Source organism: Podarcis pityusensis (assembly GCF_964106645.2).
Source record: "Podarcis pityusensis genome assembly, chromosome: 4".
NCBI lineage: Eukaryota > Metazoa > Chordata > Lepidosauria > Squamata > Lacertidae > Podarcis > Podarcis pityusensis.
Window position 1 is genome coordinate 25,706,968 of NC_138027.1, and position 71,686 is coordinate 25,778,653.

Consider the following 71,686-nt stretch of genomic DNA (forward strand, 5'->3'; position numbering starts at 1 on the left):
TCAAATTGTGGAGGTGCCTCTGGGACGGATTACATCTACAACTCGAGGTTCCACGGTAGAGGCTTCCACTGGGATTTAAAGTGCATTATCAGTTTAAAATTAAAATAAAAGCAGCAGGGGAGAAGGGAGGCAGAGAGAAGAGAATGGAATGCCTGCTTCCCTAGTGGCTCTTTACCTACCCCCTATGTGGGAGGGAAACAATTGGAGTGCAATTTGAAGTGGAGAAATAGCAGAGAGGGAAAGGGTCAAGCATTCTGTCCCACACCACTTTTCTGCTTAAAATTTCTCTCCCCAAAGCTGCTTTTCAAGCAGGCTAGCGCTGGGCCTCACAATGTATAGTTTACCTGTCTTTGCTATGAAATGTTCTGAAGACCGCACACAACCCATAAAAAATGACAATTCATCAAAAGTGCCGGCTGCACTAAGATGTACCCTTGTTTTACCAAGTACTACAAGGTCAACCAGCAAACAGTGTTCAGTCTTAAAAATTTGGCAAGCAAGTCAGGCATGATTTTAGGGGAAGGGATGCAGCTCAATGCATGCAAATGGGCCAAGGGTCAATCTCTGACATCTCCGGTTAGGGCTAGGAAAGACTTCTGCCTGAGAACCTGGAGAGCTACTGTGAGTCTGTGCAGACAACACTAATGGATCTTCGATCTCATTTAGAAAAGCTGCATCCTATACTTATCTTACAAAGAGTGCTGAGAACACCATAAGAAGAGTCTGCTGAATGAGGCCAATGGCCCATCTAGTCCAGCCTCTTATTCTTACAGTGACCATCCAGATCACTGTGGGAAGCCTGAAAACAGGACCTAGATCTTGGATAACTTTTTGGAATATTTTGCCTTCCTTTGTTTTTGTTTATCCCAACAAGTGAAAAACATTTCTAAAATAGGAGCTTGTCATGACTATGGCTTTGGTTTATAATCAGGTATGTAGCAAGAAAATAAGATATGGCTCTAAATGGTCTCCTTAAAAAAATTAAAATCCTCATCTCTTCATTTGGAGGGTTGTTGTAAATGCAAGTGCTGGGCATGAATCAAGCTTGGAATATCATAGATGGCAATGACTTCATCAACAATATAAACCCAAGCCCCACATCTGACAGAAAAGAATGTGGCACAGAGGCAAAAGCTAGATTGTTTAGTCTTTGTTACTGCAAGTGTTAGGACTCAACTCACAGGCCGCCACTTATGATGTGCTGTCTTGCGGATAATTCTTCACACCGCACATCCGTTTGGCCCAAATGATGTTTTGAGTCATTGTTTCATTGTGCAAGTAGAAACAATTATGGGTTTTGTGGTTTTGTCAGTAGTATGCATCATTTCTTCATATATCATAAACCTCTTTCATGTTAGGTTGGGGAAAATGGGGAACCAATAAGATTTTTATTTTTTTAAAAAAGGAGGACAAGCCAAGTATCAATGGCTTCAGAGGTGACAGATGGACCAAGGTCAATTTTCCTACAAGCAGATGCTGATTTAGTTACTAGCTTTGAGGTCTTCCTATGAGTCCCTCCTTCAAGGGAAGTGTGAAGAATGATGACCAGGGGTTTTCAGTGGTGGTTCTCATTTGAGTGGAATGCTCGCCTCCCTGGTGCCTTCAGAGCCAGGTTAAAATGTACCTCCCCTTGCAGATTTTGATGGACTACAACAGGGGTAGGAAATTTTTCAGTTGAACGTGAGACGCCTTAAGCCTGCCTAGAAATAACACTCTTTGACTAGAGAAGTGATGGCGAATCTGTGATCTTCCAGATCTTGTTAGACTCAAACTCCCATCATTCTGGACCATCAGACATGCTGGCTGCAGCTGATGGGAGCTGAGAGTTCAACAATATTTTGAGGGCAATAGGTTAGCCACACCAGGGTTACTTATTGGTGAGGGGGATGCACTTTGCTTCAGGATAAGAACAGAAATCGTGCTCCGGTGGCGCGGTGGCAGCAGGAGGCCCCATTAGCTAAAGTGGTGCTTCAGGTTAAGAACAGTTTCAGGTTAAGTACGGACCTCCGGAACGAATTAACCTGAGGTACCACTGTAGTTAACAGTAAAGGAACCAAACCACTAGTTTATCACTCTTGGGCTTAGCTGGGACTTCATCACACTGAAACCAACTGGATCTTGCTTTCATTTGATTAGAGTCTGCATTCTTTTCTGCTATGGCTAATAGTCCAAGACATCTCTTACTATCTATTGCACTTGTTATCTTTTAGCTTCACAAGTTTTAGTTTACAAGTTTTTCTTCTTCTTTGGGCAATATCCAGCTAAAATGTTCCACAAGCATAAGCACTTTGGAGTGCACACCAGAACTTCCCCTCTCACTTCTCAACACCCCCCCCCCCACCGGAATCCATCTGTTGTGGATTCCTCCCCACATCCCTCCAGAGCAAATTTAGGAAGTACTCAGGGAAAGGGGAATTTAAGCATGCTTACCTGCTCCTGCCAACCTAGCAGTTCAAAAGCATGTCAAAGTGCAAGTAGATAAATAGGTACCACTCTGGCGGGAAAGTAAATGGCGTTTCCGTGTGTTGTTCTGGTGCGCCAGAAGCTGCTTAGTCATACTGGCCACATGACCCGGAAGCTTTTAGTCGGCTCCCTCAGCCTTTAAAGCGAGATGAGCACTGCAACCGCAGTGTCGGCCATGACTGGACCTAATGGTCAGGGGTCCCTTTACCTTACACTCATAGATCCCTCTGTAATAATCTACTCACATAGGTGATCACTTCAAACATTTGACAATACAGGGTCTGTCTCTCAAAAGCTTATGCCACAATATATATTTTTTCACTTAAAAGTGTCACAATAAGTGTTACCACACCCCTGCCCACTGCTACTAGCAACCCTGACTTTTAATTTACATCCAGCTGCAGCAAGGGGCATACTAAAGGTGTTCTTTCCCTCAGATACAAGACTGAAGATGCAAATGATCCCATACAAGCCCATGCTCCACCACACCTTTGTGTTACAATGTGTTACAATGGCATCTCTCAGAGGTTAGGAATCAAAATGTGGGACATGAACTTCAAATTCTCAAATGCCGCATTTTCAAAAACTACAAGTTTCAAAAACAGCTTCTTTTCATACAGGTTTACATAACACAACAGTAAACTTACTATATAACAGTGTGCCAGATTCAAACAGATCTTCCAGTTTTTGCTTTTGATTTAGGAAGATATCAGTGTGTGTGTGTGTGTGTGTGTGTGTGTGTGTATATATATATATATATATATATATATATATATATATATGCACTCTTAATTAGCTTCCAGAAATCCAGCTTGTGTTTTAACCATCTACCAAATTTGGTTAAGCTCTTCCTATCTTACATTTGTGGTATATAAAATCATGGGTACATAAAATTATTGCGTAATATTTATATCAAGAAACAGAGGTTAAACCGTTTCCAGTATTCAGGCACTGCTGAGCCAAAGTCATTAAAATGTGCTGGCGTAAGTTTATGATCATACTTGCATCTAATTTAGGACTGGGGAATAAGCTGTGATTAACAGCGCTTCTTCTTGACTTCAAGCCACATCTCTCTCTCTCTCTCTCTCTCTCTCTCTCTCTCTCTGTAAAAATAAATAAATAAATGGATGATGCTACAAGCCTATACTCTGGCTGGAAAGAACTCCTAAAAGTTATGCTCAGATATTCACATAAACAGCTAAGTGCACAGTGTATACTGCTGAGATATTGGGCCATCTAATGGCTCCTTATCACACATAGAAGTTTCATATAAAGCTGATGTGCAGGGCTGATTCAATATTTCACTCTTGGAGGTGAATACTTACTAAATGCAGCAGAAAAAGTATTCCAAGTTCATGAAACATCGTTCCAATTAGCAGACAGGGACCATACTCCAATTTAATTGTACACATTTAATAGGCCATAACAGTAAGCAGCATTTGAAAAGGTATTTTTTTATTTTTTATTTTTAAAAAATACATTGCAGTCAGGGGTCGGTGGGCTGCCACAGTCAGCTTCCCTAACACTGGAGAGTCAGGATGCTCAATCTAAATGAAGCCTAAGAGAATTCTCTACCTTAAAGGAATATAAAGAGAGTCCCACCGAACCAGAGTAAAGGCCCATTTAGTCTAAAATTCTGTTCCACAGAAGCCAGCCAGATGCCTCAAGGAAGCGCACAAGCAGAATATCACTGTCTCTCATCAGTATCAGAGGTGTGCTGACTCTGATACTAGAGCTATTAATCTTCAGATCAGGATTAAAGAGGACATGTGGCGCTGTGGTCTAAACCACTGAGCCTCTTGGGCTTGCCGACTGGAAGGTCGGTGGTTCGAATCCCCATGACGGAGTGAGCGCCCGTTGCTCTGTCCCAACTCCTGCCAACTTAGCAGTTTGAAAGCATGCCAGTGCAAGTAGATAAACAGGTACCGCTGTGGTGGGAAGGTAAATGGCGTTTTCATGGGCTCTGGTGTTGTCACTGTGTTCTGTTGCACTGGAAGCGGTGTAGTCATGCTGGCCACAAGACCCGGAAAGCTGTCTGTGGACAAACGCCAGCTCCCTCAGCCTGAAAGTCAGATGAGTGCTACATCCCAGTCGCTTTTGATTGGACTTAACCATCCAGGGGTCCTTTACCTTTACCTTACCTAGGAAAATACTCTGTACTGCTAACACCAACTTAATGAATCAATAAACACATTACTTTTGTAATTTTTGTAACATTTGTACTACTTATCAGTTAGAATGAAACACTGTATGACTCTATCCATGTTTTTGACACTGCAAGAAGATGCATGAGAAAGCTAAGAGAAAATTAAAAAAAATGTGTTTTCAAGCTTTAAAATTAAAATCAGAGATCAAGTATATAATAGGTAATTTCTCAGTGACAATGTACTATTTCTGTTAAATTCTAATCCCCTGCACAAAATACGAACTGCATACCAATCATAATTTATATCTGAAGACTTCTTACCTATCTCTTAGGAAGGTTGTTATCCTTTTTTCAAGTGTCTATTTCAAGCTCTCAGTGCTTCTCAAATTAAGCTGCAATGTGATGCAAGCGAATTGTTTATATTTAAAGAACCACCTCCTCATATTTTCAACAGCGCCAGGAATAAGATAAATGTTATGGCTAGAATTCAAAAAACTGTTCAACTACTTTCATGGCCCCAAAGAGGTTTTGGACTTGCTTTTGAGCAGCATTTCTCTGCCTTCCCAGATTCAAGGTGATGTTAAGGGGAATTTCAAAACAGTTGTGATATGAAAGGGAGCCAGGTGTACAAGGAAATGAATTTAGAAAAAGTACATATATCACTGGGTATATGTACAAGTCCTTGCATGAATCTCTGTGGTATTCAACTCAGTTTTACTCAGTGTTGAAATACTGAAATTAATGTACCTAATTTAATCATGTTCACTAATTTCAGTTGGCCTACTCTAAGTAAAACTTAACTGAATACCACCCTAAGCCGTTCTTGGAATTTCAGGCATCTGAGAAACAGTAGCCAGAAGCAAAGCCTCGTTTAAAAAAACTCCAAACACATTGCTGATGTAAAGCAACATACACTCTCCTCTCTTTATCAAAAGATCCCGTATCAAAATTATTCAAGCTTCACGTCACCATATGGGAAAGTCACAATAGCTATGAACCATAAGCCATATATTTAATTTACATTTGTTACTTTTAAAACTATGTATTCTCATTGAAGACTTAATATGGTCATCTTTGAAATGCTGGTGTTTTAGCTAAGTAGCAGTTAATTTTTTAAAAAGAAGAAGAGTGCAGACCCAAACAAGAATTTTATAACGTTTGTTTTTATATAAAAAGAATCTTTACAATTTGACATGACATTTTCACATTTGTTAAATAAAGTAGCCCACTTGGTGACCCTGTTAGAAATCTGTTCAGTTATATGAAGTTGTTTTCCTGAGCTAAATGATACCGATAAAGTATATGCATTAATTATAGCAGCAGAAAAGGGGGGAAAGTTTTACATTTTAACATGTCCAACAAAACAAAAACCACATTCTATCAAGGCATAAATGCTCTTATTGGGAATGTGTGCTCAGCCTCTTTCTTTCTTTCTTTCTTTCTTTCTTTCTTTCTTTCTTTCTTTCTGTTACATTCAGCCACCGTCAGACAACAATGATAATGCATGGAAATGTTAGCTAGAAGAGTTCAATTCCATCAGAAGAGATCAGTTCCCTATCATCTGTTGCTGTCGTGATCCAATCAAATATCAAAAGACAATTTTATTACTATATAAATTTTACTGAATAGAACCATCACAGAATTATAAGGAGTCATTTTATCCAACATACATCTGGGATTTTAAAATCCACTGTAGCCACAGATTGAAGATTGAGATATTCTGAAACTATTTTCAATTTTTAATTAAATGTCACAATTAAGCCCACACTCTGATTCTACTGGGACTTAAGCATGAGGAACTCTGACCTACTTTGCAGCCAATTGTTTAGAAGACTTTGAACAGAAAGTCTAGCAAACCAACGGTGCTCTAGTCTCTCACTGTGATAAAACAAGTAAGCTGTTTTACAAGGTCAGAGGAAAGTTCCTTTTCCAACTCCTTAAATAAATCATGTCAAATACATAGCCAGAGTCATCAGTTCCTCCTGGAAGGAAGTAAAACCTATACCTTCCTCAGTTACTTCAGGCTTTGAATGTATCCTTATTGAGATATGAGATAAATCTTAGATAAGCAATGAAATAAAATATTTAAATCTGATATAAGCTAATATACAAAACTAGGCTCCAAAACATGTTGGAATTGAGAAGAATACAAAACCTCTAGAAGTTACAGTAATACATAAATAAAAATAAACTATAGTTATAAACCAAGTTATTCCCCATAGGGAGTTTAAAATCCCAAACTGTTACCAATTATAGAGGTACATATTACTGTAATGTAAGCTTCTTAAAAGAAGCAAAACATACTTGCCTTCTTGATTCTATTAGCTAACACCAAATTCTATTAATTTATTCTGGCCAGGAAGGCAACTGTTAGGCTAACTCTCTCTAATTAGGTGTGCGATAAACCCAGAAACTGAGTATAAATGAACAGAGAATCATTTGCACTTTTAATAAGAAACAAACAAACAAACAAACAAACAAACAATGTATGTCAAATTAATATTGCTTCTGTTACACTTATTTCCTGTGCAACACTGGCCAAAATTCAAAGCGTACTGAAGATCGTGAAAATATTACCACTGACTTGAATGGACTTTTGATAAAATCTTCTAGCAGAGTTTCAGCTGCTCGATAGCTAGCTCTTATGAGAGCAGCTGGCCTCTCTGTTCCCACTGAGCAATTGTCGCGGATCAGCATTCTCAGTATGACACCTGAGCAAATTAAATGAGCATGATATAAAGAGCTTAAGAAAGCCTCTCTGAAACATTAGCTTTGTTTTGTGCAAACTGTGCTACCACTCTTTTGACTCTGCATTCCTTCCTTCCTTCCTTTTCTCTCTCTCTCTGGAATTATTATTTTCTCCCTTCCACAAATGTCAGAAAAGCAGCGATACAGGAAGTCACTTTTCACCACAGACCCATTTCAGTCCCGAGACTGATAGAAGAGGATATAACCAGACTCAGAGTTTTTTGAGATGTCCGATGTCAACCCGTAGAATTCTTCAATCGCTTGTGCATCTATTTTCTGAAACGAAATGTGGAGGATATAATTTCTGTAAAAAGAAAACCCACTCCAATTTATCTAGCATGGCTACAGCAATTCTAATTGGGGTTGGGAGAGATCAGAGTGCTGGAGCCACTGCCGTATCTCAAGGACAATTAAGGGTCTGGGGTCTTGTCAATTCAAAACCTCCAGTGTCCCACCCCAAGACCACCCCATTTCCGGGTTTTCAACTGGCTACTGCCAATGGCAGAACTACTGGTGAGAGCTTCACAACAGTTTGGGAACAGCTTGGGCCTCCACCACAGCAGAACCTCATCAGCAATGTTTCTCTTTGCTGGTGGGAGTGGGAGGAGACAGGACTGCATGTTAGAATTCCTGATTCATGATTGCAGTCATGGGATTTTTGTCTGTCACATGACGGTGTATGTTTTGACTCCACCGAGTGGGAAGTGATGGAGACAGGATGTTTGTGTTACTGTGTTCCGTGAAGTGGGACTATTGTCCTTTGTCCTTCTGCTCTTTGCTGTCTGATGCTAGAGAGAGAGGGAGCCATGTTGCAGTGCTCCGTGTGTGTTTATATGTAAATAAAGTAGATTAGCCAAAATGCTGAGTTGCTGAGGTCTGTCACGCATGATGCGCAGACTCTGCGGATCTCTAAGTGTGCCAGTGTCAGTTGGCATTGGTCGTTGTGATGTTCGGGCTGAAGAAAGCAATTGAAGCTCCTGAACAATCGACCAGGAGGGAAGGAACATGCCAGTCGGGCATGTGTCTCTGCCAGGGTCCTACTCGAGTGTAGGCTGAACTCCTGACAGTTCCCTTCCTCCAACCAACAACAACAGTGGGTGGGGTGGCAAGATTACAGCATAAACTTATGCTTCATAACAAAGGAAAAAAGATAGAAGTTACGGGTAATAGCAAACATTTTGGGAACACATTTCTGCTAATGCAACAGGATTTCCCCTTCCGCTCTCCTGCAACGGCCTACATAGCCCTCAACCCTCTTGAGCAGATTTGGGGTGTGTGCAGGGGGCTGCCAGGGGCAGGGAATACATTCCATAAACTGCATTCATACCTCTGGCTAACAAACACCATTGGCTATCATTTTAAGATTACAGTGTGCTAGAAGGAGACACACTGAAAAAGACACTGCAAAAAAAATAATATGCAAAGGCATACTCTCTTTACTAGAAATGTTACCATGTTCTACTAGCATTGGTAACAGGTTAACAGTTTCTTTGCAAAATCTATTGTCTTGGAGATAATCTAAAAGTAAGTAGTAGACACAGAATAACTACTCTAACGTTTAGAATCTAGAATTACAGACATTCTTACCTCTACAATGTCATCATCAAAGAGTAACCAAAAATCATGACTCTTCACTATTGCAATATAGTGTCCTCTGTTAGGTCCACTGTGAAGAAGAAAGCAATTCACATTGTGGTCATCATCAACTTTAACATCATTTTTTCCTCAGAAGAAAATGTTGAAGAATTCTGACAACTACTTCCGCTTATTTTATCTTTTAAACACAACATTTATATGAAAACAAGCTTCAAATATTGATTTTTCATAAAGAACAAGAACCAAAGAAGCAGCTAAAACTAAAGAACAAGACGTGCTCCCCCCCCCCCTTTTTGCTAATTTAATCGCTGTATAAAAACAACAACACTCAACTATGACACTTTAAGGAAACAACAACGCTGGCACATAACTCTACATAAATTAATAGAGTCCATCAAAGGCCTATTGTTTTGATGATTTTAAAGAATGATACAATGCTATTTCACAGTAAATCAGTAGCAGTAATGTGTCACATTGTATTTTCTTACCTTCCACAGTGGACTACCACAGCCACTAGATCATACATTCTGTCGGGATTAGTGGCATCTCCTGATGTATTAAACAGCCGAAGCTCTAAGGGAAACACTACCCTGTAGGAGAGTTTTGTATATCGATGTAGCTGATCCATGTATTTAAATCTCTTCAGATGGAGAGCTAGGATCATAGGCAGCTTTTTCACTTTCATCCTGAAACAAAGTATTTATTTTAGTGTGGTCATAAATGTCCAAGATTCACCTCATTTTAAAACCTACTTTTTTCTGGTGGTGGGCAGTAGCCAATGAAGTCATATCTCAAAGTAGACTTATTAAAATCAGTCGACTTAAGTATACAAATATGTTAAACAGCAATACATTCACACAGCAATTACCACTTGCTAGCTGTTGAGAATTGCGTGCCGCCGAAAGCCAGTAACAATGTTTGGAAGGTGCCATAGCAATTTTCTGGGGAAGGGAACATGGTTGAAACCAAGCAAGTCACAAACAATTATATACAGAAGACTGAAAGCAGTTTGAGAACTTGGAACAGAGCTTCTGAAGTCGGAACTAAAAATATTTGTGTGCCAACACTGAGCCAAAAGGGGTGAGCATTTTGTGAGCATGTTCCACTCCTGTAAAACATTCCACTCCTTTGGGGCAATTGTTCACATCTTTGCAAAATAATGTAGACTGTTTGCAAGTGGGGTGTGTGTGTGTGTGTGTGTGTGTGTGTGTGTGTGCATATTAATGGAAATGGAAAGACATTCCTGATGCTGAGCCAACACTCCCTCCTATACAATCTAGTCCTCTATACAGTACCTGACTATCTGGGGCAGCCCATTTAAAAAGCAATGCAGTGCAAATGAATAAAATGCTTATGGACATCATCAATCCACACGGCATTATTTTCAGGGGGATGTGCATTTTGACAATGGCATCAACATGCTCATTCTGCAATTCCTTGTTGGTATGCAAAAATTAAGAAAGTTCTAAAATGTTCACTAAGGAGCAGCATGTCAGAGCGTTTTGCACCCCTTAATGAACCACTTTTCACACTGAAAATCAGGCATCATTAAACTTCAGTAGTACATCACTGCTTGCAAATGCATGCTTTACTTTCCTGAAGCACAGCCATGCACTTAAAAGCAAACAAGATGAAAACAGCAATGGTTTGAACAATGAAGGTTGATGGACAGGTAATGTGAATTATTACATACAAATTTACTTTAAAATTAGTCTAAAACATGGAATACCACACTTTATAGACATTAGATTAAAAACTGAACTGAATAAATATACAAGGCTGAAATTCCAACCCTACTTACCTTGGAATAGCCCCCACTAAATTCAATAGGACATTGTTCTGAGCAGACATGATTAGGACTGTGTTGTAAGTATACCAACACCAATATTTTATTTAAACTTTTAGGAACCATAGATATTATTAACAGTTGTTGGATCCTACTGGTAAACAGTGATGGATAGAGCAAAGGCCTCACTGCTTCATTTTATCTAGTGAACACATCCCTTGTAGAAAAATTGATATAATGTAAAAAGTAATAACATTTCTAGATTTGGAACTCAGTTTTAACCCTAGCCTTCAAAGTGAGATCTGCTTTTACTGCTTTAAAAAACCATATAGTCTTATCCCTCTGCTTTCCTCCCTTCTGATTCTCTTGCTTTATCTCCTCTTTTTCTTTTTCTTAAAAGTGTAATAAAACTAGCAATGGTGCTATTGGTGTGACCCACCATAAGGTGAAGGTGAAAACCAGTTGCAGACCCAAGTAGCTAGAAATCTATCACTTCCATGGTGTAGAACTACAGCTACCACAGACAAAAAATGCTGAGTGAACATATTCAAGGACTGATAGTTTCCTTACCCATAGAATCATAGAGCTGGAAGAGACTTTGGAGGCCATTGAGTTTAAATCCCCTACTCAGTACAGGCTCTGTAGTGCAGGATGCAACTGTGACATACCTGACAAGTGGTTGCCCAGCATCTGTTAGAATACCTCCAACAAAGGAGAGCCCCTGTTTTCCAAGGCAAGTCTGTTCTGTTGTATAATAGCTCTTGCCACTAGGAAGCTTCTTTGAATGCTTAGCCAAAATCCCTTTCCCTGCAGTTTCCACCCAGTGGTTCTAGTTCTGCCCTCTGGAGCAACAAAGATGTCTACTTGTCTGCATGACAACCCTTCAGATAGACCTCCTTTTATCAAAACTAAAAAGACTCAACTCTTACAGAAGCATCAAGTGAAATTCCACAAAAGTACCGATTAATTTAATTAATGACTTAAGCATAGAAGAGAATAGTTTTATGAAATTTTAATCATCACTCGGCTAAACCGTAGCTTAAGTCATACGTCACCATGAAGATTCAGAACTCCAGGGTAAATAATGGAAACATATATAGAAATGAAAATGTTACATAGGTAAATGAGCCACATATACAATTTTATAAACAGAACAATTCATGTCAAAATGTTTACAATAGCCTATGTTCTCCTATACTTTAATTTTTACAAGGATATAAAAATGGATCCTTTTCAGCTGGCTGGGCTCAGATTACATATAACAAAAAGCTAGAGATGGAGAACCTGTCGCCCACAGCCTACTTTCATGCAACCTCCTCCTTTGGCAGCCTGCTCTGAGGATGAGAAAAAGCCCTTCCCATTTTGGCTCTGGCTTCTCTCATTGCCAGCATGCAGCCCTTGAAAGGCGGGGAAAGGGTTTCTCACTCCTGAAATAAGGAGGAGGGGGGAAGAGTGCAAAAAACAAAAGCCTGATGTGGGCCATTCCCGTCATATGCTAAAGCTTATCATGACGTCCAACAATTCCCATTTCTCACACAGAATCTTTGTAAAAAAAAGCTGGTTAAAGATAAGATTTTTAATCTTCTTAAAATATACAGTGCTCACCATCTCCAATGATGGATCATATCCTGATAACATCTCACATTGCTTTGTCCAGCCACTCAAGGTTGGCTGCTCCAAATAGTATTTGTCTGAATACTGGTACCATGGTAACATCTGGAGCTTGAGCCAGTGTAAGTGTATAAAATTTGCAGATGAAATACAAAAGGGAAGGGGGTAGGTGGGAAGACAGCGAAGACAATTAGGATTAGCTTTTTAGACCATATTGAAATATTAGGGGCTGAAAACGTGAGAGGCAGAAATCACGCAGTTAGGAAATTAATCCCACTGAACCTCAAGTATCTTGGTTGCTACAGAACATTTATTGGTGTTATAACCAAATTAAACTTTCAAAACACAACGTAAGGAGAAATATTTGGATAGCTTGCTAACAACTGTGAAACCTACAATATATGCTTATGGTACCTTTTGTGTGCTTCCTGTTTACTGCGACACTCTTCACAGTAATATTTATATTCACTGCACAGGGTTTCTGTATTGCTGAATCCCCTAAAATAGAAGAACAGGCATTCACGTGAAAGACAGACCAACTTTCAACATCTTGCTTAAATGTACTAAATTTAAGCTGGCAGCGATTGACATGCCAATCCCAAAGGACAAGAAAGCCATAGCAGGTATAATGACATCTAGTAGTTCAAGTTTGGTTAATAGAGAGCATGAAGAGCTCTATGAAAGGGAAAGGCTTGAGATTCCTAGTAGCAGTCTAAGTCGGTGCAATAAAAGATACATTTTTACCAACTTTCTCTCTTGTTAACTTGCATAGTATGGATGAATACAGAAACGTGGGAATGGCAGGCCAGGAAATTGTGTGACTCCCTTCCCTACAGAGGTGCATCTAGCATATCTGCCATATAGCTTTCGATATATGCTGAAGATGCACCTCTTTAGCCTGGCCTGTGACAGTCAAAGTATATTGTTTTGTGAGACCCACCTCTTTTGCTGAATTTATACTGCTCTGGCTGGAATAGTATTACTTAATTGTAACCATTTCAGCTGATTTTATATGGGCATATTATATTCTTGTAACCTCCCTGGAACTTTATGGTGAAGGGTGGGTAAGAAATCAAACAAACAAACAGTCCAAAATTTGAATATCTTCCATACCTTAAACAGTGAGTGATAGACGTGTTTTGCTCCACATCAACAGAAAGGTCTAAAAAGTCTTCATCTTTACTGCTTATCTGCAATTTGGAGGGGGGGGTGCAAAATAAATATTATTTCCCTGCACAAAGCACATTTTGAAATTAGGTCTCAAAGTGACCTATAAATCAAATGGTGATAAAAAGCTAATAGGGGTTTTTCAAGATGAATTACCATTTAACAGGCCATACAAGCACATTAGTAAGATGGGTTTACCATTTTCTTCTACAGTATTTACCAGTATGCAGACCAGAAAAAAATGCATTTTTTCACGTTCATTTTTTCGTTTGCTTTTTGTTTTTCTTACAGCAGATACAGAAGCTTTATGAAAGATAGAATAGAATACACTGACAGATGCCTAAGGCAACACTTGTCAGAACTTGGTTTGGAAACCTGCTGAACTCTGTATGCTCTCTAGTGAGCAAGATAAAAGCAAATGAGTTGATGAATTGGGAATATAATTTGTCTCTTATGAATATAGTCTTAACAGTATAGATATTAGTTTCTGTAATACCCCATGTGTAAATACTGACAAAAGAGCAAGTGATACAAATGGAACTGGAATCCTGATGCCTTGGCTCTGACTGGGACAACATCTGCAGATAAATTTACATAGTATTAATTGTTCTTGGTACAATAAGCATATGAATATCGGACTGCAAATTCACAGCTGCTTTCCTTTTCTGACCCTTGTTACTGAAAAGTGAATTCCATCAGTCTTTGCATTCCCAATACCAGACCTGAATCAAAGTCATGATGTATCTACCGTATTTTTCGTCCCATAGGACGCTCCGTCCCATAGGACGCACCTACTTTTTTGGGGGGGAAATAAAGGGAAAAAAATTTCCTTTATTTCCCCCCCCCCAAAACCAGGTTGGGAAACAGTGGGATGGCGGCGCTGCGCCTCCCCGCTGTCCCCCGAGCTTGTGGGGCTGGCCGATGTCTGCCCGGCGCGAGGGGCGCTCTGCTTCAGGGTGCCCCGCGAGTCGGACGGCAGGCTGCTATCCGCAGCGTGGGGAGCCCTGCAGGAACTCCCGCAGGGCTCCCCACGCTGCGGATGTCTGCCCAGCGCGAGGGGCGCTCTGCTTCAGGGCGCCCCACGCGCCGGGCGGCAGGCTGCAGACACCTGCGCGAAGCACGGGGCGTCCTCTGGAGGGCGCCCTGTGCTCCGCGCTGCAGGCTGCCGCCCGCAAGCCATGCGCGCCCGGGGGAACTCCCCCCGGGTGCGCAAGGCTTGCGGATAGCTTCCTGGAGCCTGGAGAGCGAGAGGTGTCGGTGCGCACCGACGCCTCTCGCTCTCCAGGCTTCAGCGAAAGCCTGCACTCGCCCCATAGGACGCACACACATTTCCCCTTCATTTTTGGAGGGGAAAAAGTGCGTCCTATAGGGCGAAAAATACGGTAAATCTATTGCTGCTGCTACTTCTTTTTTAAGTACAAAAACTCTGCTAGATGTGTTTTTTTTAATCGTACAACAAAATTAAGAGTACTAAATTCTCTTGAAGTTAAGAAGCACTGGGTAAAACTTGCTATGTGGCATCCTACCCAGGGGGATACTATGTAACAGCAATTTTGAAAATGGGTAGGCCAGGAGAGGTTAGGGGACAGAATGCCAACAGTGGGGGGGTCAATATCAGAGCACAATGGATATAAAAGCAGACACATACCAGCTAACTCTTGGATAATTCATTCACTAATGATGCACACCTCTAGTGAAAAATATGCTTACACATTGTTGTATTAAAAGCTACATAAGATTCTCTTTGAAGTTCCATATTCAATTGTGCTTTCACGCAAGACATGCATAACAGCACTAGAATTTTTTTATATTAGAAAGTCAGGACCCTCAAAAAATGCTGCAGTGCTCTGAATACTGCAATGAACGGATAAAAGAAACATTGAGGTTGGAGTCCTGTGTACAGAAAACTCCTTTTAAAATATGGTAACCAATTTAAAAAGAAAGTGCTATGCATTCTCACTTTTAGATTAGGCCTTTTATTGTCCACATTTTGACATATACCTCTGAACTTCAAATTACATAAGTTGTCTATCCTATCACTTATGATAAGGGGCTGAGTTGCAGGTAAATAGCTATTTTGACTACCGGTTGCCCACATGAGGAATGACAGTTCTTTAATTTCAAGGAACAAAAACTCTGAGAACTCTAGCAAAACTTGAGTGTTAACATGAAATGCAAGATTTCTTTCCCCATCTCCTTGAAGCAACTTATTAACACATATGGCAGGAAGACACTTGTTGTAAATGTTTTTCTGTCCTGATCTTTGGTACATAGAAATCCTACATATTTTCCATGCAATTCTTTTGCAAAAATTAGAGGCACTCATTCTTGTTTGCAGAATTAGAGAGAAATTCTAGGACTACTCCATCATGAAAGGAAACATGTGAGCAAGTGTTAATTTTAATAGCTGCTATTAAATGGTTAACTTTCATCAAGCTAGACTATGAAATAAGCAGCTTCATTTTTCTCTGTGCGCAAATCCTCACACAACTGAAATCTAACACCAGTAAACCAGTTTCCTGGTTCGGATAATGTGGGAAACTCTAATCAGAGGTTCCACACTTTGTTTGCTCACACTGTGAAAGAAGGAGTGAAAGGGCTGTGTGCGGAACGGAGGCAAAAGCCTCATTCATATTACTGCTTAATAAGCTGAGATATGATTATCTAAATGCAGTCAATAGAGTTGTGATACACTACTGAAACAACTACAATTGATCTTAGCCAAAAGGCTGAGAAGCGAGAATGCTCCTAACCCTTCTTTTAGATTATTTTAGCCTCGTTTAGATTCTTATAGGCTTTTATATATACCTTCTGTTTTAATAATTTTAGCTTTCCAAAACGTTTTACAGATTTTAAATGATTGTTCCCCACCCTACTTATGCTGGTCTGTGACCATAATAAAGATTTGATTGATTGATTGATTGATTGATTGATTGATATAGAAACAAGGATACAAAAAACACATTTGCACAATAAATGAAATCAAAGTAATCTATAGGAAATACCTACCGTTTCACAAGTAAGACATCTGGTTTCATTTGTTAACGTTCCCTGAAAAATTTCATGAACCCACGTTGGGTCTGGTGGACTGTTGTTATTTTCACTGTCAATGCTGCCATTTGGTAAACGACCGTTTTGCTTCTCTTGTTTACTCTCCTCTTGCAAAATATCGGCAACTGTATTTAGCAGATAGTTCAAGAACTCATGCGCATCTTGCTGCATATAGTTGTCAAAAAGCTCTGCAAAACAAATTAGCTAGGATATAAGACGGTTGAACAAAAAGCAAGTAAGTTATATCTATAGACAGACCACCTTCCAATATTATGCAAAAGAGTTTTGCAATAAACAAACTCCACTCTCCACTAGTACACATACTGGCCATCATTTTGAGGATTTTAATAGTTTAAAAATACTGTTTAAGAAACAATACTGCCCTTAGGATATATGTTATGGCTGTTCCAGCATATTCTAATAAAAAGAGGCAAAGTAAGTGTAAATGATATGGCCATCAAATTTTAAATTTTACTGGAATTTTGCTGTGCATCTTAGTGAGATTATGTGATTGTAAACCACCTCAATACAGGGTGACATTTAAACCTTTAAAATAAAATATTTATTGCAAGTGTGGCAAAATACAGGGTTATGCCCCCATTTAATAGGGATAATAGGGATAATATAGTACTTTAACTATCACCAGGGTGGGGTGGGGAACCATAAGTTCAGTTTCTGAGTGTCAGTCCAAATTAGAAGAACAAGAATGAACAACAGAGAGACAACACCCTTTTTCCGACTGATTAAAACTGATAAAGGTAAACATGTCATAACAGCAAAATAAAGCATTACCATTCTCTTTCCGAAGTCTTGTTATGAACTTTTTTGGAGGTATTACTCCAACTTTTTTCTTCTGGGTGGCTATGCTGTGGAAAAGATCAGCTAAGCAAGTAAGAAGACTTTCCTTTTTTCTGGGCTGACTTTTGTATGCCAAGACTTTCTCCCGAAATGGACGACAAAAATAAAGTGCCTGAAGAACTGAATTGCAGTAGCATGTATTTCCAAACTAGAACACAAAGAAATGATCTATTAGTTCTCCCTGAAAAGGAAGACTGTTTACAAAGAGAGTGGTGTGAAACAAAAGTGTATCTTAGCAAAAGTGTCTCTTACTGATTTTTGGAGACTGAAGTATAACTTATCCATTAACTAGTGGGATATTTAACAGTCAGCAAAGTATGCACCTTTTACTGCCATCTGGCTTCTCTGTTGTACACATTTTATTTTTTTAAATATCTGACAACCAATGAATTTTCTTTCTACAATGGAAATCTATGCAGCATTAGTAAATGTTATTGTTTTGAAAATTCACCAGAAAAACTCTGGGTAATATCTGATGTCAAATAATAGTCTAACTGAACAATGGGGCTGCCTTTTCTCTGCCTCAGATCTGTTTTGGAGGGTCACCCAAATTTCCAGAGAAAACGTGAGGGTCATGAGGGACACTACAGGAGGTGGAGAGGAAGGGAGAGCCCAATTCCACTTATAGAAACTGTTCCACTCCCGGGAAGTTACATTTGGGTATAACTCTCTGTGTTGTATTCTCCATTTTATAAAATGTATGCACTGTTAATGCTGTAAAATTTAAAGTTCACAGTACAAGTTCCTTGTCAAGAGGCTGATAGCTCTGTTTAGTAATGTTACATGACAGCATGAGCCATAGGCTCATGTACTTCCTCTTCCCCCTCTTCAGAGCAAGTTCCCTCTTCTTCCTTGTCAGGCTTACCTATGGTTCTATCATTACAACTACACCAATGTTTCACTTCAAATTTTGGCTTAGCTGGGAGTTCTATTAGGGTCAAACAAGGTTAGAGTTGGTGCAGAAGTAACCATGAATCACTGTTAAGGTCACTAAGATAAGGGAATTATTGCTAGAAAGAGAAAAGAGAAATGTGTGAGGGCCCGCAGCGTTATATGCGCCAAGATCACCGCAGAAACATGGGGTTGTGTTTTTTTTTAATGGGGCGGGGAACAGAGAACCCATATATCACTATTTTAAGTTTTGAAAGCCATACAGTCTACCAGCTGTTTGAGGCATCTTTTAAACAGGTCCAACTCCCAGTCAATTAAACAACTGCAATGAATATTATATGATTGTCCTTTTGATCTAATGCATCAACTACAAACATAAGAATACAAGGTTTCAGTCCAATTAAGATAGGAGTTTTGCTTGTTGGCTGCTTTTAATTTTTAGTTTAAAGATATCCTAATGCCATTGTTTCCAGCTTCAGCAAATCCTCTTAACTTTAACTCCAATGTACCGTGAACATGCACCATGGACACCCAGCACACTGCATATAGTTCTCTGCATATTCTGAGTGGACACTCAGGCTGGCGCATATGGCAGGCATTGGCTAGCGTCACAACTGGCTCTCATGAACAATGAGAGACCTAGGATATACCTCTCCTGAGGCTGTATGTACATTGCAAAAAAGAAAACTACCAGAGATGGGCAAGCTGTCTTTCAGGGACTCTTCTTCACTTTCACTCACCTTCTCATTGCGTAACCCCTACCAGGCTTCCTAGGAATCCCAGGATTCTCCAGAACAGTTTAAAACACTGCTCTTGCACTTAGTTTAGAGTCTGAACTTAAGTCTGAATAAAGATTGAATATATTTTTCCACTCAAAATAAAAAACACGTTTAATCAAGTACTAGAGAGCTTTTATAATTTCTTTATGCCCAGAATTTGTGTAGTCCTAAGGCACAGGCAAGCAACTTCTTTCATATACATTCACTTTCTTTCAAAACAAGTAATATCTGCAACTTACATTTACTAAACCAAAATAATGCTCATTGACAGGAAACTGTTCCGGACCAATTTCTTTCTCCAAGGCCGAGGCATTAGCGCCCTAGAGGGAGGGGGAAAAACACACCAGTAATTACCATGACCTGTTCTATGGCAAAGTTTACCCATGTAGGCAAATTAGGCAAAGAGTTTGCTTAAGAACAACTAAAGGAGGATGCCCAAAACAAGAATACAACCAGCGATGCAAGTTTCTCTGTACATACAACAGTATGCCTGTGCATGTTGAGCTGACAACTGATATACTAGTTTGTAACGCTAACAAACAGTACTTCTCTTTGTTACTTCTTCACACAACACATAGTTGCTGTTGTTTTTAATTTGTTTACAGTATTTATAGCCTGCTCGTCATTATTTTCAATCTCAGAATTGGGAACAAAGTAATAAAAACAGAGAAAAACAATATACCAAAATTACAAATCCTATAAACAGGTCTGACAAACAATGTATTAACAAATCTGCCATAAGACAAACAAGTGAGACTACAATGACAAAAATTAAAATTTACAATTTAACCAGATGCCTGGGTAAAAAAAAACACAGAACACTTTCAAATAGATTAAACCACCAATGGTTTTAGCAGCAGCTCCCATGTCATTTTTCACTTACGGCAACGTACTCACTCCCCCTCTTTCTCTCACACAAAGAGAGCTAAAGGTCAGAAATTATACTAGAAATGCAAACCTGCGATGGCAGGCACATTATCATTAAGCCATAAAACATAATATAATATTGCAGTCTGCTGTTATTAGGATAGAAGGAAGGCAGAGAAGCCAAACTAGTTTACCAGGTAACATGCTAGCAGTTCCCCAGCTGCTCCAGAGTCTTGTTTAAGTGACCCAGACCAGTAACTACACTCTGAAATTAAAATGGTTAAAAATGGAGCATGCCTTTAATATTTATTTATCTAAGTTATTAGTTCTTGGTTAGCTAATGCTAGCTGCTGTCCAGCGTGTTTAAGGACATCTGAAGGATCATTATGTTTTGAGAGATCACTATGGGAGGGAAGAAGCCAAGCTCATAGCTGCGGAAGCCTGACACATTACTAAATGTATGGAGAGAATCCTCACAATTCTACTCCACACTAAAGCGTTATAGAGTCAGTTTTAACTAGAAGGGCTGAAAATTAAAGGCATCCATGCTCATTTTTGAAGGTTGTAGCACATTATTGGAATCGTGATGTTTAAAAATAAAGATCCTGCACATGTTAGTTATACGAATGCAAAAATTAGCTGATCTTTACATTGCTCATTGACTTGATAACATGGCATCTGTTCCTGGGACTTATGCCTGTCTTGACAAATTTGTGAATATAGTCCAGCACTTACAAGGACTTCTTGGATTAGTTAAACATACTCAAGTATAAGCAAAAACCTTAGGCATGGCTATTCAGAAGCCCTGGTATGTTTAATGTTGCTCTTTCTTACATCTGTATAGGACTCCAGGTTAAATTTTATGGTAAAGGACTAAGCATTAATGTGCACACCCATCATTTCTGACATTAACTACCAGGATAACATCCCAGTACTAATCTCCTTCCATTTTTATGTATAACTGGAATTAATATACTTAAATTTACTTAAATATTTAAATATAGTCATGACGGAGGAAGTAGCAACACAAGAATGTGATTCAATTCCTATTGATGACCTTACTGCCAATATTTTCTTTTTAAAATGAATGGATGCTCCTCTGTAGGATGGATAAACAGTTTTGCAATTATGGATCCAACATTTCACATTGAAATCTTTTATGAAGTCACTGGTTTAAAAATACAAAGAGTTCAGAGATCACAATTCTGCTTGAACCTTTACCAATGGTTGACTAAAGTCACATTGGTTGTCTTTTGAGGAGACTTACAGGGAGACTCTAATTGATGAATGAACTTTGTACAAGTTGCCCTATTTAAAATGTATGGAAATATACTTTTCCAACAAAGCACATGACGGGCTTCATAATTAAGTGCATAATCACAATGTCAAAGTATACAGAAAAAGATCAGTAAAACAAAAAATGTATTATGTCGTGAACATAAAACTATTCAATCTACAATGTGACAACTTGCCTGATGGTACTGTTTAAACCTGTTGCATTCAGCAAGGGATGTCAAGGGATGGTGAATTTAATATGATTGGGTGGTTTGTTTCCCTGGGGTGGTCTGAGTTGCTAGGATACTGACAGAAGAAAAACAAAATGGAAATCTATTACCCAGCTGAGAACCCCCTCTCACAGTAACACTTCATATTATCTTCTATCTGCTGTAAGCTACTTTGGGAGCCAATTTCTGGTTCAAAGCAGCTTGAAAATATAAAAAAACCTATTAGTGTTTGTACAGATAATTGGTTTTTCAACAGTGTGTTCACCATTATACCCCTTTTAAGGTTGCACTTCCCTTGCACACATGGGGAGCTTCCCAGCTTACAAACCTACTTCCTGATTAGTGCTAAGCTTAGTTTGTCAACTTCAGACTTAATGGCAATCAATGATTATATCAAGCCATTGAAGCCAGAGGAGAATCTGAGTGCTAGTCTTTACTGCTATCCCACTTAATGTTATCGGAAGATTTGACAGGAAGGTTTCCGGGGGGCGGGTATGATTATTCTTTTTTCCTGAGTTTTTACAATTTTAATGGCTGGGTCAGTCCATTTCATACTCTCTCTTTGGCATGCAGCAATGGGCTGTGCTTGATTATTAAGATTAGGTCACCCTTCACCAGGCCTTTGATTCTATCCCTAGGTTTTAGAGATATTTATAGGGGAAATGGTTATGTTCATTTGGCCTCATTTCCTTTACACTCCTTCTGGCTCTATGATGGGTTTGTTTTCTCTGATGATGTATCTCAATATTTGACATATTGGCTGCTGTGTTGTGCTTTCTTATCCACTTGTAATTTATTCATTTTGGAAAGGAAGGTTGGATATCACACTTGATACCCAGCTCTACCTCTCTTTCAAATCAGAACCAGTGAAGGCGGTGAAAGTCCTGTGTGAGTGTCTGGAGGCGGTTGGAGGATGGATGGTGGCTAACAGATTGAGGCTGAATCCTGACAAGACAGAAGTACTCTTTTTGGGGGACAGGAAGCGGGCAGGTGTGGAGGACTCCCTGGTCCTGAATGGGGTAACTGTGCCGCTGAAGGACCAGGTGCGCAGCCTGGGAGTCATTCTGGACTCACAGATGTCCATGGAGGTGCAGGTCAATTCTGTGTCCAGGGCAGCTGTTTATCAGCTCCATCTGGTACGCAGGCTGAGACCCTACCTGCCCTTGGACTGTCTCGCCAGAGTGGTGCATGCTCTAGTTATCTCTCGCTTGGACTACTGCAATGCGCTCTATGTGGGGCTACCTTTGAAGGTGACCCTGAAACTACAACCAACCCAGAATGTGGCAGCTAAACTGGTGACTGGGAGCAGCCGCCGAGACCATAACACCGGTCTTGAAAGACCTACACTGGCTCCCAGTACGTTTCCGAGCACAATTCAAAGTATTGGTGCTGACCTTTAAAGCCCTAAGCAGCCTCGGTCCAGTATATCTGAAGGAGCATCTCCACCCCCATCGTACTGCCCGGATACTGAGGTCCAGTGCCGATGGCCTTCTGGCGGTTCCCTCACTGCGAGAAGCCAAGTTACAGGGAACCAGGCAGAGGGCCTTCTTGGTAGTGGCACCCACCCTGTGGAACGCCCTCCCACCAGATGTCAAAGAGAAAAACAACTACCAGACTTTTAGAAGACATCTGAAGGCAGCCCTGTTTAGGGAAGCTTTTAATGTTTAACAGACTATTGTATTTTAATATTCTGCTGGAAGCCGCCCAGAGTGGCTGGGGAAACCCAGCCAGATGAGAGGGATATAAATATATTATTATTATTATTATTATTATTATTATTACATGTGATTGAATTGCTTTCTTCAACACAAGCTGGCAGCATTATTTAATGATATATGAACACTACCAGATCACATACAAAACCTTTAAAGTTCCATGTTTCGAACCAATCTCAGAAGTCAAAGAACCTTATTGTTCTCATACAAAGATTGAACTATTCTCACAGTGGAGAGCAAACTTGCATAACCTCTGGTCTGGGTAATCAGATTCAGCGCCTTCTCCTACCAGGATGCTTAATCAGCCATACATACTTGCTTAGTATGCCTCTTATTAGCACACAGGGCAAAGGCTAAACTACAGTGTTGTTTTAGGAGTGAAGCAGCCCTGCCACAGACCTGATCTAGATCTTCTCTTAAAAAAAAATCAAACCACGAAAACCTATGCATTTAACTTAATATGTAGCTGGGCTTTCAAAAGAAGAATGTCAAGTATAAGTTTAAGTGAGGAGAAAAGAGTAGAGCTATCTGTCATTGTCCAATGCATTCACTGCAAATCTACTATCCATTGCATTTACCTCTCGATGCTCAGCCCAACCAAGGGTTCTCACAGCAGCATACAAAACCAGAAATCTAGAAACATTTCAATATTCATTATCTAAAACCAGCAACATTTAAAATCAGATTTTTAAAACACTTTTGCTATCCACCAGTATTTGTATACCCTTGTGGCAGAACCTGATTTGTGGAACTGCCTTCTCAAAGAGGGTTGTGGGCACCATCTTTATTCTCTTTTTAGTGCTAGATGAAAACTTTATTTACACTTTTTTTTCATACTGCCATTTTTTTTATTGTCACATTACTGTATTTCATCTCTTAAGTTGCAATGTTGCTCTGAAATGCTTTAATAAGTATATAGGTAAAGGTAAAGGGACCCCTGACCATTAGGTCCAGTCACGGACGACTCTGGGGTTGTGGCGCTCATCTCGCTTTATTGGCCGAGGGAGCTGGCGTACAGCTTCCGGGTCATGTGGCCAGCATGACTAAGCCGCTTCTGGTGAACCAGAGCAGCACAAAGAAATGCTGTTTACCTTCCCACTGGAATGGTACCTATTTATCTACTTGCACTTTGACGTGCTTTCGAACTGCTAGGTTGGCAGGAGCAGGGACCAAGCAACGGGAGCTCACCCCGTCACGGGGATTCGAACCGCTGACCTTCTGATCGGCAAGCCCTAGGCTCTGTGGTTTAACTCACAGCGCCACCTGCGTCCCTATTGTAAGTATATAATAGTATATAAAAAGATACTACATTCAGTCTGGAAATCTGCAGCACTGTACAGTTGTCAGAAATATCAACAGGCAGATTCAGGATAGATGCTGTTCCAAACAAAAAAAATAAAATATGATGGCAGCAAATAATTGTGCCAGAATATTGACTGATAACAGTGAACTTACTCACCTGCTACTAACATCCCATGTCTGTATTAGAACTATCCCAATGAATTTTGTGGCAATGCAATTAAATAATTAGACATTTTGATAATGTCTTAATCAGTATTTCATCCTACTAAAGCATTAAAATACTGTTGCTCTACACTCCTGTTCTACTAATTTTATTATTGGTTGGTTTTGTGGTTGCAGTTTTATGATTTTAATGACTGTGTGTTTTGTTTTTAACTGTGAAATTTTTGTAAGCCACCCAAAGACTATATGCTGAAGGGCAGGCTATAAGTTTAAATAAATAAATGTGCAACTAGTGCCTAGCACTAACTTGCACATCAGAACTCTGAACAGATACTGTGACAAAAGATAAGAGATGGAAAATAACTATAAATGTATTGTGGTGATACATCAAAGTGGTTCAAAATTCCATTTTATTAGGTTCACAGCTCTGCTTAGTCCATAAATATTTTACTGCAAGTTTAACTGTTTCTCCCATTACGAGCCTTTCAATCAGTTCACCACCCACTGGTAAGTATACATGTTTTCGCTGTCCCTCTTCCTTTACTTTCAAAATATTATTAGCCTTATGTTATGAAAGAATCTCACAAATTCTCATTCCAATGTCTTTTGAGCATTTTTTTTTGTCTTGGAAGGATATATGCTTGTATCCCCTGACCCACAATCACTAGATACTCAACTTCCATGAGAAAAAAGCAGCAAATGCACATATCATTTGTCTCACGTTTCTACTTTTCCAGTAAAGACTGAGCATACTATAATGGCATCACATTGTATGTATGGGGGTGGGGCTGAATAAAGCAGTCAAAAGGCATCTATGCCTAATGTATTCTTGTAGAGCCCATCTTGCTAAGGCACATGGGCATCTACTGAGGAATAACAACACAGGAGATTAAAAAGATCCCCCTGCTAATATGTAGGCATGTAAACTACAGGAAGAGGTGATGGCTAAAGACAAAAAAAGAAAAGGAGAGAGATAAGTATGCACAGTAAGAGAAAGAACAAGGACTTTGTGGAAAACACCACAAAATATGAAAACTTAGATAAAGGGGAGAAGGAAGTAATTTGAGACTGGGGGAAAGGAAGGATGTACTGTAGTCTTTAAAGCAGAGACTACATCCTACAGGCTACTTTTTTCAGCAGGAGGGCTGCGTTGAGGGCTGGCCACCCGTCTGAGATCTACATACCAAGAATGGAAGTGGTCAGAGTGGCATGGTCAATAAATGGATGAGCATGCACACACACAAACACTTACCATATATACAACAGATGCCCACACATACAGCCAGACATACACACATTCAGACAGGCAGGCAGACAAGTGGGGGGGGGTCACAGTATTTCTGCTTCTATTCCATCACTGTGCTGAGGAGCAAAAATTGATTCAGAAGTCTTCTTACTTTGTAAATGTGCCTATTCTCCTCCCCATTGCAAGAAAGTCTTAGGGCTCAGGAAACAGGACGAAGTTAACTTTCTTGTTTCCAAAACTCTGAGGCTTTCTTGCCATAAACACCTCACTATAAGAAGGAGATGTGCATTTAAGTTCAGGCAGAAATGTCCACTTTGGGGGGCATCCCAAAGCAATATAGTGGGAACATTACAGCACTTTAGCAGTTGTTTTTAAAAAAAATTAGTTCCAAATTACTCAGGTCCAGGGGAGCCACAACAAAACCCTTGGGAGGACAGGGGCCAGCCTGTTCAAAAGAAAGAAAGAAAGAAAGAAAGAAAGAAAGAAAGAAAGAAAGAAAGATGTCACTAGCCACTTCAATGCAAACTCCAATACTATGATTTTCACAGACCTGTGGGGCTGAGGCTGATAACTGCTACAAACCAACTGGGCCCAGATAAGGCAACATTTGCAGTCTTCTGCAGAATGGTGACATATCTTTTGGCAAGAGATTTCCTATTTGCTTTTCTCCTACCTTCTAAAAGGCTTCTATGTCAAAAGTGAAATAGTATCAAGTTTCCCCACTCTTAAAGTAAACAGTTACAGATAGGTAGCCGTGTTGGTCTGCCATAGTCAAAATAAAAAAAATTCTTCCAGTAGCACCTTTAAGACCAACTAAGTTAGTTCTTGGTATGAGCTTTCGTGTGCTTGCACACGAAAGCTCATACCAAGAACTAACTTAGTTGGTCTTAAAGGTGCTACTGGAAGAATTTTTTTTATTTAAAGTAAACAGTTAAGGATTTTAAGGTGAGAAAAGTCCAGTCAGAACACTTAACAGATTATGAATAAAAATCCACATGTGCCAAGAAGAATGTCCTCCTTGAGGGGGCTTTTTAATTTACTCAAGCGGCCATCTGTATTTGAAAGCCTCATTTGCTACTCTCTTTCATAGCTACTTAAATGAGCCACACGTCAAAGTATGCCAGTGTTGACATCAATGTTGTGCCCTCTAAAGCTGATTAACAGCGGTTTTGATCCTGTCCTGCTTTCCCAAGTAATTAAAGCATAAGGAAATGAAACCTATGTGGAAAGCAAGCCTAGGAAGAGGAAGTTGAATATTCAAATGGTGAGAGGCAGGACACTCAACCTGCCGGATGAAGCAAGCTCTTAGCCCACAAGCGCTTATGCCACAATGTGTTAGCCTTTTAAAAACACAGGATACCTCGCTTTTGGTGCAACACGCCAGTTACCACACCAGAGTGCTTTAATTTGCATGAGGAAAAGAGCTCCCTCCTCGCTTGAAGCTCTATGTTTTTTAAGTTGTATTCATTGAACTTGTTTTTATTATTGCTTGTTAGCTGCCCTGAGCCCGGCCTTGGCTGGGGAGGGCGGGGTATAAATAAAAATTATTATTATTATTATTATTTACTGCCTTCATAGGAGCTACTCATATCCTGCTGTGCCAACACTCCTCTCTATACAGTCCTACCTTGAGGCCCACCTCCAAAATCTTTGCCCGCCCACCCATTTCCACACCTTTTTCGTTTTAAGGGGCTCACTCGTCCAGCTCACTCATCGTTCCTGTCACCGCCTCTAGGTCATGATCCAGCAGCCCAACCCCCCGCACGCTTCTGATTTAAGGTTTGCCCCAAAGCGGCAGCCACCCTAATCCAGGTTCCCAATCCAGGGTGGGCCTCACCCCCGGCAGAAAACGTGTACTCGAGCGGAAATACCCTCCCGCCGCCGCCCCTCCAGGCAGGGAGGTGCACCCGGTGGCCTCCCGTCCCCTCTCGGCGCACGCCCTCAGGCCCCTTCGGAGCCCAGCTCGAGGCGCTCCCTCTCCCCTGGGGAACTCCTCACGCCGCCGCCGCCGCCGCCATCCCCACACAGGGCAGCCGAACATGGGCGGAAGGGGAGATAGCAGCGCCCACCCCTCCGCCCGCTCCTCACCATGGTACAGATGGAGGCGAATTTGGAGACTGTCATTAGGATTTCCATCCGCGCAGCGCCATCTTCCACCCAATCACACGTCGCGGCGAGCCGGGGGAGTTTCCCACCGGAGGAGGAGGAGGGGAAGGGGAAGAAAAAAAAGAAGACCCGGGCGCCGCCCCCAAGCAACGGCTGAGGGAGAGCGGGATGCCTCCGCCCCCCTCCGGCCTCCCCGAGAGCTCCGCCCGCCTGACGAAACGACCCGTAAGCAGTTCCAACCGCCGAGACAGACAACGGTGGGCGGGGGTGGTGGTGACGGAGGGCACGCGCTGCGTCCGCTCGCCTTGCCCTCAGCACTCAACCAACCGCCCTTCTCCGCGCGCCGCCGCCGCGCAGCCTCTTCCGCCCGCACGAGCCCCGCTGCCCCTACTACGGCTTGCTACCCGGAACCGTAGCGCCGTAGTCTCGCAGGCCCCCAAGAGCGCAGCCAATCCGCTTTCCCTGATCAGCGCGAGAGCACGCCGGCTGCCTCTCCGTGGCTCCCCGAGGTCCTAGCGCTAGACGTCGAATAGTTTTTATTTTGGGGTGGTTCCCCCCCCCTCGCTCTTGCTGTTCGTGGTTAATACGCGTCTTTCTCTCGTACACGCGCGCAGGTGATGCGTTGTGTGTATTAGGCTCCTGAGAGCACGAAACAAGAGAGGGTAGTAGTAGGTATGTTAAGTGTTTCTGCAGCGGGAGCAACCGTAGCGTAATGAGATAGTTGCAGCCATGCTCCCCACCCCGCTCCAGCTGCCACACCCTTTCTAAGATTATGCAAGCTTCGAAGGTTATACAGTAAGTTTATAATTATACAGTAATAATTAAGGATACATTGCAGCGATTATTGCAGATCCCTGTGGGTTGCCTTTCATCTAGATATATACCGTTTTATGCGCTCATAACATGGGCAAACGGTTTGGGAGAGCTCCAATATATTCATTAGGTTGCGTTTTCCGTGACATTCCAGTAAATGCAACACAGTTCTCTTGGAATGGAAGCGCCTGGTGTTTTCAGGTTCCTTAAATGCTTGGCTTTGAAGCACACAGTGGCTAAAAAGCTCTCTTTTCATTTTGGTTTGGCGGCTCTAGGACCCCGGAGAGAGGGATGCTGCAGGGACGCTGCTGCAGAAATAGTAGCCGCCGACCACCACGACCCTCCCCACGTGCACACTACACCACCTTAAAGATTGGAATTAATTATAGAATAAGCTTTTGGGGGACACACTCCACTGCATCAGACACATAAAGTCATGATCAGTTGCATCTTCAGGCGTCCCATCAGGCTATAGGAGAGGGAAAGAGATGGGACTGCTGGGCTGAAAAAGCATCTCTGTTATGTTCCGTCCTCAAAGGTCACAGCAAGTCATTCCATCCAGTTATAGAAGGAGAGAGAAATGGGACTTATCGCCATCAGTGTTGTGCTGCTAAAAGACCAGCAGCTTTCATAACTCCTTGAAATCTTTCCACTGGTCATGCCAATAATTAAATTGCCAAGAAACTGTGCAAAACGGTATGTCCACATTACCAATAACTGCAGTCAATGTGTTCCCACCGCAAGTTTTTGAAGCTGCATTCACATGTTGTTAACCATAGTTTCTTCACAAATGCCGGTGTTTGATGCATTTCTCACCTCAAATCAGCTTTAATCCAACTAGAAATTTGGATGTGGAGTAAGTGGGAATGTGAACGTATGAGCCAGCTGTTGTGCGTGCGCAGTTCTAGGGTGTGTGTTTACAGCGGTGGAAAACCAAAGAAGTCATGTACATGGAATACATCCCGATCCTTTCTCTGATGTGAACAGCACAGCACAAATGCAGCTTGAAAAGGCAGCAGGGGTAAATGATCTTATAATCATAGAATCTTAAGAGTTGGAAGGGACCCCAAGAGTCATCTAGCCCAACCCCCTGCAATGCAGGAATCTCAGCTAAAGAATCCATGACAAATCGCCATCCAACCTCTCTTTAAAAATCTCCAAGGAAGGAGACTCCACCACCTCTCATGAGAGTCTTTACCACTGCTGAACAGCTCTGTAATAAAGTTTTTTCCGCATGTTTAGTCACAATCTCCTTTCTTGCAACTTGAAGCCATTGGTTCAAGTCCTACCCTCCAGAGCACGAGAAAACAAGCCTGCTCCCTCATCCATGTGACAGACCTTAAGCTATATGAAGATGGCTATCATATCCATGTCCTCTCAGTTTCCTCTTTTCCAGGCTAAACATACCCAGCGCCTTCAATCGCTCCTCATAAAGCTTAGTTTCCAGACCACTGATCATCTTGGTTGCCCTCCTCTGCACATGTTCCAGCTTGTCAACATCCTTCTTAAATTGTGGTGCCCAGAATTGGACACAGTATTCCAAGTGTGGTCTAACTAAGGCAGAATAGAATGGTACTATTACTTCCCTTTATCTGGACACTACTTGTAGCCTAGAATAGCAGTAGCTTTTTTTTTACTGCTGCATCTTGCTCTGTTTGAAGCAACAAATATTAAAATACCCCAATATTGCTTTTCCCTCCTCCCCCCAATCCCCTTTCCTTTTGTGCTGTGTTTTTTATTAATTATTTACAACATTTAAATACCACTCTTTGGTTAAAAGTCTCCCTGAGAGGCTTACAAAAATCAGTTCTAAGATGGTCCCTGCCCTCGGGTTCACATTCTAAAGAGACATGAGGAGGGAGGGAGAAGCGAAAGGCAAGCTTAAGCACAAATTCATTCCTTATGAAACAGTTATTATTGTGGCTATCTTAGAAGAGGAAGAGCTCCTGGTTGTCATACTGCTCATGCATCTCTCCATAACACGGCCTGATGCAGTTTAAAGCCACTGTGTAAGATGCTAGTACAGTGGTACCTCGGGTTAAGAACTTAATTCATTCTGGAGGTCTGTTCTTAACCTGAAACTGTTCTTAACCTGAGGTACCACTTTAGCTAATGGACCGTCCCACTGCCACCACCGCACAATTTCTGTTCTCATCCTGAAGCAAAGTTCTTAACCCGAGGTACTATTTCTGGGTTAGCGGAATCTGTAACCCAAGGTACCACTGTATGTCAAAATGTTGGTAATGCATTTTGCACTTGTCTCCCATTTGATGGGCCTCCAGGGCTCCTTGTATAAATAAAAGGTGCAGAGAATCTTTCCTACCTCATAATATTAGAACTCGGCACCATCCAATGAAGCTGAATAGTGGAAGATTCAGGGCAAATAAAAATGTACTTTTTCACACAGTGCATGCATCGTTCAACATGTATCCAACTGACTAATTAGCAATTACTCAGGGACTCTCCAAAGTCTTAAAACATTTGAAATTGGCAGTGCCCATTATTGCATCTTAGGTATTCCCCATTTGTGTGAGGTGTTGAAGCAGTACAAATGAAGGCGGGTGGTGTGTATGTGAACCTGATTAGGAGAACTGATCCTTAATGGTTGAGCCGATCAGGTGCAAGGAGCAAGCTTAGCTGTTGTCCACAACAGCTCTGTAACTTTCTCTTACGTGCCATTCATTCTTTCGAAATTAGTGCCGGGAGGATGCAGCACTTGAGATCGCTTACAGTGGGCCAAAAACCTGCCCTCCATCGCAGTTGTTCCTCCATAAGAAAAATAAAATGTCCAACACGGCCTATCCGCTGCTTGCAACATCCAGTTATTACATAGATGGTGCTATTCACAGCGGCACATGACTCCATTCAACCGGCTCCCTGGGACCACGTGACGGCAGCCAGCCGCACGCGCTGCCTAACGCCTGTGTGGGCGCGGTCAGCTCCTCGCCCCGTGCTCCCTTTTGCCTTGGCAAGGGCCTCCTGGAAAGCGCGACTACGACAACTGCCTGCCTCCGTTCACAGTACTACGGAAGAGAGAGGTATTTATTCCATACTCGGCTGCTTTCTCCCCAGCACCCGTGTCGCTTCCTTTTTATATATATTTATATATGTATATATATATAATATACTTATATTAAAGTTTCCACGCCAGCACGCGACGTCTCATACACTCCGGCGTTTCTGCGGGACAGCCCTACATCCCGGAGGGCCCCTGCACGCGGGCAGGAAGGAGCGGAGAGCGCAGGAAGCCCCGCCTTCTTTCCTTTCGGCCTCGGACGCCATCTTACAGGTACACGGCGGAGCTCGGCTGCTCCTCTTCCACTCCTGGGGGGCCGCTTGTAGCGGGTCCGTGAGGGGCTTGGGCGCGAAATGGGCCGGTGGCGGAGAAACGGGAGAGGGGGAGCTGCTCCGGGCGGCGCTTGGAAGTGGGGAGGGCGAGGGAGCGAGAGCCGTTTCGCCGAGGGCGGCCTGGCCTTCGGGAGGGATGGGAAGAGAGGGGAGGCCGGCTAGGTGGGAGAGGGCGGCGGCGGGACCCGGACCCGGGAGCGGCGCCAGTGGAGTGCGCTGGCCTGGGAGGAAACGGCAGCAACGGGTGCGATCCAAGCGCACGTGGAGGTTTGCGATGGAGGCCGCCGCCTCCTGCTTTCTCCTCGTCCAGAAGTGGACTGAGCGCATGCCTTGCATGCAGAAGGCCCCAGGCTCCCATCTCTGGCTTCTCCAGTTAAGGCAGCACCTCGAGTGGCAGGGCTGGGAAGCCTCAAAAGGTCTGGATGTCACTAAGGTGTATAGTCGCTCCTGGAAACGTATCTTATCCTTGCAGCGGTTCTCAACCTGTGGGTCCCCAGATGTTGTTGGACTACAACTCCCATCATCCCTGAGCTCTGGCCTTGCTAGCTAGGGGTGATGGGAGTTGTAGTTCAACATCTGGGGACTCACATGTTGAGAAAGGCTGTTTTATGGAGGACCCCCCCCCCCCCCAATTCGCCTGCTCTTGAGCGTCAGTGGCTTTTCCAGAGGCTTGAGCAGGGATATCTTTTGTACCGCCTCAACTCCTGGTTTTTTTTTATCCTGGAGGTAGCAGAGACTGAACCTGTGTGCAAATGAACTTGGAAGTGTTTTGGAGGATATTGTGTGTATCCACACACAAGCAAAAGTGGGTGTGGATACCTGGGTGTAAAATGCATGTATATGGATTTCAAGATGTTGCACAGGTAATTCTGACGAGATATTCAGGCTCGAATGATATATGATGCTAAACGTGTTTGATGCTAGACAAGGGCTTTTCTGCAGTATTGTAGTGTGAGGGGTATATAATCCCTCCCGCCTGACAATCTTGATATACGCCCCCTCCCCTCATTGTTATTTGCTTTGGGGGAAAGCTACCATTGTGCATGTTTTAATTTTATTTTCTGTTAATTTTTGATCCAATTGTATTTTCTCTTTCAGTAAACCTTCAAGATGACCAACACCAAGGGGAAGAGGAGGGGGACACGTTACATGTTCTCAAGACCCTTTCGCAAACATGGTAGGGAATATTTGTTCAGCTAGTTTAGTTGGTCAGTGGGTTTGTTCCTTCTAGTTTATCCAGGAATAAGGGTTATTTCAGTAAACTGATGTGACCACCAAGATCAGGTGAACCTTCACATCCCATAGGCCATATGCTATCAGTATCAGCTAAGACTTACGCATCTTTAATTTATTGAAAAATGTCATTACATATACACTGCTAGAAATCTGTAGTTGCAGGCTAGAAAGCTCAGAAAGCAGCACTAATAGAGGGGCTTTGGGAAGAGGAATTGCTTCTATGTGTAGCTTATATAGCCTGAATGTTGTAAGTCAATTTTAATACCTTTAAAACATTTCATAGAGTTGGAAGAGATCCCAAGAGTCGACTAGCCCAACATCTGCTTAAAATCCTCCAAGGAAGAAGAGTACACCACCTTCCCAAGGGAGTCCATTCCATTGTCAAACAGCTCTTACTGTCAGAATGTACTTTCTGATGTTTAGTTTGAATCTCCTTTCTTGTAACTTGAATCCATTGGTTCAGGTACTATCTTTCAGAGCAAGAGAAAACAAGCTTGCTCCATCCCTCATGTGACAGCCCATTAGTAATTTGAAGATGCCCATAATATACTCTCTCAACCACCTTTTTCTCAAGCTCAAACATACAAAACTAACTTGAGTAAAAATATGATTGATTATTACATCTTTTTCATAGGTGTGGTCCCTCTCGCTACCTACATGCGCATCTATAAGAAGGGTGATATTGTTGACATAAAGGTATTTTTAAATTTAAAAATGCTCTAATGCTAAATCTAATACTGTAGTTCTCTCATTATCTGTCTAAAACAGAATTCAAATTAAATACAATCTAACAGAATAACAAATATTGTTTTGCTTGCCCTGCCCTAGAGTATTAAATGCTGGGATTTGAACTATGCTCACATTTTCATTTCATCTTACAATGTAATTTGTAAAATACACAGAGGAGTATTAATTCGCCAGAAGGTTGCCCTCTTCAGTATATCACACTATTGCTGATACAGAACTTTACTTGAAATATTTATTTCATAACACTCTGGAGCTTGATGATGATTGTCTCTTATGATTGCTTTTGTAATAGCAAAGTGAGCAAATCATTTCACCGGCACTGAAAGCAAACCAGAGATGTCCAGTTCTTCAGATTTAATTTTATTTGATTAAATATTTTAAGATAGCATTAATGTGTAAGGATAATTGTGCCAACCATGCGTGTATTGGCAAACCATTCATCAGTTTGGATATGGCTGTTGCATGATTTGATTTCCTGCAACAGGATAAGTGAGCAACTGGAAGACCCAGTACTTGGCTCTAGAATTTTATTTCAAATGGTAAACATTGCTTGATATACAATGCTATTCCATTTGCAGAGTAGACCAGTTGAGATCTAGTCCATTGATTGCAATAGGACTATACTGAGTATGACTTGCTAGATATTATCCACTGTATAATCCAAAACATAGTAGCTTACTTGATAGTTTAATTATTAGACAGATGCTTAGTCTAAAGCTTGGGAACCTGACATTGGAGGACTTTGGGACAAATATATATTTTTTAACGTGATCTTTCTGATATCATATTGGAAGCTTTTGGGAAATGTTGCTAATGTTATGATTGCAACTGCTTTAGTTCAATATATCTTTGGCATTTTTTTGTAAGATAAGCTATGGTAATATTTTCTGTCTGTCTTTTATTAACAGGGCATGGGCACAATTCAGAAAGGCATGCCCCACAAATGTTACCATGGCAAGACAGGAAGGGTATACAACATTACCCAGCATGCTGTGGGCATTATTGTGAACAAGAAAGTTAAGTAAGTGCTACTAAAATGGTTTGGAGCTTTAATTGCATTGATGGATTCCTTTCTCCCCATTCACTTTGCCAGTTAGACATTTGTTGTCTCCATTGGCCATTCAGGTGGGGCAGAGGCAATATCCTTTTAAAACCCAACCAGTTAATACTTAATTGGCTTGGATCCTGTCAAAGGAAACATATTGAAAAGTTCTTCTGAATCTGAAAGCTTACATGTTCCTACAGCAATCAGAGTTGCCTATGCTCTGAAACCAGCATGGTAACCATGTGTACTGACTTGGGCTCAGCTGTTAGTCCTATTTGGTTTTTTTAAAAAAAACAACAACAACAAACCCACAGGAAAAGCTGCTAAATCTAACAGTGTTGTGTTCTGTGTCTAGGGGCAAGATTCTGGCCAAGAGAATTAATGTGCGAATTGAGCATATTAAGCACTCAAAGAGCAGAGACAGCTTCTTGCAGCGTGTGAAAGAAAATGAAAGAAAGAAAAAAGAAGGAAAGGAAAAGGGAATTTGGTTTGAACTAAAACGCCAGGTAATGTATTGAGATGTGAACAAAGTGTGTGTACATTGTCTGCAAACGGGGGGGGGGGGGGGTTGGCGGAAGTGGTTTGAACATTCTATGTGACTAAGATGTCAGGAAGCAATTAAGTTTCTGACAAGAGAAGAATGTCAGGTAATTAATTCCATTAACACATTTTTTCAGATTAGAAGGAAGTTTAGTCAGAAACACTAGTGGGGGGGGGGTTTCTGCATAATCCAAGTATGTTTCAAATGCATTTAGCCTTGGTATTATTTTTATAAAGTTATTTTCAGTGCTAGTAGGTAATCTTTGTGCATATTATGGGGGGCAGGGGGAAGAAAGCTGCTGTTAGGCTGGTTTTAAAAAATTGCTACTGTGTGACTCATCCTATTCTCAAGTGATACAGCAAACTTTCTAGTGGAAAATATATTTAATAAATTATAAAATGATTCATGCATAGAATTATCAGTTGCCATATTGCGAGACGAGGTGCCATGCTTTCTCAAGTCTAAAGTATTGTAGTTTTTTGCTGTAGATTTTTTGTGTTCTAGGGACATAGTGCTGCAGTAAAAACAAGGAAAGCCCAACAGATGGCACCTGGACTAAACAATGCTATTGTAACTTGTATTTATGTTTAAATTTCTTTTTCTGTCTTCTAGCCTGCTCCTCCAAGAGAAGCCCACTTTGTGAGAAACAATGGCAAGGAGCCAGAGCTGCTGGAACCAATTCCATATGAGTTTATGGCATAGTGTATGTAAACAAAATAAAATACCATGTTGAGGACCTAAGTTTGTGTTGGTGTAGTCAAATTATTCTTAACAAGCACGGTGCTCTTGTAAAAAGACAAGAACTATTTGGCATGAATGGAATGTTGAATTACAGGCAGAAATGATCACTTAAAGGTAGCCAAGTTCTTTCTCGCCCCTAAGGGCTGTCCAATCCCCAATGCACTATAAATTGGCCCAAAATTCTTACTTGTGGGTATGTTGTTGATTTAATTCCAGCTAAGTGAGCTGGATGTTTAAAAATACATAAATAATACTTATTAGTTAGAGCTGATTAGCATAGTCTCTCAAAGCATTGGATTGGGTTATAAAATTTAGTAACTTGAGCAGAGTTCTAGGTGTGCCAATCTGGTATGTGAGATATATCTATATCAGCTATGCAATGACCGTTTTGTGTGGGGGTTCCATTCCTGGCCCCCTGCACACATCGGCGGAGCATGCATGAGCCCGACCTGTTCCGCCCCCTTTCTGCCCTCTTCTGGGTCCAAAAGGACCCATACGTCTGTGGTTGCACATCAATTAAATGCACACAAAATGGTTGTTGCCTGTGTGTGTGTGTGTGTGTGTGTGTGTCTATACGCAACTTACCATTTGGCTAATGAAATCAACCTATTCTCTTGCACTAATGGGATGAAGCAGAAACCAAGTGTTTTTTCAGTCTATAAAGGGTACATGCAGATGGAGTCCAGCTTTTGATCAGTAAGGGTTATTTATGTCTGTTATCTATGCCAAGCTATATCTTTATAAACTTTGATCAACAAAATCTATTTTGGAAAAGTCCAGCCACCCATTCTTTGGCTGTGTGTGTGGGAAAATTGCACGTAGATCACCTGTGTGAATTGAGAGTTTGACATCTAGCAGACTCTAAAAAATAACACCCTTTGTTCTTATAAATTAAGTGCTGTTCATTACATTGATTGTGCTTTCCTCTTGTCCTTGATGGCTTAGTACAATTATGCTTTCTGTAGCTACAGGAGTAATGTTCCAAAAATACACCAACACTTGGTGATTCAACTACAGTTGGGCTGAAGTTGCTGAACTGAGTAGCCTCTCAAAAAGGAATCCAGTCTCCAGTGAAGTTTTTTGTCCTTTATTGTCTCAGGATAAGGGATGACAGCATCCCTTATTTCCCTTCCTCTACCCCCTTTCCAGTACATTTGCCTCTTGCCCCCACCAAGACTAGGGGATCAACTTAGTGTGAGATTATAAACCCATGTTGATCTTTAAATATGATTAATTCTGCATTTTAGCCTTGTCACCCTGCTGCGTGGCTTCCTTCTACAGAAAACATCTGTGGGGAATAGTGAGAAAAGAGTGATCTGGGAGATAAAAAATGGGATGAATGGGCTGGTATGTCAACAGAAAACACTGGTTCTGGTAAAACATCCTAGAAATTGGTTTTTTTATGGGTTCTACACCACGAGTACTGTGATGTCAGACATCGGATCTCTGCTGACAAAACACAGATCTGGTGCCTTCCAAAAAGAACCGCAGCATGCATTCTTGGGGGCCCTTTTAATTTTTACCAAGGATTCCCTTAAAACCACCATCAGATTATAGGTTAAGGGTGAAGGTCTGTAGCTCAGTGACAGGGTATTTGATTACATGCTGGATGTTCCAGATTCAATTCTTGTCATGTCCAGGTAGGGCTGGGAGATTTCCTACCTGAAACTGAAGAACCTCCATCTGTCTGAGCTAGATGGACCAATGGCCTGACTATAAGTCAGCTTCCTATGTGTTATTTTCTGACATTCTACATAGAAAGCATAATATCCATCCTCAGAACAAGTTGTGCCAGAAAGCACCATGTCTTTACCCTTGGCTGTACATTCTACCAACAGATTTTGGAGCAGCACATTTTTCAATCTTCTAAAGATGTCACCTTTTTATACTATTTAAGTCTTGATCTGTGTCTTAGTTTCTTTCTCTGGCTTATCCCCCTATGTTCTCTTCATTAGCATCCTTTTTCAAGTATTTCCATTTCTGAATCTTCTGCGGTCCTTCTCCTTGTTTGCTGCTATTCCATCTTCTGTCTCATCCAGTCTTAGCTCTGTATCCTCACCCCCACACCTGTCATTCAACGTATACCTGGCCAGCTCATTCTTGATGGGTCAAAATACATTGAAAGAGTCAAAGCCACTTCAGACCATGTGGTGTATGTTTCAGGAGTGCCATACAAATGTGCACTTTTACAGAGAGCTGCAGAAAGCAAAAGATGGGGGTCAGAAATAGGTTACATTATTAAAAGCAGCAGCTTTTGACTGGAAACCTATCAAGGTTTTTCTCTCTTTTTATCAAATAAAAATGTAGGTGGGCAAAACAAGCTTCCTATTTAGCTATGTGGTTTCATTGTTGAAATGAACTGAATAGAAAAAGTGACTGTACTATTCTATGGGACAAACAATGATGAGAGCGTGATTCAGTCGGGTTCAGAGTTGCCCACTACAAAACATTACGAGTAGCACATGCTTCTCCACTGTCCCAGGTGTGGGATCTCCATTTTGCACATGTGAAAAGGGTTAAAGGACATGCAAGCAAGTCCCCTTTGTTCCAAGCTCAGATGAGGCATTATTGCATCTGAATACCAGTTGCTGGAGGCTAGAGTGCTGCTGTGGCTGGGTCCACAGGCTTCCAGCTGGCCACTGTGAGAACAGGATGCTGGACCAGGGTAAATGGCCTGATCCAGGAGGATCTTTTGTCCTTTTCTCATAATACTGGAACTCAGGGCAATGAGTGAAGGCAAAAAAAATTAAGTAACTTAAAACTATCATCATTGTTCATCATTTTTAATTTGTATACCATCTATCTTACAATACCCAAGGTGGTTTACAAGCTGAGGAAACAAGGAATGTACACCTTATAACAATCTAATCCAATACAAAAATGTGATAATAAAACATAACTTTAAGCAAACTACATCAAACATTCAGCAATAGTATAGAATAATAATACCAGCATATAAAAATTTAGCAGAAATTCACTCTTTAACAATTACAATAATTTCTAAACTACAATCAATAAAACAATGGCAAGCCACAGTGCATAAAACAATACAATACAAATTGAGAAGCAGAGGCTAGAGGGTGGAGCAAGGCAGGTGGAAGAAGGCCTTGCCTGATGAAGTCTCTCCCCTCACAGTTCTTCCTCCAGGACCACTGAGCCTAGGGCTTGCCGATTGGAAGGTCGGCAGTTTGAATCCCCACAACAGGGTGAGCTCCCATTGCTCAGTCCCTGCTCCTGCCAACCTAGCAGTTTGAAAGCACGTCAGAGTGCAAATAGATAAATAGGTACCACTCTGGTGGGAAGGTAAACGGTGTTTCCATGCACTGCTCTGGTTTTGCCAGAAGCGGCTTAGTCATGCTGGCCACATGACCTGGAAAAACTGTCTGTGGAGAAACATTGGCTTCCTCGGCCAGTAAAGCGAGATGAGCGCGACTGGACTTAACTGTCGGGGGTCCTTTACCTTTTTAGGGCCAGAGGCTGGGGCAAGGCAGGTGGAAGAAGGCCTTGCCTGATGAAGTCTCTCCCCTCACCTATGAATCTGTGTGTAAACAGCTCAGGACTGCAATACCTCAAGGACCGCCTCTCCCCACATAAACCAACCTGGACTCTGTTCCTCACCTGAGGCCCTTCTTTGTGTGTCTCCTCCCCGAGAGGTCCGAAGGGTGGCAATCCAAGAGTAGGCTTTTTCTGCCGCGGCTCCCTGTTTGTGGAATGCTCTCCCCAGGGAGGTTTGTCAGGCGCCTTCATTATATATATTTTAGGCACCGGGTGAAAACATTCCTCCTCAACCAAGCCACTGGCTGATTAACACCCTGCAGCCTTTTAAATGCGCTGGGGTGTGTGTGTATTTTGTTTTACCATTTGTTTGTGTTTTTACCTTGTGTTTTTACCTTGCGAACTGCCCTAAGATCTTGGGATGAAGGGCGGTATACAAATCTTAATAATAATAATAATAATAATAATAATAATAATAATGGATGCCCACTTGAATGGCTTTAAAAGAGGATTAGACAGTCTTATTTTCACAGTGGCCAATGGCAACTAGACATGATCGCTCTGTTTTCTCTTTTTGGTGATGTGCAATGGGCTACCCTTTATCCCTCCCCCTGCAGCAGCAGCAGCAGCCCAATGTATTTCTATGCCAGCAGACTTGACTTTTTTGCTGGGTGCAAGAGAGACATCAGCCTCTCAAGTTGCCTGCATGGAGTTCCTGTCCACCCACAGCTTCCAGAGTAGTTCATTAATATAAGGCTGCTTTAAACCATATGCTGATAATTGGGTTATTCTGATACTTTATTTAAAACATTTCCATACCCGCCATTCAACTGAAAATGTCTAGGGAGCAGTTTACAACCATCAGAAAATTGTTTGTTAGCTATGTATTTGGACACTTCTTAGGATATCCACCATCGAAAAGACAGAGCAAGTTAAATAATAATGAACTGACAAAATGTAAAATGACTGTGGTTCTACAGGCAGGGAGCCTCAACCCTTTTGCCATTTGCTTTACTAGTCCCTTCAAGCAGCAACTTGTATTTCCTTTCTGCTCACTGAGAAGAGTTAATACAGGCACAAGAGGATGCTGGCTGTACGCAGAGAAGGAAAACACAAACACTCACATCTGTTTTCAAGCCTGCACCTATGAGCCATATTTGCACAGCTCAAGAGGATGCAGGAGAGGGGATGGGTGGTAATTTCGAATCTGTTGTCAGCAGATTGTTCGAGGAAATGACAATAGGCAATATTCCAGCTTTTGTGTGTAGCCTTGAATCAATAAATCCTGCACTCAGGTGTTGCCACTTGAAGAAAGGAGGAGACAGAAAAACAGCCTCTCAATTCATATTTGTTACCTTTCCCCATGCAAGTGCAATAAACAAGTTTATATGAGCAGTATAAAGGAAAGCAGACTTCTCTGCTCTCGTATGGGGCATGGCTCCTAATTGTCCCTTTGCTGGTCAACCTCCCATTGCTTGGGAAAGTGTCACACCTCAGTAGCGGAGCATTTGTTGTGCAAGAAGAAGGCCTCATATTCAATCTCTGGCATCCCCAGGGAGGGCTTGAGAGAGGATCCTGCCTGAAACCCTGGGGAACTGCTGCCAGTCAGTGTGGCGATACTGAGGCAGAGGGGCCAACGCACCTGGTTCAGTATAAGGCAACTTCCTGTGTTCCTAAAGGAAATGCATTTTTGGGGTCAGTACATTGCAGAGCTCTAATGCAAGGTGTTGTGGCCCTCCTGGATTCTTCAGTCCATACTGTGGTAAGCACAGGTAGATTCAAAAGTCAGCCTAGTTGGGCATCTGCTAGAGGCCTACACTCCAACAGAGCCACTTACAAGAATACCCAGAATTCCTCTGCTGCAGTGACGTGGGAAACTTCCGGGGTGGGGCAGCTACAGAAACTGTCTTGCCCAAGAGTATTCCAATAATAATCTCCCGTTTGGATTACTGCAATGCGCTCTATATGGGGCTACCTTTGAAGGTGGCTCGGAAACTACAACTAACCCGGAATGCGGTTGCCAGACTGGTGACTAGGAACGGCTGCCAGAACCACATAACACCAGTCCTGAAATACCTACGTTGGCTCCCAGTACATTTCCAAGCACAATTCAAAGGGTTGGTGTTGACTTTTAAAGTCCTAAATGGCTTCGGCCCCATATACCTGAAGGATACATGTCCACCCCCATCATCCAGCTCAGACACTGAGGTCCAGCGCCGAGGGCCTTCTGGCAGTTCCCTCATGGCCAAAAGTGAAGTTACAGGGAACCAGGCAGAGGGCCTTCTCAGTAATCGTGCTCACCCTGTGGAACGCCCTCCTGTCAGATGTCAAGGAAATGAACAACTATCTGACTTTTAGAAGACATCTGAAGGCTGCTCTGGATAAGGAAGTTTTTAATGTTTGATGTCTTACTGTGTTTTAATTTGTTGGAAGCTGCCTAGAGTGGCGGGGACAACCCAATCAGATGGGCAGCATATAAATATAAATTATTGCAGGGGAAGTCCCTAACTCACTGAGGTTCTGAGACCCACTGGCTGCCGTCACCTGGTTGAGCCAGTCAAAGCCATTCCCGGGATATGGCTGCTGTCACATGCTGACAGCTTCTAGGAACCACAGGCAAGGAAAGGAGGGAGTCTGGCCCAATGCTAGGCAGGAGCACTACATACTGCAACATTTTCTTGCAGGTTCCCTTTTTGAATCATCCAAGTACACAACCTTTTGCCACATTTTGGGAACTGCTCTGAACTGGCAATGACATGCCCTGTATTGCTGGTCTGCTTGCGGTGCATTCAAACCCATGAAATTGAATTCACACTGGAAGGGAACAATTCAGAGTGCCAGCTAATAAACCATCTCAGAATGCGCCTATATTAGCTGCGATGTTTCATGTGGCTCCACATAATGGTGCCTCTCATCTCTCTTATATGTGAGGGTGTTTCTTTTTCTTACAGATTTCAGCCAAACAGCTATGAAGCGCATCCCTCTAGAGGACTAAAACGGGAGCTCATTTCTTTTAGTGTGTCAGTAGTTTTATTTTATTTTTACACAGGGGAGAAAAATATGTTCAACAATTTTACTGCTCCTTCCAAAGCTAGCTTAAAAAGTAGATTAGTAGTGCAGTGTAATATTTTTTGCAATGTGGGTTTACTGCAGTTACAAAAGCAATATTGCACTCTTTCCTTTCCTTTTTTACTCATTTCACAACATGACTGAGAAATTCAAATTTTAATGACATTGTTTATGAGCAAACCGGAGAGGCACATGAGACACAACAAACGCGCATAACACTGTTACCAGAGATAAAAATCTGGAAGAGGAGAATAACAAAAGCTTGTCCCAGAGGCTGGTATAGTTTAAACTCTTCTCAGTAAAATCACACAAGTCTAGCTAGATATGCCAGGGGAGCCAACATTGTGATACCCAGAAGTATTTAGACTACAGTTCCTATCAACCCAACTAGAAGCAATCAATGTGAAGCTCTCTAGTGTTCCCCAATCCAGTTGTTTTCAGACTACAATTCCCATCATCACTGACCACTGGCCCTGCTTACTAGGAATGATGGGAATTGTAGTCCAAAAACAGCTAGAGACCCAAGTTTGGGAAGCACTGGCTTTGATCATTATTGGATTGGGTCATTTTTAGCTTGCGTACCCTATGGTCCTCTCACCCACCACTGCCCCCACTCGGGTCCTGAGTTTGAGCCCCACGTTGGTCAAAATATTACTGTGTGGCAGGGGGTTGTACTAAATGACACTCAAGAGTCCTTTCCAACTCTACAGCGCTTGGGGCAGGGACTGGGAGTAAGCTGAGGGAAGGGGGCTGTGGGCTGGTTCTCCCAGCTCCCTATCCCTGTCGCCTCGCTCTCCCCATAGCTGCTCTCAGTAACACTCAGTGAAGCAGCTTTACTTTTGCAGTTAGGAAGTACATATAGCGTCTCCGCTTATCGCAACAAAGGTGAAAGGCTGCCACCTCACATCTTTGGAAGCGGTGCTTTGAAATCCCTCACGTCCTGAACTCCTTTGGTCTGAAGGAGTCGGTTTCCCGCTTAGGATAAGAAATGGTTCTGAGGAACAGAAATGGTTCTGAGGAACAGACCCTTACCAAGCTCCCTACATCCGACTACATGGCAGCTGCAGGCCCACACAATACACTTAAAGCACATTCCAAGCACAGGACTCCTTCACCCCAAAGAATTCTGGGAAGTGTAGCTTGCTAAGGTTGTTGGGAACTGTAGCTCTGTAGCAGACAGTCCTATCCTATGCCACACCAGATGCATGCCTACTATGGAAGCTATAGGAACCTTTCCTCCCCAATAAAATGTTTTAGTAACTTTTTAGCATTCTTCCACAGAACGCCTCCTGTCCTTACAGACCAATCCTTTCGCCCCATCTGTTTTGTCACGCAGTTGTCACATAGGCTTTGTATAAATATATCTTTAAACAACTGTGCACACCCATCTGATATCCCTGAATTGATTCGGAGAGCATCTGCACTGCATCATTGACAGTATGCCTTTGAATAGCAGTGGCTGGGTGTCGCAAGTGACTAGCGCTATCGCTAGTCAAGCCCTGCTTCGGGGCTTCCCACAGACACCTGGCTGGTCGATATGAGAGCAGGGTGTTGCAACGAATGAGCCTTTGGTGTGATCCAGAAGGACTTGTAATCTGGTGAACTGGGTTCGCTTCCCCACTCCTCCACATGCAGCTGCTGGGTGACCTTGGGCTAGTCACACTTCTCTGAAGTCTCTCAGCCTCACTCACCTCACAGGGTGTTTGTTGTGGGGGAAGAAGGGAAAGGAGAATGTTAGCCGCTTTGAGACTCCTTAGGGTAGTGATAAAGCGGGATATCAAATCCAAACTCTTTTTCTTCTTCTGCACTTATGAGTTCATGGCTGCTTTGCGCTAGAAAACTGCTCTCGCGTGTGGTCTGCATCTATTCTTCTGAGAGAATAGTTTCACTGGCATGAAAACAGAATCGCTGCAATTTTAATTTTCATACAATAGAAGCTACTATAAGCAGGCTTCTGTTGCCAGACGCCCTGATTGGATCATGGTTTCCTGATTATGTAAAAAGACGCTTAAAGGACACAAACATGATGTGTGTTTGTGACAGCCGCACTTCACACATGTTGCAGGTAACATTGCTTCCCATGACAGCTGTACACAGAGGGGCAGCCGGGTCCTGTGCAGAATTACTTAGGGTGTGTTCACATGGCTCCCTTACAAGTGCAGTGAAATTGTTTTTCCAGCATGTTTCACGGCTCCTTCCCTCCCTAGCTGTTCATGTCAGCGCAGCTTCATTCATTTCTGTTTGTATTCACACCAGTGGGCACTGGTAACATGGCTGGCATCCGTCTGTCTCGGGAGACAATGGAAGAGTGTTCCTTCATGGGTGGAGACAAACCATTGGCGAGTTACAGCACACTGCTGTGGCTGTACAGACCGATACAGGAAAGACATATTTTGTTGCAGCTGGAGCAAAGGAAGGCGTCCAGTTATTCCGATGCAGGTGTACCTTGGCGTTTCTTCTCTTCACCTTTTGCAAAGGTGTTCACATATGGCTCGAGACGAATTAGGAGCAGCTTAAGGACTCCGATTGGTGTGAAACCAGTTTGAGAAACAACGCATCAAAACAATAGGCTTTTGTAACAAAGCACAGGGCACATATGCATAACAGGGATTTAAAAACACAGCACTGGAAACACGGTGAGTGCGCAATGAACGGGGAACACAGCCTGTGATGTAAATCCAACTGTATTTAATTACGTGCACTTTTCTAAAATAATTTTTATATTGGCAAAGAAGTACAAAGGATAGGTTTCTAAAAATGGCATGACTGGAAGGATAATACTGAAGATGTATTGAGGTGTACAGGTACATCATCCTAAGCATACCTGATACATGATAGCCATACAATGGGAGGGGGGAACAACTTCTGATAAAAGATGGAGGGGTCATGCTAAGGAAATGCTCTTAAGAAGCATGGGATGAGCATAGCTCAGTCGGTACAGCATGAAACTCATAATCTCAGGGTTGTGGGTCTGGGCCCCATGGTGAGCAAAACGGGGGTTGGTCTAGATAACCCATCATGGTTCCTTCAAACTCTGCACTTCTAAGCTTCTGTGATTCTAAATATGTATAACCAATGAACAAGCAAATCAAGGTGAAGCCAGGATGAATCCCCATTGTCTTAGATCCCCCTGCCCAGCAAGCAAATCAGACTAAATGTTCAGTAAAGACCAGACATGGTCTAACCTCCAGCTAAGTTCCACGTGAACAAATCAGGACACATGCCCAATAAAAGTGTCACCTGGAGGAGCTTGAAGACTTCTTTGATAATGTCGTGATGCCCCATAAAATGTAAGTGAACAAAGCATAGCAATTCCACACAAAACAGGTCATAGGTGGAGGCAGCCCCAGGTGAGCTGAATCCATAGGATGTAGTGAGGCTTAGTAAACTTGCAAAGGCACATGAGAGCTAGTGCATAGGACTGCACTACACTTGTATTTCTTAACCAATTTTAAAAACCAATTCAAGCTCTTGTATTCATCAGTTCAAAAATAAAGTGTAGAAATGGGTGGGATAAAAAGAAGCACCATATTTTAATATAGTGACCAGCATCTTGCTTTACAGAGGGCAGTCCTATATTTGAAGGGCTGTCCAGTCTGGTTAAAAGATAAAGGACCCTCAGTTTAGACAACAGAGGCCATCAATAGTCAGCACCGACCTGGACTAAAACTGAGCAGGTGTACAGCACACCTGACCGCAGCGAAACTGCAGTGTGAAATGTACTGTATTTCTTGTTAAACCGCAGCCATGATTTCTAAATTCTATCTACATCACCTAACGCAAATGTTGCACAAACCTGGGTCATCTTCTATCCTCCCTTTTTTGGAGATGCGTTTCCTTTACCTTTTTTGTTGGCTTTGCCTTACTGGGTCACCCTCTGCCTTTTGGCAGTCTGTGCGTGCCATAGGATCAGACTCCTAGAGACCAAGGTCCCCTCCAGTAAAATACTGGAAACCCCACCTCTCCACATTTTATTCACGTAGGCACTCCCGGTGCGTGCGGAGCGTTGGGGGGGAGCTCCCATTCACTCACGCCCATCCAAGCCGCAAGCCAGCATCCAGCCGCGGCTCTCCAATAAAGCGCGCCCCGACACAAAGCTCCCTCGTTTCGCTGCCGCCGAAAACCTTGGAGCGCCACTGGAACCTGCATTGGATCCGCGGGCATCTCCCACTGTCTGCGCTGGGCGGGGCTCGGCGCGGTGCGCGCACAGCTCCCGGCCCTCGTGCGCACGCAGCGCCGGCCCTTCCCCGGCCCATAGATGGAGGCGAAGGGGCGGAGACAGCTCCCGCCCGCCCGCCGCCCGGCGCGCTTTAAAGGCTCGGCGGCTGCGATCCGGAGCAGAGTCTGGAGCCGGGAGCCTGGCGCGCTGTCCTTCCTCGCCTCGCCTCCAGCTGCCCTCTGGAAAGGTCGCCTCGCCGCCGCCGCTAACTGCGCCCCTCCGGATTCGCCTTCGCCTCGCCGGGCGCGGGAGGAAGGGGAGCCTATCTCCATGCGGCTGTCCGTCATGTCTCACAACTACCTTTTAGCTCCGATCCAGGAGTGCCCCTCCGACTACCTGGTCAAGGACGTGAAGCTGGCTGTGCTGGGAACGGGGAGCGTGGGGAAAAGCGGTAAGCGCCAAGGTCACCGCCGTGTTCGCGGAGGGGCTGCTGCAAAGCTGGATGGAGCCGAGGCGGGCGGGCGGGCGGGCGCGTGTTTTGAATGCAAAAGGTCCCGTTTGCCCAACCCTTGTAATCATAGAATTGTAGAGGTGGAAGGGACCCCAAGAGTCATCGAGTCGAACCCCCTGCAATGCAGTAATCTCAATTCCTGGTCAGTGTGGCCACTCTGGAGCTAGATGCAGCCTTGGTTTGATGTGCCTATAAGGCAGCTGCCAGATGCTGGTGGACTAACTCAGTCTCTCTCTCCCCACCCCGCAACCCGATGCCCTACAGATTTTGTGAGCTACAGCCCCCTTCATCCCTGACCATTAGCCGTGCTGATGGGAGTTGCCCTACACAACATCTGCATTGGCTGCCCTTGTGCAGGCAATAGTAAGCGGCAGGGGCGTAGCTAGCTGCTCCGGCACCTGGAGCGGTGGGGGCAGGATGAGGCACCCAGGGGGGTGGCGTGGTGAGCTGCCCATGGAGTTTGCCTGGCGGGCGCAAGCCCCACGCTGCTGTTTTGGGCAGCGCGGGGCCCATCACTCCCAGGAGAGATTCATAGCTCGGGCATGCTGCTGGCCAGGCCCTGCGGTAAGTGCCACCCCCCGTGGTGTGCCATTTTGTCACCCCCTCAGGGATGACACCCGGGGCGGACCACACCCCCCCCCCCCGTAAGCGGAAAGGATAATTTTCCTGGCTTGTTGCAAGGCAGCCACCTCTGTTCCCAAAGCCATCCACGTTTCAGCCCTCTTGTCTCCCAGAATGAATGAATGAATGAATGGCATCTGGGGGAATGCTCTCCTAAAGCCACGGAGGCATGTACGTGCAGATCCTCTCCTGACACAAAGAAGCTGCGAACATATTCAGGGAAGAGAGTCGCTTTCGAAGCAGACTCTACACGCCTGTTGCTTTATAGGCGGGAGATGCCTGCGCTGGCAAGCAGGCGTCGTAGCTAAGGAGACCACACTCATTTTGCTGAATGCTTTGTGTGGCTGTGTTTGCTTGTAGCAGGACATCATCGCAGCCCCCACCTTTTTTTGCAAATGCTATTTTTATCAAAGGGATGTGTGTCATTTGATGCGTCTTCCTTTGCCACCTGTCACCACTAGTAACCCAACAACTCTCGTTTCTTTTCAGCTATGATTGTACGGTACCTAACCAGGAGGTTTATTGGAGACTATGAACCCAACACAGGTGAGCTTCTCTCTTTCATAGAATCTCTCTGTGAATCTGGGTCTGGTGCTTGTGGGGACCATGCACATATAGCCTTGTTTTGCTCCTCTGGAATGGTTCTGTTCCAGGGAAGTCTGGGAAATGGATCTGTTTACGCTTCCCATAACACCATCCAGCCCTTCTCCTGTGCTTCTGTGCTTGCCCAACAGGGAGGAGGGGACAGGGAAGAAGCAGTGTTGTGGGTTGTTTTTAATATAATTTTGCAGACCCTAGGTCTAGTGTGGTTAGACCAAGACTAGAACTGGAGAGATCCAGGTTCTGATTTCAACTCTGCCATGAAGCTTCCTGGATGACCTTAGGCAAATCACTATTTGTCAGCCTAGCCTCCCTCGCAGGGTTGTTGTGAGGATAAAATGGGGGAGGGGAATGAAGCACCTTGAGCTCATTGGAGGGCGAGAGATATAATAAATAAACACTAACAAATGAATAGAATCACACCTTTCCGCCAAAGAGCCCAGGAAAGTGTATGTTAGTTTTTATCTTCGCAGCATCATAAAAAGGTAAATTAGGCTGTGAAAATGTGAATGGCTCTTGGTCACCCAGTGAGGTGCCTGGCTAAGCCTCCCCAATTCTCTGACCACACCGGTTCCTTTTATTTACACTACACCCCCATGGAGAAAGAATGTGTTTAACATCAGTTCCCCTGCTTCCTTATAATATACCTCCTACCTCTAAATAAAGTGCCACAGTTTTTAAATGAGCTTCCGTTTTTCTTTCTCCAGGCAATCTCTATTCAAGGCTCGTTCACGTTGAAGGTGACCAGATTTTCTTGCAAATCCAAGACACGCCAGGATGTATTGAGGTACGGGAACAATCCTAAATATGTCCATTCTGTCGGCCTTTTGAGGTTTGATTCATTCCATCAGTAGATGTGAATGTTGCTGAGAAAATTCCCATTGATAGGAGTAGGCTGCTATCTTTCACGTTCATTGATGCAATCTGCACATTAATGCAAATGATGTTCTGTGACTGAAGTCCAATGGTTAAAGGGTTGGAGGAAATAAATGGAAAAGATTTGCTGCATAGAATGTGGAATTGCTCGGCAATTGTCTGTGTCCACAATCAGCAAGTAACTTGTAGGCATTTCAGAAGACCCACTGTATTTTCAAGAGGGCTTAATTCAAGCCAGCATTTTTCAACAGTTGTAGAGAAGATCCCAGGTTCAATTCCTGGCATCTCCAGGTACTGCTGCCAGTCAGTGTAGACAGTACTAAGCTAGATTCACCAATAGTCTGACTGCATAAGGCAGCTTCCTATTACAGTGGTACCTTGGGTTAAGTACTTAATTCGTTCTGGAGGTCCGTACTTAACCTGAAACTGTTCTTAACCTGAAGCACCACACCACTTTAGCTAATGGGGCCTCCTGCTGCCGGAGCATGATTTCTGTTCTCATCCTGAAGCAAAGTTCTTAACCTGAAGCACTATTTCTGGGTTAGCGGAGTCTGTAACCTGAAGCGTATGTAACCCAAGGTACCACTGTACTGCAGTCTTAGAAATAATGCTCTCGTAGGCTGTTTAGAAAGTGGTGTGACTTTTGCTACGTTTCATGCAGAAACTAAAAGCTCTTCAAAGCTCTTTGTTTCTGCATGATACAGTAGAGTCGTACATCTTGCTGGTTGGGGGTCAAAAGCCACCACAGATGAAGACCTACACATTGCCTTTGGCAATCCCTTCTAGATTCAGATGCAAAAGCATCAACGGTCAGGCTGGTATCTGATGAGTCTCTAAAGCTGTTGCACACAGCCATTCCACATGTGAGAAGCACACATGGCACAGTTAACATGTGCCACTGTCATGCAACCTTTGTGAGCTTGTGAACTGGCTATTGGCTAAGACAGCCTCCCCCAACCTGGTGCCCTCCAGACACTTTGGACTACAATTCCCATCAGCCTTGATTGTTGACCACACTGGCTGAGGCGGATGGTATTTGTAGTCCAAAACATCTGGTGGACATCAAGTTGGGAACAGCTGTGCCAGCAACAGATTTCAAGCTGGATTTTCTCTTTCCAAAGCAACCAGCCCGTCTTGAAGCAAACCTCTTCTTATTTGGAAAGGCATTTGATATAGTGGCTGTTGAAAAGTTTCCCACTTGTATCTCATTTATTTAAATCTATGTGCTCTTTTTCTTTCCAGGTGCAAGAAGATGTTGCACAGATGTTGGATTCGCTCTCCAGGTGCCTGAAGTGGGCAGACGGTGTTGTCTTAGTCTATTCCATTACAGACTACCGTAGTTACCAGTCCATCCGTCCCCTTTATCAACACATCCGGAAGATCCGTCCAGATTCTAAAGTCCCTGTTGTCATCGTAGGCAACAAAGGCGACTTAGCTCACTCCAGACAGGTGGCAGCCAGTGATGGCCTGCAGCTGGCCAATGAACTGGGCAGTGTGTTTCTAGAAATCTCCACCAGCGATAGCTGCCAAGGTGTATGTGATGTATTTGAGTATCTTTGTAAAGAAGTGAGTAAGTTGCACAGCTGTGGCAGCGGAGACAAAAGGCGGTCGTCCCTCATTTCTCGACCCAAATCACCTAACATGCAAGATCTCAAGCGACGTTTCAAACAGGCTTTATCATACAAAGTCAAGTGAGCATCAACCTTGACGTCAGCCCCCGCTGAACAGACTGTTTTATAAAACATACATTTATAAGAATAATTTATTTTTGTACTGATTATGTTTGTTCGTGCATTTGCAAGTATGCAGCTTCCTTGCATTACTTTTGTATTAATTGACTCTGCAACCCCACAACTGAGTGCTGAATTGCAACAGAATGAAACTGAAAGAGACAGTGCCAATATGCCTATCCCTCTGTTTGATAGTGACCTGCTCTTTAAACTTAGGGCAAGCAAAGTTGAAAGTATTTGGATTTCATGTTTATCAGACTTTGTTAGTCTGAACTTGGCTTAAATGAGAGTATTTCCATTTTACCGGATGGTGGCTAGGGTTGCTCATCTCTCTTTGAGCCTATTCAAATACAGATTTAAATCCCCCTCTTAAAAAAAGAAAAAAGAACTTACAGACTGGTGTTTCATTCTGTATGTAAACACGGGGAAAGAATTACAGCTGATTTTGTAAAATGCTGCAAGCAACTGAATTATACAATTGCAAAATAAAACTATTTAAATAAAATAATTAAATATCACTTTTTTATGTGTGGACCCCTCCCCTTCATTTTCCAGAAACCCTTGTTATATTGGCATATTGAAATCAGGCCGGATATAGGCCAAGCTCCATAGAACTACGTAACAAATTCCACTAGCCAAATGAAGGTACTTTAAATTCTTGAATAGCAGTCTCTAATACCGTCTAGGTATTAAAATCTAGGGGAGCGGGTGGTGCTGTGGTCTAAACCACTGAGCCTCTTGGGCTTGCTGATCAGAAGGTCAGCGGTTCGAATCTGTGAGCTCCCGTTGCTCTGTCCCAGCTCCTGTCAACCTCACAGTTTGAAAACACACCAGTGCAAGTAGATAAATAGGTACCACTGTAGCGGGAAGGTAAACGGTGTTTCTATGCACTCTGGTTTCTGTCATGGTGTATGTTGCACCAGAAGCGGTTTAGTCATGCTAACCACATGACCTGGAAAGCTGTCTGTGGACAAACGCCAGCTCTCTCAGCTTGAAAGCAAAATGAGCGCCACAACCCCATAGTCGCCTTTGACTGGACTTAACTGTCCAGGGGTCCTTTACCTTTACCTTACCTAATACTGTGTGGTAAACTGCTTCTGAAAAGTCCTTTCAACACTGGTTCACAAGATGACTGAAAGCGCCTGCTGTTCAAAGGGGAACACATGGCAGAAATCCATCTGGGCATGCCAAAAGCAACTTTCTAGATGCCAGACTTAAGCTACTATCCCTAGGCATACCTGCTTGAGACTAAGCCCAGGGGGACTTCATAGTAAGCATGCACAATGAGTCACTGACCTATGATGCACATTGTAAGTAGGTAACTCATCTCTTTGGCCTTCAGAGTTTGCCGCTCAGTCTTGACTGCATTTTGTATACCTGATTCATACTATTGCTAATACTGGAGTATTCTTACAGTAATTGAGATTTACCCGATTTCTATTTGTGGATTGGGCAAAATCACTGCAATTCATCAACAACATCTTGTTCGGTATATTTCTAATGATACCATCTTCCGTGGAATTATCCATCCTTTATAACATAGGCCCTAACTATATTGAGACTGCAGACTCTAGAAGCATTTGGGATTGTAAATCCCATCAAACTCATAGAAATTCTGAGGAGTCATCCAAAGGATTTGCATCATAAGTCATCTTAATATTCCTACTTTGATTTCACAGCAGTACACGTGGCTTCATGGAAGATGCTGCATCAAGTCCCTTGCTGGGAGCTTTTGAACAGAGCTTTAGAGAAAAGCTTGGAAATAAATGTAATATGTAAACAGTGAATATCAGAATACAGTAGCCTCATTAGGTGTAAGCAGTGTAATCTCTCTCAGCCTAGCTTTTTGTTCTGATTCCAATAGGATTAACTCTCTTAAATGCGAGTTCAATGGTCCAACAGAGTAGCCTTTTATTTTGAAACAAGAATTCAGTGCCCTAGCTTATCTCCAGCCCATTATATTTTCAACATAAAAGAATAATGATGGTTGGCTTGCCATTATCAGATTTTCCCCTGCCTTTTAATAGCTGTGTGGAAGTCAAATCAAGAGAGAAGCCAGAGGTGGATTTAGGGCAGTGTGGCTGGTTCCGCAGCAATACAGGGTTGCAGATGCTTTGGGACTACAACTCCCATTATCCCTGACCATTATTGACCACCCTGGCCAGGTCTTATGTGTGGGAAGGGTTTTAATGGATAGGAGAGGGCATATTGATGACAATTTACCCCTCCTGGCGCCGCATGTCTGGGTTAAACAGAGTTTCAAAATCCCATCAATAGCTGCAAAATTCAAAGCATAGGAATTAGGCCATAAAACTTTGTTTTGAGCAAGTCCAGCGATGAAGTAAGCCGGCTTTCCCTTTCTTACCCTGCTTAACAAAGAACCAGGCAACAACTTGTAAAGTAAGTTCAAAAATAAGATTTACTTACTTTATAATCATGCAGTGGTTCACTGCAATGGTAACAGTAAGGACTATGTGGGCAAAATGCTTATATTTACAGTACAACCAGCTTCAGGCATGTGCCTGAAGAGAGAGAGAGGAACAGGAAGTACTGTATGCTCCACCTCCATGAGAGGAGGGGAAATGACATCACACAGAGCCCTCTCTACCAATTGTATTTCTATGGTCTGAGTAGTGGCCTGTCTTCAGTACAACTCTGCGGACTTAGCCCCTTCTCATTCTAACTAGCAAGAATATGCATTCGTTAGGTTTGCCTCCTAATCTCCCACATTATGGGAGTTGGAGTCCCTATCCCTGCTAGTGAAAAGGGCTATAGCTCAGTAGTAGAGCAACTGCTGCCCATGCAGAAAGTTCCAGGTTCAATCCTTGCCTTTTCTGGGTAAGGCTGGGAGACAGACCCCTGTCTAAAAGCTTCTGCCAATTACTGAATTAGATGGACCAATAGTCCTACTTGTTAGGATCATCCTACTTGTGTGTAGGACCCTGGCAGAGACACATGCCCAACTGGCATGTTCTCTCCCTCCTGGTCATTCATTCGGGAGCTTCCAAGGCTTTCTCCAGCCCGAGCATCACAGCGACTGATTACAAGAGGCATCAGCACACTTAAGATCCTGCAGAGTATTTGCAGTTTGTGTAACAGAACTCAGTAGCACAGCATTTTGGCTAATCTACTTTTATTTACATATAATACACTCGGGAGCATTCTGACTTAGCTCCTTCCTCTTTCTCATCAGACAGCAAAGAGAGAAAGAACAAAGGACAACAGCCCCACATCAGAGAACACAGTAACACCAAAATGAAATGAAATGAAATGAAATGAAAACATACACTGTCATATGATAGACAACAATCTCATGACTGCAAACAAGAATCCTAACACTAATTCAGTATACGGCAGCTTCCTATGTCCCCATGAAAGCTTTGAAGGGAGAGGAAAATGGCCAGCAGGGAGAATATTGCACTCCTCCATTCAACACTGCAGCCTCCTAAGCTTATTTTCCCTAAAGGGAAAAACAAACAAACCCCTGTCTGAGCAGTTACACAGATTTGCATGTAAAGTGTCTTCTGTCCTTTCTAACCTTTTCTACTTTAAAATCCATAAAGTATTTAGAAGCAATCTGAGAAGTATAAACATAGGGGTGGGATGCAATTGCAGCTGTAATCATGGGTTATGCTGCATGAAGAGAAAGGAAGGGTTTCTCCTCCTCCCACGAGTTGCTGAAATTGCATTTATTATGGTGGCGTGAAAGACAGACATGTTATTCTCCCTTTGGAAGGGAAGTTAATGGGATGTCTGCCTTACACTCAAGCAACCCCATTGCCCTGGTTTAACACACTCAACCGCACTTTCTGTATGGTTCATTCCAATTTAGAAATGAACTCTGTATTCAGGAGAGATGGGTGTGTGATTGCTTTGGGAAGCATAAGCAAAGTGGCAGATGGGAAAGCTGGAAATGGTTAGAGAGAGAGGATATTCTTTCTGCAGCATGTGTGGGTATTTCTTTCGTCCTGGTCTTGCCTCTGGTCAGATGCCATTTGTGAGTAGTCATGATGGTATAGGAACCTCCAATCCACAGTCATACCTCATTTTACGTCCGCTTCATGTTACGTTCTTTCAGGTTACGTCCCGCGGCGACACGGAAGTACTGGAAAGGGTTACTTCCGGGTTTCGCCGCTCACGCCTGCGCAGAAGCGCAAAATGACGTCACGCGCATGCGCAGAAGCAGTGAGTCGCAACCTGCGTGTGCGCAGATGCGCCACTGCGGGTTGCGCTCTTTTCATGTTGCGAACGGGCCTCTGGAACGGATCCCATTCGCAACCAGAGGTACCACTGTATCTGCTCACTAGAGACAAAATGTGTGGGAAATGTTCACTCTACAAGAAAGACCCATTCCTTCAAACCACCTTCAGTTCTCTGAAATTATGGCCACATCCACACCATGGACTTAAAAGCAATCTTATACCGCTTTGCCAATGACTTCCCCTGAAAGAATACTAGGAACTGTAGTTTGTTAAAGGTGCTGAGACTTGCTAAAAGGCTGCACGGAGCTACGTTTCCCAGTGCCTGTAACAAATTACAGTCCTCAGCAGGGGTGCCAACTTGAATAAAATATTGGGGAGGGGGCAGATAAGCCCCACCCTGCATAATCGATCACATGACACAGTGCATGCAAAGCATTTGTTTTCTCATGAAAATTGAGATCATGCCTGCCTCTGGTTACAATTGAGGAACACCCCCCCCCCCAAAGAAATCCAGGAGGAGGTTGAAATTTCAGTCTGGCATGCCAACCACATTAGGATGCTGGCCAATCAGTGCTGGTTATAGAATCGTATAATTGTACAGCTGGAAGGAACCCTGAGGATCATCTAGTCCAACCCCCGGCAATACAGGAATATCCCCATATGGGGATCGAACCTGCAAGCTAGTCATTATCAGCACCATTCTCTAACCACCTAAGCTATCCAGCTGAATGGTCATGTCAGCATCATCAGGCACCCATCCAGGCCTACATTTTAGCAGGGGCCTACTGCTGACCACCCTCCAGAACCCCTTGGCTTTCTTCGTCTTTGCCGCTATTGCTGCCCATTGTCTTCAAGCATGCAAGCAGTGACAGGAGCAAGGAGGAACATCTGGTTGCCTTTCCATCGTTCCTGGGCCATGGTGCTGATTGGGCCCAGGAGGAAATGGCATGTGAATGGGCTATGGTGAAAAGCAACAAGGAGGTGGGTCCTCTCAAGGAAGGAGTTCTGAAGAGCACACCTTGCCAAAGAACCTCTCTTTAATAATAATAATAATAATAATAATAATAATAATAATAATATCAACCCCACCTAGAATTAACACTGCATGAACACAATTTGGACTGCATAAATGAAGCACACACCATGCACAGAGTGGCTACATATGAATGAATTTTTCCCTCCCAAAGGCTGCAATCCTTAGTATATTCTATTGAAGCCAACTGGAACTTGCTTCCAAGGCAATGTGTGGAGGACTCAGCTATAAATCCTGCAGAGACTCTGAGTGGCGGTTGTCATAGTGACAGATTCTACTAACCCAATGTGGTAGCCAATGTTCCGTTGTTAAAAAAATAAATTGTTAACTTTCTTCTCAGAAAACCCCAGCCATGTATGAGCATCATACCATTGCATTTGTTTAGCCCTCTGCAAAAGAATAAAAATAAAATTCTGATGACCAAGTTTCTGCCTGGTTCTATTCTCAAAAAAGTTGTATGGGGGGCTAATTCCACCCACCCTCTACATTGGGGTGAGGAAACATTTCTGGCTGGTGGGCCGGATTTTTATCTCTCCATCCCTGCAGAGCCAGTTTTAACAAATGGGCTGCCCCACACACTTCTCAGCGGCCTGATGCTATAGTGATGTCAGATGCCACCGCTCTTTGAAGCCCTAATTCTCTGGACTTCAAAGCACATTGCAGGCCTATTTGAAAACCCATTTACAAAACACCTCCGTGCTGCTCTTCAAACCTCCAGGTTAACATCTCCAAGCTGACTTACACCCATGTGAGATTCATGTGCGTTGCTGTTTTGCTTATGCAAGGGTTATGCCAGATACCTTTAAATGGTGCATCTGAATCTATTTCCATATTCGTTGCCCTTGGAGAACAATACTCCTGGAGATGACTGTACAGACAATGTGATTCAGCCTCGCGAAAGTATGTAATACTCTTCTGGAGGTAGCAGCTCAGTATGACACAGCGGTAACCATGGTGTGCGAATAAAGAAAAGTTTAACCTAAATAAATAAATAAAATACTACTGCGCTATAGCCTCCTCATAAGTGAGTAATATCTGTAGTGATCTAAAAAAAGAGAGAGAGAGAGAGAACGGCAGTAGCATTAAGAAAATTGCATTATTTCTTGATGATGAGAAATCTCTTTCTGTTATTTTACTTACCTATCATATTTGTACCCCATCTTCACCCAAAGGGATTCAGGGTTTGTAAAAGGAGAGAGATGACATAATGCTCATGGTATCCATGATGCAGTGCAACCATGAATCTGGGGAAATCTGTGTGGGCTTCAAGGGATTCTTCAGATAGCTGGCCTAGAATTATTGGTGGATTCAGAAAACCCAACACCTAGGTTTTGCCAACCCCCTAACATTTATTAATTAACATTAAAAGGGACGCGGGTGGCACTGTGGTCTAAACCACTGAACCTAGGACTTGCTGATCAGAAGGTTGGCGGTTCGAATCCCCGCAACGGGGTGAGCTCCCGTTGCTCGGTCCCAGCTCCTGCCAACCTAGCAGTTCGAAAGCACATCAAAGTGCAAGTAGATAAATAGGTACCGCTCCGGCGGGAAGGTAAACGGCGTTTCTGTGCACTGCTCTGGTTCGCCAGAAGCGGCGGCTTAGTCATGCTGGCCACATGACCTGGAAGCTGTATGCCTGCTCCCACGGCCAATTAGACCTAATGGTCAGGGGTCCCTTTACCTTTACCTTTTAATATTTATCACTAAGCACTCATAAAACGTCTTTCTGCGATGTTGAGTCCCTGATTATTGGCCATATGATATAAGGTCTGAATATAAGGTCTAGAAGATGACCCTGGAGGGCGATGGCTTGTATGAAGGCTGCAGTTCTCATCAGACGTGTTGAAGGAACTTCCATTAGCATTAGTAAGTGGAAACCGCAGCATTCCCCTTTCGCATTCTAGCTGAACTTGCTGTCTAGTGGGAGTTTGTTCCAGCAAGCTGGAACTGTTCTTTTCAAACCACTTGTCTCTCTCTCTCCATTAACAGAAATCAATCCCCTTTCCAATGAAACCCACAAATTGTTTCTGCCTTTATGACCTTGTTTGTCCGGCAACTGAATGTGCCAACAGCACCTCCAGAAAAATGAGGGTTGGTTGTTGTTTCTTGTTCAAGGCAGATGAAAGTCCTTTATGACTCCTACAGGCTTATAAAAATCAGACATCATTTCATCCAAAACCTTAGAGTGAAAACAATGATTGCTTATTTGGGGGCAACTGGGGGTGTGTGTCCCCCAGTGGACAAACCAGAAGATGCAATTCAAGATCCCATAGAACAGGAATGGAGATTTTTGATTTGTAGGAAAAGGCAATGGAGGCCAGCTGATGGTGGCTGGAGACAGAGCCCAAAGTGGGCAGAGCTGAGTTTGCAGCTCTTCAGGATTAAATAATAATAATAATAATAATAATAATAATAATAATAATAATAATTTATTTGTACCCCGCCCATCTGGCTGAGTTTCCCCAGCCATTCTGGGCGGCTTCCAATCAAGTGTTAAAAACAATACAGCATTCAGTCCTTTTAGAGGTGCTTTCAGACTGTCACTTTTCTTGGGTGGAATTCAGTCCTCTACAGACTTCTGTTTTATTGTGCTTTCAGGATGTCAGGCAAAGTGAAGAGTCTGAAGCAAACCAAATTGCACGTACCACACAACCTGACTTGCAGCCCTAAGTGACCCTGCTGCATTCAGGTATGGTGGAAGATGCTATCCCATTGCCAGGCTAGCATTTAGCTGCTAGTCTCAGGGCCCCTCCAGTCATCCCTTCCATCGTGCGATCATGATGATCTGTGTTCATGATGCTGCTGGAGAGCATCACACGTGATCCTGCGTTTGTGCCTGCAAATGTTTTGGGACAGCCATACTGCTTCATTTCCAATCCATGCAAATCCTTTAACTTCCCGCTAAAATCCCCTTACTTCTCATGCCAGAAACATACTGGTTAATTTTTGTCCCACTTTTGATGTGCTATAGGCTCGCTGGACAGCAGTGATGTGGTAGCACTGGGGAAGCATCACAGAATGAGCAACAGAGCAGAAGAAATCCACCCGAACGCACCATTATTGTGTCCATAGCACATTGTAGAGTTGCTCTTGGCATCTGTCTGTCTCGAGAGACAATGGAGTGTGTCTCGGGGGGGGGGGGTGAAGTCAGACTGGTGCATTTGCAGCACCCAAGTAACCTCCCCTGGGCTCAAGCCTGGGCAGTATGTATGGAGGTCCTGGGCTGCCCAGATGAAAAGATCCCCCTCTCAGCCTCACTGATGCAGTCAAAAGGAAAACAGAGCAATACATTTGGCACCAGCTTGGCTGCAAGAGTTGCCGGAAGGAGGCGTACAAGGCAAAACAAGTCTTAGGGATTCCACTCAGGATTTGTGTAAGGCTTCCTCCTTAGCTTTTTCTCCTCCCGAAGGTGTCCTGCAAGGCAGCGGAGATTTAGGATCAGAGTTTTCCTTCTGCTAGATGGGCTCACTTCCCAGGTTGGCAAGCCCCATCTGACCCTCACTTCCCTCTGCAGCACATGCAGAAACCACCTTCTTGACCACTGGACTCACTATTGGTCTCATCTGCTCCATCGGCCAGAGCCTGTCTTCACATGCAGGGAAGTCCCTAACTGAAGGTTACCAGATTTTTTTCAAAGAATCTGGGGACACTTTTTTTTTTTAAAAAAAGAGGGGAAAAATGTTTTTTTTTTTTTTAAAGAAGAGAAGTAATATCTTCCCCTCTGTGGTCTCCTCTGTCGCGTGGCCTGCTCTCTTGGAGCGCTAGCTGCCATGGAGTAGGCTCGGATTGGGGCTGGGCTTGGCCATGTGTCCTTGCCCTCCCAGTGCTCTCCTACCACTCCTCAGCCGCAGCAGCGGCATGGCAAGGTCAGGGCTCCCCTCTTTTTCCTCCTTCCTCTTTCTCTCTCTTCCTTCTCCTTCTCCTCTCCTCCTTCTCCCTGTGTTGGCTCAGGGGTTGTCCTGGCCCCAGAGCACCGCTGAACAGTCAGCCAGGTGACTGGGCGCTCTCGCTCCCAGCTCGATTTGGGTCGCGGTGTGTGTGTGTCAGCGATTCCCCCAGTTGACGCGCTGGACGTCTCCGGTTTCCCCTTGGCAGTGGCGGCGGCAGCGGCAGTCTTAGAAGCCTGGAGCCAGCCTGGTAGCGCAGTTGGCTCTGGCTGGCTTCAGGAGCTGTTCACTGTCATGGTGCCTGCCATTTTGCCTTGCTAGAAGTCCTCATATGATGTGTCTTGTGCTGTTGAACCAATCATGCAACGTTCATTCCCTACTAATAAATCTACAACACTTAAAATATAAATCCAGGGACGTTAAATGAAATCTGGGGACATTCTGGGGACGGATTTTGTCTGGGGAAAGATTTGTAAATCTGGAGACTGTCCCCGGGAAACAGGGACATCTGGTAACCATACCCTAACTCACTGAAGATTTGAGACCCATCAGCTACCCTCACCTGGTTTAGAAGGTCAGTCAAAGTTGCTTCCCAGGTGCGGTCGCTGTTTCATGTTGACAGCTTCTAGGAGCCACCAGTGAGAGCTGAATGCAGGGAGGGGCGTCAAATTTTGGCCTTAATACACCCCCTCCATGTACAACAAAGCAGCGTGTGGCCTGCAGGTTCTGTGTCAAAGTACTATTGTGGCCCACTTGGTGTGAAAAGTTGGACTGCCCTATTCTAAATAAATAAATATTCCCACCCCCTCCCTCAGCTTCTAGTTACAGGCAAGACAAACAGTTGAAGGCATCCAGTTCTAGCCTGCAGCGTGAAATTGAAAAATATATGTGCGCGCAGTCAAAAAAATTATTTGTGGTTTCAATCCTCACGAAACCTTTCATCTCGTGCAAAAAATATATCTGAAATAAAACGCACCGTAAAGAACAAGGAACACTGAATGCAATTAGGTTTGAACAGAACTCTCTGTACATTCAAATAAAGTCTTCTTTATTTATTGCCTTTTGCCTTTCAAAGACCACTTACCTTGCTGTGAGCTCTAAGGGGTGTGCTTTATATACAGGCTTTGTGTCCAAAGGGTTTTAGAAATAATCTTACATCAAAATATATATTCTACTCTCTAAATAAAAGAATTTATTCCATTTTTCGCTCTAGACTTTCAGGATAACTATTTATAGATTTTCACTGCCACCTGGGCCCATTTCTTTTGTAAACTAAGATGATAATAAAGGTTAGCACTTCAAGATGCAGAGATTCCTGAGTGTAGTTTAATACTGAAAGACTATGAAAGCAGTGTACATTTAAGGGAGCAATTTACTGAAGTTGTGGAGTGAGGTTTAAGCAACAATTTCACTTTCAGCAAAGCAGTGCATGTGATAAGGCATACAGAAGCATCTTAAAATAAACCCCAATCTTCACAGTAAACAATAAGAAAAAGAGCTTTAATCCTTTAAATTGAAGATGGAAAATTGCAATATGAAACTGTCTTGGAGAATCACAGGATTGTACAAGAGTAATGTAATTGGTCCTTTAAGTCTACATCAAGGAATGGAGAGCTTGTGGCCCTCTATAGGTTATTAGACTCTGACATCCATAAGCCTGAGCCAGCACAGCCAATGGTCAGGGATGATGGGAACTGTAGTCCAGCAATATCTGGAGATATTAAAGTAAGTACCAGATGAGCTCCTCTTGGGACACCACAAATAGAAGGGCCATAGCTCAGAGGTAGAGCATCTTCTTTGCTGCTTTATACTGAATGAGACCATTGATCTATCTGATTCAGTATTGTCTACACTGACTGGCAGCAGCTGTCCAGGATTTCAGGCAGGTATCAGGGACTGGCAGGATGCTGACGAGTGTGCACCGGGGGAAGGGAGGCTAAAGTCTGACTCAGGAGAGGGGGGCAGTAGTCTGTGGGGATTGGTACCAGCAAGGAGGCAAGAATCAGAGGCAGGGGAAGCTTCGGAGCTGGAGGAAGAGGTAGGCCAGGCAAGTGAAGGTCTGGATGAATCCCTGGAGATCCACTATTTGGGTGCCATGCAGCTTGCAGACGAAAGCTTTTCATGAGATTAAGAGAGTGAGGGAGTCCTTAGGTTTCAGGATCAAAGGTTTCCATGGGAGGGAATAAATCAGGGCTACGATGGTGAATATTGCAAAAGTGTACCCACTTACCTAATACAGTGGTACCTCGGGTTAAGTACTTAATTCGTTCCGGAGGTCTGTTCTCAACCTGAAACTGTTCTTAACCTGAAGCACCACTTTAGCTAATGGGGCCTCCCGCTGCCACCGCGCCACCGGTGCATGATTTCTGTTCTCATCCTGAAGCAAAGTTCTTAATCCGAGGTACTAATTCTGGGTTAGCGGAGTCTGTAACCTGAAGCGTATGTAACCCGAGGTACCACTGTAGAGATCTTTTGTACTCCAAGTGTGCAGTGTACGCCTTGTGAATCTGGTTAGACAGCACACTTTCCCCGTTGCACAGAAATGCTCGTAGATTAAGAAAAGAAAAGCACCCTGTAATTTATTGTTGAAAGTACATAACTTGGATAGAAAAGTTTATCGTGCTAATTTAACTACCTAATCTACAGAAGAAAAAGGCAGTGTCAGGGAATGGTCTGAAGACGAGGAAGAAGAAGAAGAAGAGTTTGGATTTGATATCCCGCCTTTCACTCCCCTTAAGGAGTCTCAAAGCGGCTAACATTCTCCTTTCCCTTCCTCCCTGACAACAAACACTCTGTGAGGTGAGTGGGGCTGAGAGACTTCAAAGAAGTGTGACTGGCCCAAGGTCACCCAGCAGCTGCATGTGGAGGAGCAGAGACGCGAACCCGGTTCACCAGACTACAAGTCTACCGCTCTTAACCACTACACCACACTGGACTGGGGAATGCATTCTATGGCAGACCACCTTCTCTCGATGCAGAGCTGGAGGGGGAAGAGTCACCCACCTTGTCCACAGTGTGTTCAGAAGCAGAGAGAGAGACAGAAGCTGAGCAGCTTAAGAAGGAGTTACCCAGTTTTGGGATAATGACAAGGGAAGCAGAAGGGAGGGGGCAGCTAGTTGAGATGTCTCTTGAGAGCATGAGGGACCCCCCCTCACTACGGACTCGGAGGTCTGAACGTATCAGGGAGCAAAGGAGTCAGAGAGAGGAAGGAACTTCCTGTTAGCGCCCAAAATACTGCGGAAGCTGGAAGGAGGATTAGAGTAGCCAACTGGCCTCCTTGCGGAGAGCTGTGTATATGTGCTCGCAATATGATGTTGTAATAAAAGGTTTATAAATCTATCAACTCCTTGTTAACTCTTATCTGTGAAGTTACCAAAGAGAGAGGTGGACTCTCCACGACTGACAGGCAGCCTTATTTGCTGCATTGTTCTCAAAGGATAGTCCCATGGGGAACTCTCATCTTGAGGTCTGAGAGTGAAGTGGGAGCAGGAAGAGGAGGGAGGGTGTGAACTGGATGCAACCCAAGAGGGTCAGTCTAAACATCAAAGAGATAGAGGGGTCAGCTTAAGAGGTCAAAGGTATGGAGAATCTGGAGGTCCCTCACTCTAGCTGTCTTAACCTATGATAATGTCATCTTCTGCAAGTTGAGTTGCGCTCAAACTCCCAACAGAAGTGGGCATGGGAATCATTATTGTGAGCTTTGTGAAGCACTTCGTACATCAAAAGCACTATAGACATTAGTTTGGAGATATTTTGTTTTTCAATAAACCAAGAATGTCACATGGTTTGATGTTACATCATGACATTTCTGCCGATGTGTGAAAAAGAGCCTTTGTATTTCAGAAGCAACAACAAAAAAGAGGGGTAAAGTTTCTTCCAGTCAAAAATGAAACAGCAATCATTTCACCAATCATGGAATAAGTCCGGAAAGATTTATGTTTAAAGCAGAAAGTCATAAAAACGAACATTAAGCCAGTTTTATGCTTCTCCAGTAAATACTTGCACAGCGGGGTAGCCTTTATGGTTGTGGACAGGCAAAACACATTACATAATTTCAGCTATGAAGAAAGTGGGGTGGAATACTATAAATCTGTCATCTTGGGCGTAAAGCTATACCTTTATTGATTTCTTGGAGCAGAGCAGAGCAGAACAGAATGAAACTTGGAGGCAGGGGAGAGTACACCATTTCCAGCTCTTTAATGATGATGATGTGGGGGGTGAACAGAATACAGGGAGAATGACTCTTCCATTGCCATTCTTGAAATTTGGATCAGGCTTTGGACAATCATGCAAGCACTAGAATTTGCTGCAGCTCAATTGGTCTCCCGCTCCTCCTTTCAAAACCACCAGAATATTGTAGTTACCATAGTACTTTGAACTAGATTCAAAGTATGCCTGCCACAAAAGCAAGCAATAAGACAGAAATGTGGTCCATTAAGAAACACACACACACACACACACAGAGAGAGAGAGAGAGAGAGAGAGAGAGAGAGAGAGAGAGAGAGAGAGATTGATCAAGGTATTCAATGGAAAATAAAAAGCTTGCCACTACTTTGGCCAAGTCCTTTTCTTATACAGTGGTACCTCGGATTACATACGCTTCAGGTTACAGACGCTTCAGGTTACAGACTCCGCTAACCCAGAAATAGTACCTCGGGTTAAGAACTTTGCTTCAGGATGAGAACAGAAATCGTGCTCTGGCAGTGCGGCGGCAGCAGGAGGCCCCATTAGCTAAAGTGGTGCTTCAGGTTAAGAACAGTTTCAGGTTAAGAACGGACCTCCAGAACGAATTACGTTCTTAACCCGAGGTACCCCTGTTGTTACAAAACTCTGGCCTCCATCCATTCAGTCTTCCTTCATAACCCCCGTTTCCTTAATGTCATTGTCAGTTTAATGATTGCCTGCCACAAATTCCTTAGTCAATTCCACCATATTAGGCTTGCCATTAGCCTTCCAAACTTTTGCAAGCACGATTCTTGCAGTCCTTTCGTTTGGAAGTTCCTTGGTATCCTTTGTTTATCCACGGAATTCAAAAGGCATAACAATGGGTCGCTGGTCATTTAAAATGGAAACCAGCATCTTCCTATCATGTCTGGCCTTCCTGCATTCCCACTAGCATTTCCTCCAACCCTTCAGGCTCACAACTCTGGAAAATATCCGTCCAGCAGATGGTGTTCTTTTTCCTGCTGCGAAAGCAACACTGGAGCTTGGGTCTCCTGGGTTCCTGGCTCCACTGCGCCAGCACATTTGCCCTTAAAGCATGCAGACATGGTGCAAATAGCAGGAGAACAACTCCAAGGCATTTGGACAACTTAGCTGTGAGAATGGCCAAGGGCTGCTGAAGTCTGCTTCTTCCCATTAAGGGAGATCCACATGAAAAAAAAGCAGACTGCAGCTGATGTAAATGCAGATGGTCATCTAGATATGCACCTACATTTTCCAGAGACCCAGCTGGCTGCATCTGGAGCCACTGGCTGTTGAAATATGACTAATTATACATGACTAGTGTTAGATCAGGGCCTGCGATTTCGGGAAACAGCATACAGAAATCTCTTTAAACTGTCTGTGTCTTCGTACGGAAGTGCCTTTCCCCCCTGTTTTTCCTCTTGGGGCGGCTGGGGGGGGGGTGAGGGTGAGGGAAGTCCTTATAAGGAGCCGTCACACGGACAAGTCTTTCTGTGAGATAAATGTTTACCACAGATCTACTGTTTATCAAAGCTTTTTACAGATGCATCACTTACGCAAAGCCATGAGTCACGGCAAGTGCAGTGTATGAAATCGCTGACAGGCTGAATGATTTTCCCCCCTTGCATGACAATAAGGGTCAGTAGAATAATAGAATCATAGAATTATTATTAATTTTTTATAAGATATTTATTAGGATTTTCAAAATATTACAAAATAGAAAAAGAAAAAAGAAAAATACAAAATAAAAATAGTTAAAAACAATTCAGTCTTTCAATCACTTATCTTTCATTTGCTTGTTTCCCAGACCTCCTCACGCCTCCCTTTTCTGTATTCCACTTCAATTGTTAGTTTAGCAAATCCCTCCCCTCTTTGTTTATCCTAGTCTTCGATCTTAAAGTATTGTAACATTAAATTTTTACCTATTAATAGTCCATTTTTTCATATTCCCTTATAACATTACAGCTAAAAGCCACTTAGTTTCTATCCAACATCATTCTAACATTCATCAATTTTACAATATTTCTGTAAATAGTCTTTGAACTTTTTCCAATCTTCTTCCACCGACTCTTCTCCCTGGTCTCGGATTCTGCCAGTCATTTCCGCCAGTTCCATATAGTCCATCACCTTCATCTGCCATTCTTCCAGAGTGGGTAGGTCTTGTGTCTTCCAGTACTTTGCAATAAGTATTCTTGCTGCTGTTGTGGCATACATAAAGAAAGTTCTGTCCTTCTTTGGCACCAATTGGCCGACTATGCCCAACAGGAAGGCCTCTGGTTTCTTTAGAAAGGTATATTTAAATACCTTTTTCAATTCATTATAGATCATCTCCCAGAAACCCTTAATCTTTGGGCACGTCCACCAAAGGTGAAAGAATGTACCTTCGTTTTCTTTACATTTCCAACATTTATTATCGGGCAAATGATAGATTTTTGCAAGCTTGACTGGTGTCATGTACCACCTGTTTATCATTTTCATAATATTCTCTCTTAGGGCATTGCATGCCGTAAATTTCATACCTGTAGTCTACAACTGTTCCCAGTCAGCAAACATAATATTATGTCCAACATCTTGTGCCCATTTAATCATAGCAGATTTCACCGTTTCATCCTGTGTATTCCTTTTCAACAGCAAGTTATACATCTTTGACAAAATCTTAGTTTTGGGTTCTAACAGTTCTGTTTCTAGTTTTGATTTTTCCACCTGGAAGCCAATTTTCTCATCCAAATTATATGCCTCCATTATCTGATAATAATGAAGCCAGTCTCGCACTTTATCTTTTAATTTCTCAAAACTCTGCAATTTCAATTTGTCTCCTTCTTGTTCCAAAATTTCCCAATATTTCGGCCATTTGGCCTCCATATTGAGCCTTTTCTGAGCCTTTGCTTCCATTGGTGACAACCACCTTGGGGTTTTATTTTCAAGTAAGTCCTTACATCTTATCCAGACATTTAACAATGCTTTCCTAACAATATGGTTTTTAAATGCTTTATGTGCTTTAACCTTGTCATACCACAAATATGCATGCCACCCAAAAACATTATTGAAACCTTCTAAATCCAAAATGTCTGTGTTCTCAAGAAGCAGCCATTCTTTCAACCAGCAGAATGCTGCTGATTCATAATAAAGTTTGAGGTCTGGCAGGGCAAATCCACCTCTGTCCTTTGCATCAGTTAATATTTTAAATTTTATTCTGGGCTTCTTGCCCTGCCAGACAAATCTAGAAATATCTCTCTGCCACTTCTTGAAACCGTCCATTTTTTCCAAGATTTGCAATGATTGAAAGAAAAATAACATTCTTGGCAATACATTCATCTTTATAACAGCAATTCGACCTAACAAGGAAAGCTTCAAGTTTGACCATATCTCTAGATCCTTTTTCACTTCTGACCAACATTTCTCATAATTGTCTTTAAATAGGTTTAAGTTCTTGGCGGTCATATTAACCCCCAGGTATTTTACTTTCTTAACCAATGTTAAACCTGTCTCCTTCTGAAACCTCTCTTTCTCAATCGGTGTTAAATTTTTCTCAAGCACCTTAGTTTTTAACTTGTTCAGCTTAAATCCTGCCACATGACCAAATTCCTGAATCAATTCTAATACTCTTTTAGTACTAGATTCTGGCTCCTGTAAGGTCAATACTAAATCATCTGCAAAAGCTTTCAATTTGTACTGTTTAGCTCCGACCTGTATACCTTTAATCAGACGGTCCCTTCTGATCATATTTAGCAAAACCTCCAGGACCAAAATGAAGAGCAATGGGGAAATTGGGCAGCCTTGTCGTGTCCCTTTCTCTATCTTAAATTCCTCTGTCACCACATTATTAACTATTAGTTTAGCCTTTTGTTCTGAGTAAATTGCACTTATACCATTTTCAAACCCTTGACCAACCCCCATCCCCTGAAGATTTTTCTTCATGAAACTCCAAGAAATATTATCAAAGGCTTTCTCCGCATCTGCAAAAATTAAGACAGCTTTAGTATTAATATTCACTTGCAACATCTCCAAAATGTTAATTATATTCCTCGTGTTATCAGACAAGTGTCTTCCCGGGTAGAATCATAGAATTAGATCACTAAGAAATGTATTGCCCCAAAATGGTTTCGATTCACCACAGGAACAATGAAGGGAAAAGGAGGGGAGAGAGAGAGATGAATTTAATAGGTCACAATCTGAAGCTTTTTATTGGGGATTTTGCTGCTATATGCTCCTCACGCTCTTTTAGAGCTTGTAAACTGTATCGCATCTCAAAACAGGCAGCTGCTATTTAGGTAGCCAACAACCTTCCATCCTATTTGATGTCAATTTGTTCTGCAGTAAATGTGGGAAGAATTTTTATGAAATGCACGACTTGGCCTGGGGCGCTGCATGTCACAGACTGGTTATATATAATGGCCAAATAAACAGACATTTCTCAGCAATGGTGAATCCTTCAGTTTGGGAGCCAAGGATGACAGCACCATTGGGTTTCTTGGCAAAGCTTCTTATCTGTTTGCTCCCACTGAAGCTGGTAGCATTGACTTCTGAGTCTTCCTAGTGCTTTTCTGTTCACAAGTGGAGCAGAAAGCTTTCTGTTGTCAGGAGAAGAGATGAGGAAAACTGGATACACAAGGGCTGCAAGATCTTAGCATATCCCTCAAAGGAGAGATTATCTTGAACCTTAGATTACAGCGGAAGTCTGGGCTGCAGTTAGATAAGGGGAAATCCTGGGAATGGCCTGGCTAGATCGGAAGAGATGACATAAATTATAAGGGCCTTCCACTGATCTGAGTTCCCGAGAAAATCCTGGTGAAATGAGTGGAAGTCAGAGATTTACAGCAGCTTTCCTCCACTCAGTTTAGCTATGGTGGCCTTTGCTCAGTACCCACATAGCACAGACTGTAAGGTGTGGGAGGAAGCTCACATTTATACAGCATCCCACACTATGCACAGACCCTTAAACATGAATCAGGGCTGCAATGTACAGGCCAGAGATTTTTCTCAGTCTGTACCTCTGGATTCCAAAAGACACCAGGGATCTTGGAGGCTGATGGACTAAAGTCATCCTTATGGGAATAATTAACCCCCTCTCTGGTGGCAGTGAGTTATTTGAGGGGAAGGATGAACTGAGTAGTTGGGTATTATTGTCTGTGAGAGCCAGGAACTCCCCTGGGCGTGGGACCCAGGGCGGGTGGGAGGCGGCCATTGTTATGTATTCAGTTATGCCTGAGCTTGAGTCTGGACTAAGGAATCTGAGCTCCTGTGTTCTGATTCGAGACATGATATCCAATCACAGAACATTTCAGGATTTGGGCCTTTGCCATTGGCCCTTAAACTCTGAGTCATGATTCGCAGCTTGGAAATTTAGACAGCCAATCATCTTGGGAGTGGCTGAGGCCTTCAGAAATGTATATAAGCAGGTGCTTTGCTCCTGCTGTCTAGTTCGGTTAGTTCAATAAAGGTTCTTGCTGTTTTCGCTGTGTCTTGCCTCATGAGAACCCACCTACACTTCAGCCATCACACCATCTAAATTCTACTAATAGTAGGCCCAATGAGATTAATAGACCTAAGTTAGACATATCCATTATTTTCAACCGGTCTGCTTTGAGTAGAATATTGTCTAGCCTGTCTGGAAGACTATGAGCTGTGAATCAAGAAGTTGACTTATAGCAGGTCAGAGTAACTGCCCATCTATCCCAATAATCTTTACTCTGGCAGCATCAGGAAGAGTCCTTTCCCCACCACCTTCCTTATTGCAAATAGCAAGAATTTGAACCTGGGGTCATCTGCTTATACCGTAGGACACTTAGCTGTTGATTTTTCCTGAAAGTCCTGAATTCAAATTTCACCTCAGCCAGAACCTCAGTAAGTAGAAAAGCCAATCCACCACAACGCCAGCCCACACCAGCAGTAAATAACACTGCTCTTGCTACCTCACAGAGCTGCGGTAAGGTTTGCCAAAATGTCCGTGAAGCACTCCAGACACTGAAATGTGCTATAGTAATTTTTATTATAAAGCAGAAGAACAATGTGATTATTCTGTGTATGTGCATAATAATCATCGTCCAGAGACTCTGGAGTAACTGACTGCTCCAAAGCACAGCACGGTGCTTTTATATATATCCTCCCTGAGACTACCTCTAATGTAATGAGCGGCGAGGCAGACAGGAAATTTGCGAGCTTATTAGCAATTGCAGGAAGGGAAGCCAGAAAGCAGGTTTCAGCCCCGAATCCCTTTGTGGCCGCCTCCAATCCCAGCTCCAGCTTTTCTCCTTCTGAAAAATGAAGCAATAATCACGACGAGAAATGAGAACATATTTCACAGAAAACAGCTCCTTGCCTTTCTTTCTAAATAGACCAGATGGGAGCACAGCCTCGAGATCGCACATATAAATCTCACCTAGAATATGAGGTTCCCCAGGTCTGGGAAGAGTCCGGGGGGCTTGTGAAATGTCTCACAAATTTGATGGCTTTTATGCTGTGGTTTAGGGACTGTGCAACTTATTAGATGCTCCCTTGCACCCTGAGAAGCCACTGCTTGAGGCTTCTATGTGGCTAGATAAGCAAGTTCAGGGTTAAGACTGGGGTTTATGGATTGGGGAGGGGTATAGTTCAAGGTGCTTTGTGTGCAGACGGTCCCCTGGCATCTCTGATTAAATTATTTCAGCAGCAGGCACTGGGGAAGAACTTTGATGAGACCCCGAAGAGCACCTGTGAGTTAGAATGAATGCTGGATTTAGGAGAATTAGTAGTCTTCTGACTCAATATAAGGCAGCTTTCTATTCTCATCCCATTTAATGTGATGGGAGTAGGATGGGGAGATTGATATGGGGGAGACGAGGGACTGCAGACAAATTCATTCAGTTTGTATC

At 43.1% G+C, this 71,686-nt stretch overlaps 3 protein-coding genes across 4 annotated transcripts; 2 read left to right on the forward strand and 1 right to left on the reverse strand.

The window, feature by feature from the left end:
• Positions 1 to 5,754: 5,754 nt before the first annotated feature.
• On the reverse strand, positions 5,755 to 28,354 carry USP12 (ubiquitin specific peptidase 12). The gene is made up of 9 exons (XM_081004190.1): positions 27,982 to 28,354; positions 19,336 to 19,416; positions 17,361 to 17,574; positions 16,527 to 16,756; positions 13,464 to 13,540; positions 12,765 to 12,848; positions 9,442 to 9,639; positions 8,945 to 9,023; positions 5,755 to 7,633 (listed from the first exon to the last, which is right to left on the reverse strand). The coding sequence occupies exons 1-9, from the start codon at positions 28,027 to 28,029 to the stop codon at positions 7,532 to 7,534; spliced, it is 1,113 nt and encodes a 370-aa protein (XP_080860316.1). The 5' UTR covers positions 28,030 to 28,354; the 3' UTR covers positions 5,755 to 7,531.
• A 3,672-nt stretch (positions 28,355 to 32,026) lies between these two features.
• Positions 32,027 to 36,470, forward strand: RPL21 (ribosomal protein L21). 2 transcript variants are annotated; one of them, XM_081004226.1, is made up of 6 exons: positions 32,027 to 32,101; positions 33,259 to 33,337; positions 34,031 to 34,092; positions 35,052 to 35,164; positions 35,544 to 35,694; positions 36,342 to 36,470. In XM_081004226.1, exons 2-6 carry the CDS (start codon positions 33,271 to 33,273, stop codon positions 36,429 to 36,431), a joined length of 483 nt encoding a protein of 160 aa, XP_080860352.1. In that variant the 5' UTR covers positions 32,027 to 32,101; positions 33,259 to 33,270; the 3' UTR covers positions 36,432 to 36,470. The 2 variants fall into 2 exon arrangements, with proteins under 2 accessions (XP_080860352.1, XP_080860353.1); XM_081004227.1 differs by lacking the exon at positions 32,027 to 32,101 and adding an exon at positions 32,125 to 32,157.
• Positions 36,471 to 47,292: 10,822 nt separating this feature from the next.
• RASL11A (RAS like family 11 member A) lies at positions 47,293 to 52,006 on the forward strand (the record flags this gene model as incomplete). The annotated part of the gene is made up of 4 exons (XM_081004204.1): positions 47,293 to 47,644; positions 48,815 to 48,871; positions 49,633 to 49,712; positions 51,044 to 52,006. 4 exons carry the CDS (start codon positions 47,293 to 47,295, stop codon positions 51,494 to 51,496), a joined length of 942 nt encoding a protein of 313 aa, XP_080860330.1. The 3' UTR covers positions 51,497 to 52,006.
• Positions 52,007 to 71,686: the final 19,680 nt, after the last annotated feature.

Excerpts from the sequence above, each read along its gene's own strand:
- RPL21 (XM_081004226.1), top strand. The coding sequence starts at position 33,271 with ATGACCAACACCAAGGGGAAGAGGAGGGGGACACGTTACATGTTCTCA. Across the intron at positions 34,093-35,051 it reads GTGATATTGTTGACATAAAG|GGCATGGGCACAATTCAGAA; the intron begins GTATTTTTAAAT and ends TTTTATTAACAG. Across the intron at positions 35,695-36,341 it reads GGTTTGAACTAAAACGCCAG|CCTGCTCCTCCAAGAGAAGC; the intron begins GTAATGTATTGA and ends TCTGTCTTCTAG.
- USP12 (XM_081004190.1), bottom strand. The coding sequence starts at position 28,029 with ATGGAAATCCTAATGACAGTCTCCAAATTCGCCTCCATCTGTACCATG. Across the intron at positions 9,024-9,441 it reads GTGGTAGTCCACTGTGGAAG|TGGACCTAACAGAGGACACT; the intron begins GTAAGAAAATAC and ends TCTTCTTCACAG. Across the intron at positions 7,634-8,944 it reads TTGATGATGACATTGTAGAG|AAAATAGATGCACAAGCGAT; the intron begins GTAAGAATGTCT and ends ATTTCGTTTCAG.